This window comes from Adelges cooleyi, unplaced genomic scaffold, assembly GCF_023614345.1.
Source record: "Adelges cooleyi isolate 19-005CV unplaced genomic scaffold, UGA_ACOO_1.1 ACOO_flye_CR_arks_rails_tigmint_CR_PRNA_306, whole genome shotgun sequence".
Taxonomy (NCBI): domain Eukaryota; kingdom Metazoa; phylum Arthropoda; class Insecta; order Hemiptera; family Adelgidae; genus Adelges; species Adelges cooleyi.
Genome location: NW_026095977.1, coordinates 1,604,514 through 1,676,602, shown reverse-complemented (window position 1 = coordinate 1,676,602; position 72,089 = coordinate 1,604,514). Strand labels below are relative to the sequence as shown.

The 72,089-nt window shown below is 30.0% G+C and overlaps 1 protein-coding gene, 2 long non-coding RNA genes and 1 pseudogene across 3 annotated transcripts; all 4 read left to right on the top strand.

Annotated features, from left to right (window-relative positions):
- The first annotated feature begins 25,705 nt into the window (after positions 1-25,705).
- Positions 25,706-27,036, top strand: LOC126839551 (upstream-binding factor 1-like protein 1; annotated as a pseudogene).
- A 943-nt stretch (positions 27,037-27,979) lies between these two features.
- On the top strand, positions 27,980-34,646 carry LOC126839550 (uncharacterized). Its single transcript, XM_050574914.1, has 13 exons — positions 27,980-28,091; positions 28,440-28,463; positions 29,022-29,057; positions 31,120-31,149; positions 31,234-31,275; positions 31,516-31,548; positions 31,976-31,993; positions 32,108-32,125; positions 32,362-32,385; positions 32,753-32,767; positions 33,647-33,691; positions 34,298-34,315; positions 34,612-34,646. Exons 1-13 carry the CDS (start codon positions 28,028-28,030, stop codon positions 34,644-34,646), a joined length of 402 nt encoding a protein of 133 aa, XP_050430871.1. The 5' UTR covers positions 27,980-28,027.
- A 1,996-nt stretch (positions 34,647-36,642) lies between these two features.
- Positions 36,643-37,664, top strand: LOC126839598 (uncharacterized). Its single transcript, XR_007685923.1, has 4 exons — positions 36,643-36,668; positions 36,998-37,012; positions 37,399-37,423; positions 37,532-37,664. It is a non-coding gene; the product is annotated as an uncharacterized LOC126839598 (long non-coding RNA).
- Positions 37,665-46,426: 8,762 nt separating this feature from the next.
- On the top strand, positions 46,427-65,468 carry LOC126839597 (uncharacterized). The gene is made up of 4 exons (XR_007685922.1): positions 46,427-46,464; positions 46,595-46,645; positions 47,102-47,173; positions 65,418-65,468. It is a non-coding gene; the product is annotated as an uncharacterized LOC126839597 (long non-coding RNA).
- Positions 65,469-72,089: the final 6,621 nt, after the last annotated feature.

Below are 72,089 nucleotides of genomic sequence, written 5' to 3'. Positions count from 1 at the left end.
TCTTTCGGCTGCACGACAATACACGTTATTATTATTTTCCGTCTCTGACCTTTTTTTTCTTTTTTGTATTTTATTATTTAGTTTTAAAATGTTTTGTTTAATTTTAATCCTACTCTAGTATCGCCCCTCCTCCATTTATTGTTCGGGTGGGATTTGTGTCGTCCTCTGCGGGTCTGAATACCGCAATAATAATGTTTTCGCTCGGACCGTTTCTTAATATACTTTAATGAGACCGGTGAATATTAATCCGACAATCTGCAGGATTTTCGCCAACGATACATAATACATTTTGGATGAGCATTTACCGGGGCTTATATATTTTATCTTTTATTGCCGGCTGTAAGCCGAAAAGGTCGGCAAATAATTCAAAGGGCTTTGCGTGGCCGGTCCGAAATGCTCTTGGCGCGCGGATTGACTTAATATATCTAAATTACAAAATAAGATGAACAAAGACAAATCCCAAAAACGGCACAAACATTTTGTTATTTTTTTTTTAATTTACTCGTAGTATATCATTTAAATGAACAAAAACCGACAGAAAAATAAAATACAATACTTATATAATGTATAATTCAATTTTTCTAGTTAAAAAACTAGAAAAAAAACTTGTGCAACAAACTTTTTTCTCAATTCCTTGCAAAAAAAAAAACCTTTTAACTATAAGCACTATATATATTCGTTCATTTTAGGAAATTTCCAATTTAACAGTAATAACATACTATACGTATTCGACCAAGAGATGAAATGTGTTTTACCAAGTGGCCTGCAGGAAGTCCTAGGGTCCGAGTTTAGCATCCACACGCGGTGTCTGCGCGGATAATAGTACCCTTATTGTATTTTTTTCCATTTCATTTTTTTTTTTCGTGTCCTTTGCCAAACGCGTTGTGTAAAAGACACGTGTCGATTAGACGACACAAAAGGAATACGACGGTTTATTTGTTGCACCGTTGTATGCGTTCGGCCAAAATCCAGCTGTTTCGGTTTCCACATTATAACATGGATTCCAAAAATCCCATAAGTATCCGTGGACATGGCAGTCCGACGACAACGTGGTCTGACACATATATAGTTTTTATTGTTTGTACTTGCAACGGTTGACTCTTCGGTGACCCTTTTTGCCCTCGCCGTGTGCCTTTTCAATTCAAAAATATTATGTAAGGGGTTATGCCCGGCCGACAATCAGGAAACGTTTATGGGCAGGCCAGAATTCGAGTGAGTGCGATTAAAACTGTGGGAACGTTTTCAATAATTGATCCGGACGCATACTCTCACACGTCTATCCGCGTGGAAACCGGCAATTCCTTCTATCCAGGCTGTTGATAATAATAACAACAATAATATATTATTATAGTGCACACTCGTGTGACACACACACGGGAGGCATGCGAGAGGTCAAAAGGGGAAAGCAACGAGGGAAGGAACAACCGCGTTAGTGTTATTGCTAAACGCACAAACGGAAGTTTGTCCTATTGGTTTTGGCGTTTTTTATTTTTATGCCTAACTGCCACTTGGCTTATAAATGGCACCGGGCCTAAATAGCGACAGTATGTATATTATGTGGGCAAAGGTCGGCCGTTAGGAGAGGGCAAAAAGTTTTCCATCGTTGTAAACCGCTGGCGTTGCTGAAGAAGACTGATTGACAACCGTGCAAAGTTTGGTCGGTAACCCGGCAGTGATAGTGGTCTAACGATGAGCCGCGAGTAACACTAATTGCGTTCCACCGACAACAGTTAACCGGACAACCGAAAATTATATTTTCTGCCGCAAAATACCTTTTGGACCTCTAGACTTGGAATTTGTTCGACCGATAACAAGCAAGTACCCGTTGAAGTCCAGGGACGGTCTAAGACCACCTAAATAAAAAAAAATCCAAGTTATTATCTATTGAATTTCACGCAAGCACCTCGCACAGATCACTCCAAGAATGTTTGTCTTGAATAGTTATTGTAGTTACACAGACCAAGACGGTAGCCGTAATGGGGGGGGGGGGATCTGTTTTACAGTTTATATAAAGGGATTTTTTTTTTTTAATGCTTTTTTTGTCGATTAAGGCAGATGTACAGTGTGCACCGCGCCGCTGCTGGCATTGTCCTCGATCAAATTGCAATGCTATACATATGCATTATAATAATATGGTAGGCACTGTCATCTGAAATAATTCATGACAACCGTTATTCTCTATATTATTGTCTAATCTACCCTTTCACGGGTTTTCGTACACTCACCGTTAAGTGTAATATAATATTTTATGTAGGTACGCATCATCAACCTCGATAGTTCTCAATCCCATCATTCAAACTCATTCATAAACCATACTCAGCTAAAACCCCACCCGGCACACTGTTGTAAAATATGATTTAGTAAATAAAATAAATTCCTGTCATTTTTTAGAACTAATATTGTGTTGTAGTTTTGAAAATGAGTTTTTTTTTTTTTTTAAGGCCAAAAAGACAAATCAGATGAACAACATGGACAACGCACTACCTATCTACCTACAAATCTCAATTAGGTAAGGTCAATCGAATCAATCAATTTTAATACTTGTAGCGATATAGTAGTTTTTTTAAATTGTTTTATTGCGTTTGCGTAACGCTTATAATGAACACATCGCAAACGTGATTTACAAGAAACAAAAAAAAAATATGTTTATCTAATTTCATTTTTTGATAATCTCCGAAACAAACTCATCGGCTAATGCGAACGCGGTCAATTGAACCTTTTTTACATAAAGCCTCGTGTACAATAACAAAAAAAAAACCTGACCCCAATCAACTTGACGTTTGAAAACATATCATATTTAAAAAAAAAAAATCTATCCCCGGCATGCGAAACACTTGAGTTATTAGACATTCCTACTATTACACAGTTTAATAACAAGTTCAATACAATTTCTATAGATACAGTTCTATTATACACTTATTTTTTATGGTACAATGCGCATTGTTTGCTCGACTCAACTGATTAGATTAAATATCATAAGCAATATTAAAATTGTTTTTTTTCTTACCTAAATAGATTTTCGGTCAATTAAGCTTGAGCTAAATATCACTAAACGCACTTGGGTTTCAACATAATAATTCAAGTAAAACAATTAAAAATTAATAGGGTTTTTAAGAGGTTTTGTCAGTGTAGACCAAAGACCCTGCAGACTTTGCTTTGATTAAAAAAATAAACAAAAAAATCTCTCAAAAAAAGTATGAACGTCTATGACCGAGGGCGGTTTTTACTTTACTTTTTTTTTACGGCTGACGCCGACGGTACCTGAGGGTGTGCATTTGTTTTTTAAGCAAAATAAAAATTATAATAATAATATAAATCGTTACACCCGCGGGTCTTATTATTTTTCTTTTTCCATCCGAACAAAGCGAAAACGTTTTTTCGGCCGCCAGGAAATTATTACTACCGTCCAAGTAGTAAAGTCGTGTATTGTTCGAAAGCTTTTGACTAAAATATATAAAAAAAAAAATGATTAAATAAACAACCCGGGTACATTTTTAATAAAAAATGTCTTGCTCCCCCTCACCCTAACACCGGTCGCTATTAATTTTGTTTTCAACAGACCTTTATTGTAATTTGCAGCTTTGAGAACGCACCACCGTGAATCGCCTAGTATATTTTACAGAAATTAAAAAAATATATATAATAAGAATCCGTTTTTTTATTTTTTCGACTTAGTGCTCCGTTATTAAACATCTCGCTCTATCGTTTTGCCACTGTAAAATATGTGACTTGAAAAATTATCATAAAAAAATATTAAATAGAGTTTCATTGGGGTAAAGGGGCTTAATTTTTCATCATTTTGATGTGTCTAAAACATTACGTTGACTTTATTGGCTATTTTATTTTCGTTAAACGTAAGTTTATGAGGTAAATACAAAACTTAGAAAACTTAACGATAATACAAAAAATAAATTATATTTATTAGACAGATAACATAATATTATAAGTAATTATTATTCAATTCCAAATCGATTACAACATTTTATTACTAAACAAATTCAGCAGTTTAATTTTGTATCTCATTTTTAATAATGGTTTTTTAGTGTTAAGTATGAAACGATCGACAAATTTGGTGTCACCGGGTTGACTTAGACTATAATTTTAGTATCTATGAACAGTGTAAACCAAATTAATCCACAGACTAAACACTGAACATTACAGTACCCACTTTTTGGTTAAAAACTTTTGTAGGAGACACTCGACAATACCTTGTCAGTTAGACCGTAGATAGGTACCTAAATGTATGTACCTAATTTAATTAGGTACCTAATTGTGTTTTTAACAATTTTCCTTTTACATTCGAGTTGTAAACCGGGTTTATGGTTCGTTTCGGATTTGTCGAAATTCCACGGCTGCCTCGTTAATAATTACAGCACTTAACGCGCTCGCGGCCGTCTCAAAGTTGTAAAAATAAACTTTTAATGCGCCCAAGTTCGGACGGTCTGCGGCCGAAAGATTTCTGAAAGGTTTCCCGGGACTTTGCGGGGTCTTACCAAGAAAAAGCGCCGGTAGCCTTACACAGTAACTCCATTAGGTTTTCGCACCGCCGTTAACGTGCCACTTCCGATTCTGCGTGGTTTTTACCACCTAAGTCGTAGCACAACAAGACCGCCGACCCGAAGATTGATGGCGTGTATAAGTCGAGTAAGTAATTCCATTGAAGTCGGACTTAATTGCAGCGCCGGGGATTAAGACGTATGCCCTCGGCGTAGACGGGCAGACGGGTAAAGAATACATGCTCTCAAGATGAGATAACGACGGTATAGTGTTAACGGCTACTCGGAAAGCCGCTAGATCAAAGTCATTTTTTCCAGGAGCTCCACAGTATTTTGTTTCCTCGAGTTTGAGTGGGCAATAGTGGTTTACCGTGTGCTTAGAGAAGGCAGGGCACGTCATACTAGAGTAAAAACAAATAGCGCTGTAACATCAGACTTGAGGGACTAACGGCAGTTTTCACCGGCTATATAGAGGCTGTTAAAGTTCAAGTACAGTTTCGGCAACGTCAAATCGCTACCCTTAACTTTCAAGCACAGTTGTGGCGAACGGCCATTAATCCCTCGACAGAAGGATTTATGGCGCTCTCCGATTCGGTTAAATCACACATACCTCGCCCAACCATCGGAGCATGGTATTTTGGACTCGGCAAGAGCAGTAGTAGTCTCGTTGTGGCAAAGTAGAAAAAATAATAATAAAAAAACGCCAGTCGTAAAACGCAATAATTGATACAATGCGTGACTCGGCCTTAATTTCACATCCGAGCAATTGGCCCAATTCGCAGTGGCCGTAATCGCCGGCATTATATATTTTATATGTATATAAATACATATATATATATATATATATATTAATGACGTTGTGTTTGATGTCAGACCTGATCCTGATGGATTAACACCAGCGACGACAATAGCGGCAGCAGTCGTTAAATTAAAAAAAACGAGGGACATATTTCGTTTTGGGAACGGCAAACAATAATAAGCCACAGCACAGTAAACTCCAACGAGAATAACAAACTCAGTACATGATAATATCAATTCGACATAATTATCATATTTACCACACGCGTCTGAATTAGGTTTTATTAAGTGAAAACAATCTTGCGTTCGTTCATAATGTCCAGTCATAGTATATATATATATACATATATTAATTTTTTTAAATAAAGGCTAATAGAAATAAAAAACACTGCCGTCAAATCAATCTACGGCAATCAACGGCGGATCTGCAATATTGAGATGTCTTAATAACGAATAACGTAAAAATGATTTTTTTTTTTTAATTCCAATACTAGTTAAAAAATCACTCGTCGAGGTCAAAAGATAAGTTCGGATGCTAACGACAAAAATAGTCATAGTTTCTACAATTTTCTTAGCATATCGAGTTTAGCCAACCGCATAAACTGTGTACATTTCAAAAGGGCTAAATAAAACTCAATCGCCCAAAAACCGCCACAAAGTCTGTTTTTATCATTTCATCAATTTCAGTTCGTTATCTTACACGAATATTATATCATTTTTTTTTTTAATACAATTTAATTTGAAGCACAAACCAGACGTATTACCGTCTAATGCTCGTTATGGACCCGATGGGAAAGATTTTCATATTGTTCTCATTGAAATATCTTAAACAAAAAAAAAACAACAATATCTTGTTATTATTATTTTTCCGCCAAGCTAATAAATACAAAAAAAAAATAACTAAAACTCCAAAACTTTTGCAATATTTGTACAGAGACTCGGCTCGCTCTTTAATTACTTTTCATTTGTTACTTGTTATTGCTTTTTTTTGTTGTTTTCATCGCTGTTATCATTAATATCCAATTAATACCACTTGAATGTGTAGCAACGTTCACTCGCTCCTTCTAAATGGCTAATACTATAACCTAACTTAACTTTCTAAGTATTCCAGTTGGTATACTGTACTCTACGAGCAGACTCGAAGTCAGTGACTTTGAGAATACATGTTTTTTTGTCTCTTATATGTATGTAATAAATCCTCATCAGTAATGGGAGTGGTGGATGGGGTCACTGGTGTTCAAGATGTTTGCAAAATATATTTCAACTGTTTTTATTTAAAAAATATATATTACCCGAATAGAGGAACTCTACTATAATTTTATGACGTATACGTACAGCTATAACTGATTGACCACCTTTGACCGAACCGTCTACTGCGATGAGTAATATAATATAATATGAAACATAATATTATCATGTTTTTTTAAGTTTGCTTTCTTTTCCTCGCGATAAGATCGGTCGGACCCTGGCATTTGGGCTAATAAACAAAATCATAATATTTCATATTTTGTAATCTGAATGAAAATATGTAACATACATAAACGAACCAAACTTTGTACCGTCCACCTGGTCGTGTTTACCGTTCTCGCTTATCTACGGTAAATGTAAAATTTAATGTTCGGACCGTTCGTTATCGAGTTTGCTTGTACAATTATTATAATTATTGTAATCTATCCGTTTACAAACTATAATAATTTTAGATGTTTACCAAAACGATTATATAATAGAAAAAAAGCCAGCTTAAATGATACGATGAAGCCGAGACTCTCAGCCCAAGCTTGTACCTAAAATTGATAATTTCTTTAATTATTATTGTAAAAAAAACCCAAACGATTTATTTTGAATTTTTTCAATTCATACTTTCTATCTTCTCGGGGAGCTATATTTCCAATGAGCTCAGAATCAACTCTCTTTTCTATCTCTTACGGTTTATGGATAAAATCAAAATATTTAACATGTACATTTCATCCGATAAAGACTTGTGCGTCATTTTTTTGGTAAGTCATTCCCCCCTCCCCCCTTTCAAGTCGACATTGTCGTTGTGACGCATCTCTCGACAGCAGCTCTATAGTTACCGGATCGTTCCCCATTTTGTTTCATCAAATTCATATCGCTGTGCGTTTGTTTTACCACCGACCGGATAACAGATAGCAATAAAACTCTACATAACAGCACCAGCAGCAGCAGCTATCCAACGATATGATGATGACGATGATGATAATAACGGGTAATTTTTTTTTTTTTTATTTATGAATATAGACGAGCATTGGAACGGCCTTTTTTTTTTACCCGCACCGCGCCGAACGCCGGACGCGACACCGGTAGCGCTGCTGGGCCGCGCTCCACTCCATCGGCGGCGCGCCACTTCTGGTCTGCCTGTCCTTTGACCGTCACTCTGGCGCGGTACTCGTCGGCAGCAAGTCTCTCTATCTCTTCGTATCTCCATAAGCTCGGCTCCATCGGCAGCACAAGTCATCACCGACCGAAAAAGGAAAACAAAACCGTGAGTATCTGTTCTGTATTATATTTTGTCTCGTAGTATTTAATACAATTTTACGCAAGGTTAAATCCGGCCCACCGCTCTTCCAGAATAATTTTTTTTTTATCCCAGGGGTTAGGGATTTTTAAAAAAAAAATGTTTTACTTCAACAAACCGTTTGGATCGTTTGTTACAAAGTATATTAATATCGCCGCACCGTTCGACTCGACTTGTCCGGCGAATCATTGTTGGCAGACAATAAAATATCATACATTTTCGGTTTCAAGTGTACTGTAGTAGTTTTATAGTAGTGGTGTGCACTTATTATTGTTGTTACGACGATGATTACTATGCGGGATCATTGATCTAATCAGCGACGGTGACCTTAAAAAATACATACATATTAATATTATAACGACCGGCGACCGCCATCGCCTTAATATGTAATATATATACACATCAATAATTATTATTGTCAGAAGATTTGTTTTTTTTTTTTGTTGTTCGATTTTTAACGCGTATCGTTTGCGCTCTCAAAGTAATAATAAAATATCGATAATTAATATTAAAATCATATTCTTTTTAATTCATTTTTTACATACATGATACACATGCACATGTGTCGTCTGGCCATAAAATATATTTCTCTTGGCAATGGCCAGCACGCGCATAATAATATTACAATAAAAATATATTTTATCGGACGATAAAAAAAAAAAAATCGAATATTTGCATCCCCCCACCCACCCCGAATAAAACGAATTCTTGTATCTTAATTGTATTATTATTATTATTACTACTATTATTATGCGTGTAATGGTTCGATTGAAAAGCTTTTCTTCGGCTAACAGGCGATGTCGGTATCTGGATTGCCTGGGCCACAAACGACACACCGTTTAGCTTTGATAAATAGTTATTATTTTTCCAATTGGCTTTGACCGTAATAATACAAACTATACCGGCCGGCGGAATTCGATTGGATTGCCGTTAGGTACATAATATATTATTATTGTTTTCTACGTTATAATAACAAGCCAGGGGTCAGACAGACCGACGGTACCGGTAATTAAAATGCGCAAAGGGCACGGAGGAAATCGAATAAATACTTAATAATAATTCATTGTCCATTGTTGTCGGTTTTGCTCGTGTCACTGTTAATTAATAACGCGGTAATATTTTCATACAATTACCAAAACCTGCGCTCTACCCCCGGCCGATCGAAAACTGCTGGCTCATTTTTCCAAAATTTGTAATTGACCGATTGGTATTTTCCAAAGGGGCGAACTACAGCGGTAGTCCATAGCGTTATGTGTAATACACCAAAAGCCGGTTTCGGACCGAAGGGGAAGCCCTCCTTCTCCTCGCCTGGGGAACGCGGTTAATTAAATTAAAAATAAATAATAACGTCACAGACACTGGCCGCGATATTGTGTGTGTGTATTTCGCTATAATTGCGTTTATTTCCATTCCCCCAAAAACCTAACCGTCCTTTATTGGCCCGGCAATCGTTCCGGGCACGATTTATCAACGAAACCGCACAAAGCCGTCGACTCCTTCCCCTTTTACGGGGCTACCACGTCTCCCTGAAACCGAGGCAGCTGCACCGCAAACTCATCATCGGTCAAAATAATACATCCGCCGCCGCTTTTTCCACCACAGTCAGCCTTTTGATTTACGACCGCCGCCGCCGCCGCATATCCCGGATTCGTTTGAAATTTCCCTATTATCATCATCATCGCGGGCATTCCGAAAAACATTTTGCACGGCCCTCGACCGACATTAGGAAGCCACGACCCCAAGCAATCGTGAACAAAGCCACCGGTGAAGGGTTATTGCATTCTGCTGCTCGGCTAAAGGCACAAGTCATTTGCGCTATCCACAGTACTCGTCGTCGATCCTACCTAGCTGGACTTTTATCTTAAATTCCACGGTAACTGAAAAAGGTCTTAAAGGATTACGACATTTTTGCACCCCCCTTTTGTAGCAGGGCCGGAGACTTAAATTGGTTTCGCAGCTGCTTTTATGGCATCCATTGTCTATCCTCCTCTGTACCTCTCGGGCACAGCGATCCTGGACCTCTGCCGATCTGAAACTGCAAAGAATAGGGTTTTCAATCACTTCCGGCCCGACAACAGCCGTTGGATTACCGGTGCACGGACGTGGTTCAAATGTATTATATTCAAACGGCTCAACCCGGAGACTCGTGTCCCAGGGGTAAAGGTTTTCCCGTTTGCAACGGGCCCCCGTGTATGTACTTTCCGGAACATGTGGAATTTCTGTTTGCCCTCCCCGCAGGGCGCCTGAGTTCACGCCGGATTTAATCCCATTGTGCCGAGCACGAACAATGGCCCGCTCGAAAGACGGTTAGGTACATAAGAAAGAGAGCACAACGATAAAATATAAAAATCAAAAGGGATCTGGGCGCGCAATACTACTTGTACGTGACCGACAACTGCATGGGCCGCCGACCTATAACAATCGCTCCCTCTTTTTTTTTTTTTTAGTTTTCTACCCCTGACAAGAGTACAAGAGTCTCAACGCACGTGTTTGAGCCGACCGTTTTTTCTTTTTTTTTGTATTTCTAAAATAATATTATATTCTACGCTGTGTAAACAATACACGTGTACACACACCGGCGAGGGATGCGCTCGTTTCGTCCGCTGGGAATACGCCGCCAACGGTATTTATTTGTTTTTCTTTTGTTTTGCCACTTGACGGCTAAGTAGTACACGGCAATAGATATATATATGTATATATTTGTTTTTTTTTTGTTTTTTGCGCGTTTTACCAAATCCTCGTGGAATAACAGCACGGTACGACCGACGATTCGCCGGCAGCATGAAATTTCGAAAGCGCATTCGACATGGTCTCCGGTGGAAAGAAAGCGTTTGCCAATCATCCGTGTATCGTTGTCTCGTCCCGTACGGCGTGTGCGCTAATTATTTTTTCTTTTTAAACCGTTTCAAAAAGCGAACACTTAACCCGCCCATCGTGTCCGTGTCCCCGTTGCTCATCTGCGACCGTTTGGTCCTTCGGGCCGGATAACGGAATTATCGCCCGCCGCTTAGCCATAGAACGGCGCTATGGAATCTTACTACTCGATCTACCAGGTGTTCTCCGAAGGGGAAGAATGCCGAACAACAAAAGGGGGACCCCCGTCCGGATTGCGAGATGCAACAGCTGCGCCACCGCTTGTATTTCACTACATTTATAATGTTATTATTATTATGTGTTTCTGTTGCCATAATATAATGCACGACAATCAGCTGCTCGCCCGAGAAGAATAAATCTGGTCCCATTCGGCGTGTGTACACACGTTAGGAAACGGGGTTGGTACTGTGTCTGTGTGTATGCCTAATTTTTTTTGTCCAAGATAACCGGTCTGCCTATGTCCAAGGGAATACCGTTTTTTTTTTCGCTTAACGTAGCTACATCTGAGGGGGGTATGTTTTTTCCCTCCTGTTTTTCATCCGCGACATATAAATAAACTACAACAATTATTTTTAGGCAACGCTGTTGCTATACTTGTATAATATTTAATTAATTATTGACGGCCGGCATGTCGTTCTTGGAGAAGGAATGGTACGAATAATAAAATAACATGGCGTTTAGCGGTTGTTGTTGTTGTCTGCGGGCGTTCGTTTTTAATTAACTCGATCGAAACGTTTAGTAAAATAGAAATTGACATTAAAAGGAAATTGAATTCAGCCATCCGTTAAATAATAATAATTTAAAAAAAATAGCTCCCATCGACATAGACATTGAAAAAAATAAAATTATCGCTTTGGTGTCACCAGGCTGGTGCGGACGAACGGTTTTCGAGATGACCACATTAGCTGCTCATCGCGATGAAATAGATAATTTCGATACCGCACAAACAAATTAAGACCGCCAGTAATAATTAATATCGTGATAATATTATGCTTGCGAGACGTGGAGAGGATAAAATAATATAATGGCTGCTATACACACAGACACACACACATTATTATCGGTGCTCTATTTTAATACAGAAAACCCGCATGTCGGGGGGAATGGTCTATTGAAACGTGCGGTACAGCTGCAGATGTTGTTTAAGTCGTCGGTATGCTGCATGTACATGTACATATGTGTGTGTGTGTGTGTTAGTGTGAATGATATCATTTCTGTGGCCATAAGAGATAAATGATCCTGGCAAGAGAAAAGAAATCACGCGCACACAGCTGTTATATTACATTATGCGACCAACGAAGAAAAAAACCTTTTTATCGCCGGCAGAGTACCCCCGTCCTATTGTATGCACACCGGTAGTGTACCCGGTACTTTTCACGCCCTAGGGGAAGGTCTTGGCAAACACATTATATCAGCTAAAAGCTTGAAATTAAATTTACTCTTTTTTTTTTTCCAACAACAACAACAACCTATGTCCATATAAATAATTGAGTTTTTTTTTCCTGTTACCCCGGCACTCGTTTTGTACTTGCACATTTTACAATATTATTATCACAGTCCTATATATGGACGCGGGGCCGACGGTATAATGTAATTGCATTATTATACCGCGTACACCGGACAGACCGACATTAATTACTATTCAGCGTTTCTCGATTGAATAATGCATAATATTGTGTGTGTGTGTACGTGTTAACGGTGGCCGGCAAATAATATAATGCTTGGGCACTCTCTATAGCGCGCTAATAATACCTACATAGTATTATTGTTATTGTTATTATACGGTTAACGGCCATTAAAATAACAGCAGAAGAGTGTATTTAATAAGATGCTGGAGCATAGGGGAGGGCACGGTCGGGGTTAATGTTAATTTTATCGCCGTACCTTATTTTTTAACGCCATCCCTTCCCGTGGGGCAATAAACGTTATGTCCGTTTCGTACTTAACCGTATTACCCTGATTCGCCGGGGTACGAAAGGGTGAATAATGTATACCTATGTATTATAACCTGTGGGAGCAGCACATAAATCCCATGGAGGGGTGGCCAAACGGCACTCGAGGGATGGGACAGGGCGAATAATAATTGGCTCGGGCGACGATTCCGGTGGCGAATGTGTGTGCCTTTAAAAATTTAATAATTCCACCGGCCTATCCTTGTATAATAGGATATAGTAGTACAATATTTATTTACCACAGTGTACACGACAACCCCCGGACGGATGAATAATACATACAAACCGTGGCTTGTCTGGTTCTCCCTTGTCGGTCCATAATAACAATACAACGTCGGATGTATCTTCACCAAAAGTCAATTTAATGGGAGGCAGTCATTTTGTGCGCCGACTGAGGCATCTCAACTGCCAATATGATATTCAAGACTCGTTTTCAAGGTCCAGATGATTACAGACTGTTGTTATTATGTTTTCAAATTTAATAGTTTTCTGAGAAGTTTCAAATCCCATTTTCATCCCGGCTTTTCAATACCGTCTCTGAATTTCCGACATAATCAATTAAGATAACATTTTTTTTTTCTGATACCAAATCTTATCTTCTTGGTCTGACTATAACACATCCCTATTATGTTATACACTAATCCGTTTTTCTTTGTGTTTCAGAACGACCCCCGGACCGGAGCCGCTCAAGCGTTACACACTCACATACCGGACCTTATCATTCTTCAGCCTTGTGTACATTCTAAACAACTGGACGGAGAACTGATAAGGGCTGGTATGTTGACTTTACGACGGTCATACATCCAAGACGGCGGCGGCTGAGTACACTCACTTAGGATTATTACAAAATCAACACGCTGATTATGAAAAGAAAATTAAAAATAAACGCATTGTACCGCCGACAGCAGCGCATCTGTTGTGTGTAAATCAGATAAAAAAAAAATGATGTGTTCGTTTAACAATAATATTGTACATTATCGCTGGGCTATTGTTATTGTACTATCGTTTAGCACGAGATAGGATAATATGGTTTTGTAATAATGTATATTATAATATAATAATAATATGTATATTGTAATAATTACTATTAACGCCGCTCCAACGGCCGTGTGCGCATTGTGGACTAATCCATTATGTATATTTAACACTATTTAGATATTATTATGTACAAAGATATGTGGCATTTAGTAGTACAATAGTATAATATATGATGCAACATCATTATTATTAAAACGATAATACAACAATCCCACGTGTCGTGTCCTACTCAACAAATGTATTGTATAATATTATTTCATTGTATAACCGATAGTGTAGTAGTATCACATGGTATAGTATTTAACACCTCTTATCGTGACTCCTATACGAAACATCCTAAGGTTGTCTATTCATCAATACCGCACTTCACCTTGGACTTCACAATGTACACCTACCGTACAATTATTATTATTACCAGTAAGTACAGAAAGACGGTGCTGAATACTTAAGAGGCTGTGAGGAGGAAGAAGAGAACGTGTTGTACAAAAATCTCAAAAAAAAAGTAAAGTAATTTACTTTAATTTAGGTAAAGTAATTTTTTTTTTTTTTGACAAATGTATTTTTTGAAATTTCAACCGGCGTCAACGCAACAAAACAAAAATAGTTTTTTACAATTTGTTTTATTTTTATATACTCTTAGTAACATATGTAGAAATAATGGAATTTTTAAAAATAGTCGACCAAACGGGTTTGTCGCACACATGATTTTAAACGGTTAACCATAAATATTTGTTGGCAGATTTTTATGCGTTACAGATGTGTCGGGACATAAACAATAATTATACGTACAAATATAATATAATAATTTGATGTGAGCTAACTTAAAAAATGTAACTATTAAGTAAATTATTTCTAAAAAAAAAAACATGCTAAATACACGATATCTTAGTTTTAAAGTCATTAAAAAAATGACTTTTTTTTTATAATTTTTTTTTAAATCGTACTAAATTGTTCATAACTATAACAAATCGTTTTAGACATTTTTTGATGTCTTAATTCAATAAACACCAGCAATTAATGAAGCTTTTGCGTCGATATTAGAGCATATATATTTTGTATTTTACCGATATTTTAAGAATTTTTAGCAAGAATAAAATGTATGAGAGCCACCTGAATGTCTAGTTAATGTCTACTTCTTAATGTCTAGTATAAAGTAAGTTGTTGATATTATGATAGTCTCCTGTCTATGCATGACTTGTTTTGTATACAGTTGCCGTTTGCGAAATAAAATGTTAACCAAAGATCTCACCTCAAGAAGCATGAGCTTGTGCGTAATGGTGAAAAATCATACAAATATAGTATATATTAAAGCATATATTTGTATGGCTTTTGACCGGTATGCACAATATTTTACCAATACTTAAAGGATTTTAGCAAGAATAACATATGTAAGAATTACCAAACTTCTTAATGTATTGAATAGAGTCAGCTTTTGATGTAATAGTCTTTTTATAATAATTTCCCATCTGCATGGCTTGGGATACAATATTTATCACTGTCTTTGAATTTTTTTTTTAGCTTTTTTTTGACATTATTGAAATTGTATAGTGTATTATTATTCGTATGATAAAAACAAATATATATATTGCTTTTGCATCTATTGTGTTGCATTTATTTGGAATGGAGTGCAGTATTACAATCACTTAATAACGGTAAAAAGTGAAATAGTGTATTTTATGTGTAGTTTTCGGTCGAGGTCGTTGCAAATCCAATGTCTATCCATACATTCCTCCACTTATCGGAATGTATGGTGGACCCTGTGGATCGTTCAGTATTGCATCATTATTTTCGCCATTATGCGGACAAGAGCCACACGCCATGCCCTGTGAACACAAATTTGGAATCCAATTGATAAACTACATTTATGTGTATAAATAATTATTTAAAAAAGGGACAGCAACATGTAAAATTGGAACAGCTGTAAAATGTATGTTATGAGGATAAAAAATGGCTGATAAGAAGGTAGTCGTACATTTTTCATAACTGTTTAAGAAAAAAACACTAAATTACAGATACGAAAAAAAACCTAGGGATAATTTGAAGAAAAAAAATTCTGCCATACCGAAATCAAATTGGGAGATTTGCGTGGGTTAAACAATCAAAATAAAATTAATAATAAATCAATAGTGAAAAAAAATAATGCAGGAAACTATTTAGTTAGAGACAAATATCAGATTTATTTTTGGATTAAAGCGTTTAACAATATGTAGTTTGCAACAAGCTTTATGACAAAAGGGTGTCATCTTAGAGGTGTTTCACATTCACTATTCTGGCTTCTATTCTATTTAACACATTGGACTGTTAAGTTTTGTACAAAATCAAGTAGTTATACATACCAAAACGGCGGCCAGAGCTGTAACGATTTTAATTAAATTGAAAAAAAACATTTTTCAACTGTAACTTACAATGTTACCGTCTACTTCTATCCGCGGATATTTGTACCGGTTTCAATACTAGTTAGTAGTTTTTACGATCAATTATTATAAAACATTTTTCAATTAAAATTTTTCGATTAAAAAAATGCGTCTTTACTTATTTAATACGAGTGTCATAATACATTTTTTTTTTTTTTTAATTATAAAAATCGATATCGTTTTTTTTAACGCTGTAAAGTCAAAGTATCGTGTCGAATGAATTTGTTAGGAATTGTAAAAACCAGTTAATTAAAAAAAACCCTAATAGGAATTGTAAAATTGTCTTTAATACTCGTAATAAAGTATTGTCAATTTACAAAAATTTAACAATTTGTTTCTTGGAAATATAAAACGATTTTTACAGCTTGTTTACAAAGAATAGGTATAAAATACCCTAATAAGGTTATAGCTTTTGTTCGAGAAAACAAAACACCTATCTTGTTCCACATTTGTAAAATTTAGCAGCTAGCGTATTGTCTTGACAGTCAACTTTTTAAGAAAAACAAAATAATTAATGTAAACAGACATCACGTTTAACACAACTATGAAACGACCGGGTTTGAAGTCCAAAACTATTAGACTACCAATTCAATCTAGATCACAGGCCAATTGATTCATTAGCTTATCCGACTGATACACTAATAATGTAATATACAATACCCTTTTAGTTCTAGAGCATACTTTTGGATTCCGAGTTACTGATGTATAGTACAATCATACTAATACTGGTGGGTACTATGTAAAATATAGTAGACTTTTTTTTCCTCGACAGATTACACTTTTAATCTATAATATATATTCCTATTAAAATAAGAAATTCCTACAATTTCAGATCCCCAGCTAAGCGTTTCCTCGTAGTTTTTCGAATCCACATTGGACATGTTTACCATAATAAGTATTTTACATGCACCGCAATGAGTCATCGGTGTTCTGTTTAATTTCCAACGAGATAATTGATAAATAATAATAATAACAATAATCGCTCGATGGGGTCCAAGTCACGACCCGTGTGCCGCACATTAATACTATGCGGTCCATATGGTCTGCTGTTCAAACAACAGTATAATATATTACAGTGTTAATGTTATAATCCTAACAAAATTGTACATTTTATCATCACCGTTATGACGTGCAAACAGAGAGGTGTTGGCATCACAAAAAACCACATCAAAAAACAAACTTTGAAATAGTGTTTACCGTCTTGGCAAACATCTCAGCTAGAATAAACATTAAACAACGGCTCTAGATCACTGTCGGTTATCTGAGGCAATAATTAATGGCGAAGGTTAAATGTCGGAGACGGGTTAGGTTTGTTCCCAGAGGATAAGATTCATTCGAACGCATCAAACCATTGTTGTTTACAAATTAAACATTTTAAGTAATCTTGGAAAAATCCGTTTTCTTAAGCCCTCTTGAGATCAACATAATATAATGACCTGGTTTGATCTTGGTCAAAATGAAATTAAATACCGGATGAAGCTTAAACCAATCGTATAACTGACTAATCGAACTGAAGAGATTGCGTTGTTGTTTATTTGACAAACAAAAGCAAATAAGTTGATTTGATTATTTTGTTATTCGAGTAAAACACATTAGTAAAATAATTGTGTGCTTTTCAAATCAAAAATAATTTGTACAGACACTCGATGACACAGACTTGGAAGTAGAGAAAATAGTGGTATGTTAATGAGTATCGGCTATTCCCATGAAATTACTTGCATTACTATTTGAGAGTATGGAAAACTCCTAGCATATCCTGTTATGTAGAATTTTATCACAGATCTAGTTAAAGTTTAAAAAGGGCAGTTTTTGAGGGTAACTTCTAAAATTCCACATATACCTACAGTTGATTTATTTTAACAAAAACAAAATATGATGACTAGTTAAACAGTTTTGAACAACTTTTTTTAATAGTTATAATGTTATTTTCATCGCACTTTCTTCGAAGAAACGTTAACTAACTATAAGTGTCCGGTGTTTGAGTTTTGAAAATGTATCATCTATTATTTACCATATCTGCAGAACTTTTTTAGCTTAAGTATTTATTTCATGAAAAAAAAAATAACGGGAAAACATTTGTTTGGTAACTGAAACATAATATTGGCGGTTTGATGTGTATTTTTTTAGCTTCTATGCTTAGCTGAGAGATGATATTGTTTTTACAATGATTTATTTTTATCGTGTCTTAACCCACGATATCTTTTAAGCCACTGAACCGATTTGTTCGTGCAGCAACTCTATAGATCAAAAATTATACCTAAAAGGTACTTTATTTTCCCAAAAATTAAAAATATTCACCGCTTCTTATTAAAAATTGAGAAAAACTCCCCAAAAATGTACATAGTTTCCAACTTAAAACACTTCAAATTTATATGGAAATTCTCTAAGCATAGTACTACCGACAAACGCTGACAAACCAAAAAAATTATTTAAAAAACCCTTTTGCTTAAGAGGAATACATTTTTTTTTCTATTTTCTTTTTCGGCCATTTTCATCTAGAAATACTATTTTCGATTTTCGCGGACAATAAGAGTGTTTTTTTTGTTTTTTTATTTTTAAGATTATGAATTCTATTGCTATGTATACACGTTCTGTTAGACGTGTCTCGTAAACAGTGTCTCGAGGGTGGAACGAAACGGAAAATTGCTTTGAGGATATGAGACAATAACACCGGCCGTAGCACACTTTGGCACAGCCCGAATCAAATCAAAAACAGGACCTGACCGAATGCCGCGATGAATAATTTATAAAAACGACACGATTTCAAAACGAAATGTAATTGGGAACAAAGAAAATTGGTAAAGCTACAGGATACAAACGAGGGTGACGAGAACTACAAAAAAAATAATCTAATAAAAAAACGAAACGCAATCAACGGAGTTGAACCTGTAATTGCCTACACCGAACGCCTTAAATAAATAAATGCGATATGAGAACCCCCATTGAATAAAAATTATTTCATTTAGTTCATCGACGGAACGCAATTTTCAGTGTTTTACCTACAATTCACTTTGGTGTTTGATAATGAATAATTTTTACCGTCATGTGAAATTCATGCGTGGTATCTTATGCTAGGCTCAAGAATATAGCAATAACTACCATTGCATTGCACATATGCGCACATTGCATAAATGACACAAGAGCGAAATTCGGGTTTTATTATCTTTATTATTACTGCTGCGTTGTTATCGACTTCTATAATTAAAAAAAAAAAAAAAAAAAAATGTTGCGACACTCGTAACGAACTTTTTAATGGAAAAAACGGAAATTGGAAAATGTCTAATTGCTCATTAAAACTACTAATTAGTATCGAGACCGGTATAAATATCCGTGGAGCGAAGACCGTTTTCGTCATTTACCGTTTACGTTTTCAGTGTAGTCATTTCATAAACTACAATTTAAAAATGCATTTCTTCGATATAATCCAAGTGTGCACACTCTTGGCGATGATTTTGGTAAGTATGATCACAGCTAATTGTACACATTTTTTACAGGTTTCAACGCCTTTTAGCCAAAGGAATGTAATATAGCGTTATTATATAAGCCTTGACATATGATTCAATTATGACTCACTCGTATTGTATGTTTGTGTCCATAGGGCATTGCGTGTGGCAACCTGGCAAGGGACGATGCAGCGGTGGCAGCAGATGAAGAGCAAGCAGCATTTCCTCCCTTAGTTAATCATATTCCTTTTTAAAAGTCATGGATATAATATTTTTGCTTTACAATCAACTCGTTGCGATATTAAATAATATTGACTCTCAATGAACTATATAATTCACCGAAACATGTTTTTCGCACCGAATATATGTACATTTAGATATGATATTTACATCCATTTATTATAATACCATTATTATGCATATTACATATTTTAACAATGATGTCGCGTGGAAATAAATAATTATACTACTATGTCAATTGTGTGGTAATCATTCCGACTTATTCCTTACAATAGCATAGTATTTTTTTTATTTTTACACACATCTTCATCGTTGATATTGAATTGACTTTGACAGATAACTCTGCTAACAATAAAATAATATAATTATTGCAAATAAATGGTGAGTTGTACTTAAAATTGTTGATGGTATAATGGGATATAAAAGAAGTCCCAAGAGTATTAGGGTAGAACTAGTATTGTGACAAATATTGATAAACCTACAAATCGTACAAAATTATGTAGGCCAATATGGTATTTACCATAAAGCGATTGGCTAATGAACTAATTATAATTGCGAACCTTTTAAGAGGATTGCATGCTGTCTGTTTTTAAGGAGTTTTATATAGGCAATATTTAAGAAAAAATATGTAAATTTCGATCATGTCAATTAATTTACCGGTTAATTTGTATAAGCTTCAAGATATTATTTTTAATTTAAATAATTTTTTCTCTCAGTAAGTACCAATTTGGTTTATTTCAATTTTGGAAAAATAAATTGAGTTCTTTGGCTACTATACTGTATTAGGTAGGAAGCCGATTTTCGTTTGAAAATATCAGTTTCTTGTAAATAATTAAATTAAATTTGCAATTTTTTATATATTAAAACCAAATTTTCATACATAAAAAAAGCAAACATCAAAAATCGATTTCCTACACAACCTAGTAAAGTTACCTAAGAACTCTTATATTTTGTACAGAATTAAAATCAGACCATCCTGAGTACTCGAACTTTTGTCTTGCTTTTTGGTCTAAAACGTCAAAAACACAGACTGCATGCAAACCCCTTAAAAGGGGAATAAATTGAACACAATAAAAACAATTATATTCAAGTAGGTACTTTGAATTTTCATACGTTGAACACAACTCATTTACATGTAAATGTGTTTTTATATTTATTCTATCACAAAAATATTTTCGCAAACAAAACATACTTTAGAAATTCGAAAAAAATAATATGCACAATACAATTAAAAAAAAAACACTAATAAAGCGAACCAAACCAACATTTTATTTTAATGATTTATTTTGGTAGTCGAAGCTAATGTACAATATTATTTAGAACATTGACATTGACAATAGCGCCACAAAAGTCCAGGGCTTGATTAAGACAATTTGAAACATAAGGAACAATACATTGTGGGAGGTAGGTCCTTAAATTATTACTGTGGGAATTATTGCTATTAGATATTTCATAATTTTCCATAATGGTGTTTGATGTCGTAGATAAAACTGTTTAAAGAAAATATATTGTACATCATTTATGTAGTTTAAATTTCAAATAAGTGGGAACAATTTTATTTTTGCCTGTTACTTTGGCTTTAGAATACGGTTTTGTATAAACATTGTTCTTTTTCGTTAAAATAAAAACATCTAATAATCTATATTGATTTAGTTATATCAATGGTATTTTTAATCGATAACTTAACATTATATAGATATAAATTCATTTTTCTCCTTTATATTATTCGCTTAATAAAATATTAACTTTTACAGGACTACAAAAAAAAAAAATACTCTTAAAATACATTTTTTCACTAAATAATTATTTTAGCTAAAAATTAAAATCTTTATTATAGTTAATGCCCAAATAATTCAAAAAATATTATTTATGTTAAATTCCTTAAATTATCTAAGCTTTGTCATTGAAGTTATCTAGGGGCATATAAATTATAATTCACTATAATTTTGGGTGACGTTAATAAAGTAAAATTGTAAATAGAGTAGCTAAAAACATTGATAGTATGATAATGTGATATTTCATTTTCAGGGGAAACCGCTGGATTGACATATGTAAGTTCTAAGTATAGTTTTATTCATTTTTTTTTTTTGTGTGGTTTGAATAAACGATTATTTATTAACGTTTTTAATAATTACATTGATTATAATATTTAATTAATTACATAACAAAACTCAATATAATATAATAATATTATAACTTAACAAATTCATTGCACTCCAATACATACCAACTTGTACTTGTACAAAGCACATGGCCATTAACAGATTGGTATTCAATAGACATCAACAAATCAAACTCTCTAATGTGTTTAGCCAGTTTCTGAACTTCTGAAGTCTACTTCAGAGTTAAAAAAAATGTAAAAATGGAGAGGAAGAGGTAGGAAATCAATTAAACAAGATATTTTATGCAACGATACCTAACGCCTAAATAATGATATAAAGAAACGCGTTAAAATGTATAAGTGATTATTTATTTTATAGAAACTCTAATTAACGGCACGACGTACAGATTATATTATTAACAACAATGTTATTGTAAAAATAGGTATAATAATTATAAATGTTTGCCAATAGCTTATCTATCGTAGTACCTGAACTCTCATGAATGTATACGGCAATTTTCGAACCTCTTGATTTCGTTTTCGATTTTGATTTCATCGATATACTCAATGAGTAACCGAATGTAGTGGAAGTCGACATTTTCAAACATCCGACTGAGATAGTACAAGAACATTCTAGCGTTTTCCAAACTGTTGTACTCGATGGGCACACGGCTAGTGGTAGTTTCGAATACTTGCATGTCGTTCGCATTCAAACTTTTATAAGGTATTTGAAATTCGTCATTGTCCAACGGACGGAACGGTCCGGCGGGCACGCAGCCGAGCGGCGCGCACAGCGACACCAGTATTGAAAACACATAGCTAACCACGCTGTCTATTTGCTGTGTTCCGTTGGAGAGGTTATCGATGGCGGTAAGCAAGTTCTCTACGTGGAATTCACCGGTCAAACCCAACATGCGACCAAATTGTCCGACCAAGTCGTACCACCGACGGGCGTAATACGCGTACTCGTCCGACCCGGCGTCGTAGTCGTTGTGCAAATATGTCAAGTGCTTCAACGTCAGCTGGAAGACGACGATTTTCAGCAACGAAAAGCTCAGCGCGTAGTACGATCTTATTTTGCCAAGGTTGTCGGCGGCCCAGTCCAGCGTGCGCGCTTCGAACCAAGCATTTTCCAACCGTTTGCTTGCGCCGGACCAGTCCACGTTCACGTTGTGCACGTACATCAGATCCCTCTTAAAAGTATCGAACACGCCCATGTTGTTCATGAAAAGGCTTTTGATTTTCAACGTCTCTTCGAACCGATCGTCGCGCAACGTTGGCTGGAACACCGCGTGGTTTCTCGCCAGCAGCGACTTGGCCTCGAAATCGACGTGGCACAATATTTGTTTTAGCTCTTCGACCGTAGGATCCGGGTTCGATTTCGTTATGCTGTCGTATTCGTCAAACGTGTTACCCGCGGGGCATCCGGTCGTGGCTTTGTGCAGTTTATCAATTACATAATTGGTGGTGGCGACAATTTTTATATAGTGTTCCAGCAGATTGTTGGAACGCTGATAATACCAAGACAACATATTAATGTACAAGTTCACCAGCCACAACACGCCCGTACGCTTCACGTTGACGCTGTACAACGATGCTATCTGATATTTTACATTATGACTGTAATAACTCACGTTGCCGGTGGACAGCGTGGTTTGCGACGCATAATGGCGGTAGATTAAAAGCTTGACGAACCGCATGTGTGTCAGTCCGCTAAACAGGTACGTGCATTTTAAATCTTCATACAGTCCGTCGTTTCCGATAAGATCGACATTGCTCGGATGATTGTAACCGGTTTCCAACAGTCGTTCCGGTTGACAAAAGCACAGCATCGAACAAAAGACAATTTTTTTGAGCATTGCGGAGCGCAAAGTCACGTTTGCTTTGTGCTTTTTCGGGTGACGAAATGTTCCAACCGAAGAAATTATTTTTTATAACTGTTTGTACGATTTTAAATAATTACCGTCTACCACGTATATTTTATAATATGATTTATAACAGTCTAAAAAACGTGGCCAAAAAGTTCCACGTACATCGACTTGTTTCTTACTACCACAGCGATTGAACGGTTTTTGTTCAACTCGGTGATTTAATATTTTTTTTTACTAAAATAACGTGTTGGTGTCTCATCATTTTACAGTAACAGTACTTATTGCTCGTTTCGTATTTGTTCAGGCCACATTTTTTATTTTGACGGTTCAAAATAGGCGTTTTCTTGTAGCATAATATTATATAGAATTATTGTAATAAGACTTTTTATTTTGCGGAGTCATTTTTTCCATAAAATTCTAACAATTTTTCATACGTAGCATAGTAATATTATATATTTTTATTCCTTGCAAAATATTCATAGCTATAAAACCAATGTATCTATTGCTAACGATTTCTGATCAATAGAAAAGCTCATTGATATTAAACAAATCAGTCAGTTTAAATAAATCCCTCTTGAATACAGACACAAAAACAAATACCTTACACCGTCGATAAACCAGAATTTTTTCGGCATCGCTTCGAAGCTTAAGTGATTAAAAATATAGAAGCAAATTTAAAAGAATATCGATAGACAAATAGTTTAAAAAATGTATTAGACTGAAACGCTAACATGGGAAAAGAGGACATAATATATGTATGTACGTAAGATGGATTCTTACTATATTAATATGAATGTGTTATTGGGCCGGATACAAGAAATTGCATGGATTAGAGTTGATAAGAGATAAGAGATATGTTATAAGAGATTGGAAATAGGTGATAAGAGATAACAAACAAGTTAAGTTACTTATAAGATAGTTGCGGTAAAAGTTGATTGGTATAAAAGAGCTATTCCAAATATTATGAGATTTAAGATCTCAAAGAGTTATGTAAATTTATATCATTCTCATTTAAAAACAAAATATAAATTTAAGATATTTTCAAATTAAATCAACTTAAATCATTTCAGTTGCATTTTAAAATCAATTTGGGTTAAGTCACTTAAAATAGATAGGTAAACCACTGAATAGACTGAAATGTTTTTTATCTATGGTCATAATATAGATTACAGGGCTTTTAATTCCGTTACGCAGGTATCATTACTTTGTATTTTTATGTTATTCATTTAATCACTATAAATTCTTTCGTTATTTGAATAATATTATTATTATCTAACAATATGTCACGGTTAAATAATAATCGCCAAGCAGAAAAATTAGTTAGTTTAGTAAAACAAACAAACCACAACAATTCTTCAAACATATTTTACAAAAACAGTGAGTAGAATAATATCGTCCAAGCTTTTGATAAACGACTCCCTATATCTAGTAAAAAGCAAAAAGATTTATTAGATCTTCTACCTCTTATCTCACCAGTATACTACTCATTTTACAAAAATCAAGATCAAGAAGATACATTAACCCAGATCTGGTAGATATGAACCATTAAGTACAGTAAGTTTAAATAATACAGTGTAATACGGGGTATAGTACAGCGATGTTATTATAAATGTCATTATTTAATGTTTTGTAACTGATTGGAACATAACACTTTTCTTATTCTGGATCCATAAAAAGATATCTAAAATAGTATTAATATTAATTAACTTTAAAATTGGTTACTTTCATTTAAAAACTGAAATATGTAACATTACATCGTTATATATATATAAAAATCTCAAGATATAGGGTAGGTTAGATAGGAAAAATTGGAAAAGGGGCCCGGAAAATTGGAAAATTCGAAATTTTAGGGAAATTTTATTCCGATAGTAATAATATACAATAATATTAATTTAGCAATAACATATGTTTCTTGGCAACCTAATCTAAATGGTTGTTTAGAATGATCTCTATCCGTATTAAATTACTCTCAGTCCATATGCGAGTAATAAATAAACAAGCTTACAATGTGACTGCTCATATCGCTTAATTCCACATTCTTTTGTGTTACTATAATTGATTGGATGCTGATTTTGCGTTTTGATGTTTTCCAAGCTAAAATGCGGCTAAAAGAAATTCTGCTGAAGCAGTTCAAAAGTCCGACAAAAAGAAAAAACGTGTCGTCAAACAAGAGGTTGTTTCAAACGAAGAGTCAGATGAGCAGTCTGAACACGACAACGGTGGTGAGATCGGTGAAGAACCAAAAAAGATGCAATACCGACTAACATCCGTTGGGCCAACAATGATATTCAAAAGCTGTCGTTAACTCGATTGGAAGTGGTGCTTCCGAAAAACGACACCCTTGTGTTCCGTAATCGTTTACCGAAAATAGATTGGGACAAAGTAAAATTCGATTACTACAATAGAGAAGAGTGTCAGACAGCATTGACGACGATTCAAGACCAGCTGAGAACGCAAAATTGGGTGATCTTGCGAAAGACGCAAAACATCTGTTGGCCACCAAAGGTATTGATACAAGTCATTCCATGCAAAATCGTGTTCAAAAACCCAAGACTGCTTACATGTTGTATTTTACTGAAATTTTTCACGAGTACAAGAAGAAATATCCCGACACGATGCTACCACAACTCACGCAAATTATAGCAGAAAAATATAAAAACTTATCGCCTGATAAAAAGCAAGGCTTTGCGGATAGGGCGAATTTATTGAAGACTGAGTACACTGAACTCATCGCCAAGGCAAATGAAAAGAAAAAATCAAAATGGATTAAATTAGCCAATGAACGCGAGCAAGTTTACTTGGACCATTTGAAAAAAGATCACAAAGACGACCCTGCATTTAATATGCCGAAAAAAAGTGCGTTAACCAAAGAAGATAGGATTATTTTAGAATCTCAGTCTAGAAAACCCAAAAAGCCAACTGTAAAGAACTATAGTCTTTTCTCGACAGAAATGTTATAAGGAGATTATCTTGCCGGAATTCCTCCAAAAGAAAAAATGGCGACTGTGGCGAAAAAATGGAAATCATTTTCAGAGGAAGAAAAACAAATTAAAAATAAACACTGACCGTTATTGGACTGAATTCAATGCATATCTAAAAACATTACTAGAAGAAGAAAGGCAATTAAAAATGAACAAAATGAAAGCCAACCCGAAAAAGGCAGAATCGAAAATCGTACCTCGAATAAATGCCAGAGAGGGAATTTCAGAAAAACCGAAAAATGCATCTAAAAACAATCTGCCGACAAGTCAAATGATTCTAGTATTATTATAAGATGAAAATAAAATATATTGCTGTGTAATATTCATGTTTATTGTTTAGTGTTTACTTAATAATTCTCTACATATTTATATAAGTGGGTGTGTGTGAATTGTTATCAAAATATAAATGTATTGTGTTGATGTATGCCCCCACTCCAACATGCTTTGTCCCCAATATGCCCTGATCCCAATGTACTGGCATGTTTTAAATATATTTCTTAGGTAAAACACATTAAATAAAATTATGAAGTTGTCAGTCTGCCATTAGATAAAATTGATTATTTAAATAATCAATAATTAACCAAATAATATTCAAATAACCAAAAATATTCTAAGATATAAAAAAAATGCGGTATTATTTCGTTTTGTTAAGTCCTTAAAATTACATAATTTTGGTAAAAAAGTCAAATAGTGTACTTCGTATTGTTACTTAAGTTGTTGATTATAATATGATTAGGCGGATGACCCAAGTATTACACATTTTCGGGATTGTAATCAGTACTTTTTTGAATATTTATTTTAAAAAATGTTTCTCGTTAATCTTTAAAAATATTTTTTAATTTATCCATTAAATAAATCCATGTATTTTACCTACAATGGGTAAGTAGTAAAAATTACATTATATCCCATTTAAATAACGTACATATTATTTTTTCTTATTTCAAGATTTATCAAGTGTAAAATGTATTTACAAGTGTTTTGTTTTTGTAATTGTATGTTACTGTGCTGTGTAATAAATCTACAAACATCTTCGAACAACATACATTTAATAAAAATCAAGTGTTTTTTGTTTTGACCTAAAAAAGCATATTTTTTTGGCTAAATGTTTGGTTAAAAAAAAATAATGCAAATCTTGTTGTTTGTTTTTTAACATCATAAATATATTAAAGGAGGGTTTGAACATATTTTATATTTGTAATATCACACAAAATATGTTATATCTTATTCTTTGTCTAGTTCTCTAGTCGGATATACTTGAATTGTTAAAATAATATTTCATATTGATGGTTTTGAAAATGTACATCAGAAAGACTATCGTCTCGGTTCTTATACTAACAATAATTACAGGTAATACATACTTTGGTGCTTTGCAAATTTAATATTGTAAATGATATACACGTTATTACGAGGATCATTCAGAAAGTAAGGTTACATCATCATTTATACAAAAAACGAAAAATGCATATATTTTAATGAAATCCATAGGATATGTCACAAGTAATATAATAAAACTTAAACGCCTTCAAGTTTAATGCATTTTTGTAGCTGGGGGACCAACTTTTGTATGCCCGTGTTATAGAGCTCTTGCGCCAACCCCTTAGCTACTTTTCCACCATCTACTTCATTGTCGCGAACAAGGGAGACTTTATTTTAATGGTTTGTATCATTACGTTAATGTTTTATTATGTATTACAGACGTTGCCGGAAGACCGATGTATGGTCAGTGTTATTCATACATTTAGTTTTAACCTATACAAAATAGCAATGAAGTTTCTTATATTTTTGTAAAAGGCCGTTTATTTATAAAAACTTACCTATATGAGAGAAAAAAATAATTTAATATTAATCATTAATTCGTAAACATTGAAATATTATTGTAAAATATTTAAACGTATACTTATTGGTCGAATAAAAAACCTGCGGAGGAAACTTTTTGTACTCTAAATATATTGTCAATATGTCGTACATTACGTTTAAATAATTATTATGGACAATTCTTGTCTAGTCGAGAATTAAAAAAAAAACAAATTTAGACAATTACCAGTAGGTAAAAATGTGGATTATTTTACCTTTTTTTAGTCGACTAGTTATTTATTGTTAGTTTAATACATCATTAGCTGTATCAATATTTGTCTCTGTTATGTGGCGTGTAAGATAAGATGAGCGTTAAAATAAACAATGTGTTAGTTCTGATATTTAAATTAAATTTTATGAGATACCTATTTTATTTATTTTATATGCTTTATTATGTATATAAATAACATGTTTTTTATGCAGGAGGAAGTGGTAGTAAAAATGACAACAAAGGCAAAGGTAAAAACATTTTTTTTTTTATTTTAAAAAAAATACGTAAATAAAATACTATTAATTATCTGTTCAAAGTTAAACGAGGTTTTCCATTCTAATCCGTTAATGATTAAATTTGTATTAATTTTTTTTTGTTAAGATTAATAACCTTTTTAATTCTAATCATTTATAATAATTATAAGTATGTATTATCAACAAATTAATCTCTGTTTTTAGGCTACCTCAACACATATTGAATTGTAAACGTACCATTATAATTATTGTTAGTGATCCAATATAATTTTTTGGGAAAAACATAAAGATATCTCTTATGTCTCAAAAGGTTTTGTGATAGACGAAGACCTATGGGGTGCCCGATTAAAAGTTACCATACCCGTGATGGGGTTGGTTCTCTTCCCTTATTTCCATCCACGGCTGCCTCCACCTGGCCAACCATGTCAAAATTAGCGTTACTGAAATTTATTACTTATTCTAATGGGGGGATTTTTGGACTTAAGTAATGGTGTCACTGTGTCATCAAATACAATCATTTGTGGAAAATTGAGATCACGTTACATGGAGAAAAAAAAACATAAAAATATTGAGTTACCCATGATAAAAGAATCACCATGTCTATATATTTATTGACATTTTCATATCTTAGCTATGGCACATAACCAAAAAATTGTTAGTTACAGAAGCGTTAGTTACAAAAGCGTATCTGATAAAATATAAGAGATGAAGGAGGGTGCTGGGTCGGGGTGGGATGGGGTTGGTGGTGAGGTTGGGAATGGGGTTGGGGGTGGTAATGTGGCTGGAAATTAGCTCTGGCACATATTCGAAAAAAGCGTTACGTTGTTATCTGATAAGAGATTAGAAATGAGATACATGTTTATGTACTATTTCATTATCTATAATTCCACCACTACTCTAAATTTATTCGGTACTTCAACGAGACATGAAAATGCTCTTTCGTGGTTGCAGACTCGGCAGAAAAACTTTTATATATATATGCACCATCGGTATCATCTATTTAATATACTGTACTATATTATACAGTTATTGCAAATTTTCAATGTAAATTTGTTTGCGTTATGGTTGGTGTATGATAATTATAAACTGTGGAATAATGATTTAATGTCACCATGTGGTCATCACTTTGTGAAAACAATGAAATATTTATTTTTTAATTACTTTTCGGCGGTACTTTAAATCTATAAAAATATACCGATGTAGGAAACTTAATAAGTGTAGATTACTGACACACGTCAATACAATCGCTTGTGCACCTATGATAGCATTGAAATTTTAATGGGTTTTTAATAGTTGGCGGCTTTACATTGATCTCCATAATCGGAATTTTATTGGTTACAAAATTTGTATTGATATATTGCCTGGTAATTGTTTAAATGTTTTTTATGATTAAAATGCGTTAATGTTTTCTATTACGGCCAATGTTGGAAAACCCATGGAGGCTGAGTGTTATACAATATGTATTTCATACATAGTATATAATATAGCAGTGAAGTTTCTTATATTTGTTTAGAAAAGGTAGTTTATCATAAAAATGTACTGTTATGACACGGGAAACTAGTTTAGTTTATAATATTCTATAATTTAATAGTTCTATACTATTAATAAAAATATAAAAATTTCACTGGTATATTATATTAAAATGTGTTTTAGCCAAATTAAAAAACTGTGTAGAAAACTTCGTTGTACTCCAAACATATAGTTAACATGTCTTACAATATGTTAAGTTATTAATGGAGAATTCAAATCTAGTCGGGAATTTTTTAAAAAACAAAACTATTAAATTTAAATAACTAAGTGTTGGTGTAAAATTAAGTTGATTTTCCCTTTTTTTCGGTTGCCTAGTTTTTTTATTGTTAGTTTAATACATTATTGACTATATTGATAATTTACTCTGATATGCGGCGTAAGAAATAAAATGAGCATTTTCATCTTCCACAATCCGATAAATTTGTATTAGTTCATTATGTTAACTGTGATATTTGAATTAATTTATAAAAGATACCTTTCTCATTTATTTATTTCACTTTATTATGCATAAATAAAAAATGTTTAGATACAGGATCTGAGGGCTCTAATATAGGCAGTAAGTATACTGATTATATGGTATTTTACGAATTTTATTAAAAACATTTTTTCATTTTGTGCTAATAAGACTTACCGCACGCAGGAGTGGAATCCATTAATGTTTGGAATCCTAATCAGGAGACCGGTATGTATACTTTTAGAGTCTTTTTTTATTTTTTTGTACAAATATCTATTATTTGGTAGTATGTTAACTATGGAGAATTCTAGTCTAGTCGAGTTTTTTTTAAGAAAAACAAAGCTAATAAATTTAAACAACTAAGAGTATGTATAAAATTAAGTTGATTTTTCCTTTTCTTAGTCGACTAGTAATTTATTGTTAGTATAATACGTTAGCATAGTTATTTTATGAGAATGTTATATTCAGGAAAGGCAATAGCAACAACCGAATCGGAGGAAGGTATGTATACTTTTGTAATCTATTTAGATTTTTTTTATAAATATATGTTATTTTTTGTTAAATTTATCATTTTATATGGAATTTAGAGTATTCAAAATGCTACAATGTAAATGTCCGAAATTTACAGTATGTAGGGTATCCACGACCCTATATTAATTACGTAGATTTAAAAATGTCTATTATATATAAGTACAAATAGATACATGCTAAAACAATTAAATACACTTTAATTAAGTTTTGATACGAAATAGTAAATTTGAGGGATGAAGAAAAAATTTGTTTTCACTTTGCACAACAATTCCAGTAGAAATTATTATTAAGTTTGTCATAGTTTTAGTATATACATAAAATAATAAACGTTTCATTATTATACCCTTTCTTGTAACTTTATACAATATATAATTTTTTGATTCTGTTTTTCTTGCAGTTGTGGAGCGACCGATAGGTACATCAATAATTATGTTCTTATAAATTATTCTATTATTTTCCTATAGTTCTAATTTTTTTCTTACAAAGTTGTACGTTACACTTGAGTTATAAAATAAACACTTTTTTTTAGTGTGCAAGACTTGCGGAGGTAATAGCAAATGTTTTTAAATAATTATTTTACTTTTATTTGTAACATAAAAATGTAAAAAAAATACTATTAGTTATTTTAACTATTAAAAGTCAAACAAGGTTTTCCATTGGACATAATAGATATACTGCATTATTTTAAGGCATCTTATTGTTTTTATTGTTAATATCTCTTAATTTTATGATATTACATTACAGTAACTTTTTCCTAATATATATTTTTTTTTCATATTTTAGAACACAACAAGATAGATCAGAGATGTAAGGGCTAAGTATTTTAATCGATAAACTTTGCACTTATACAATATTTATGTAATATATTTTTTTTTAATCACAATATTTAATCGTCCAGATCCTTTATTTTATAAAAAATACAACCAACGATCTATAATGATTAAGTTATCTAAATGATATTTTTAATCGATTCAAACTTAACCAAACATAGTAGAATTCATTTTTCTAATTTATACTATTAGCTGAATATAATATTTACTTGCACAAGTCTACAGACAAAAATACTCTTCCAACACCATTTTTCTACTTTATAATTATTTATCTAATAATGAAAACCTTTATTACAGTTAATGTCCAAGAAAATTAATTTTAAAAAAATATTGTTTTGTTTCAGTTTGCACCTATTGTAGTAAGTTAAAAGTTTTTTTAAAATTTTTTTACTATGTCTTTTTGAAATATAAAACACCCGGACAGTATTACTTAAATTGAAAGAATGCGAGTAAGCGAATGGGACTTTCAACTAATCAAGAAACGGCTTTATTAAAGGTTTTCACATAGGTATAACATATTATATTTTAACAGCTTGCGTACGAGTCCATCACACCACGGGATACATTTTTATTACTAAGGTGGCTAATAAACATATCAAGTTTCTGGCTAATATTTTAGTGTTTTCAAAATATCTGGCCCAAAACAATTCATGGAGAATCTGGCCCCTTAAATTATTGAATTTATTATTCATTTCCATTTTGAACGTTTTGTATACAACATTAATGCCCCCATCCTATCTCTCACCCCCCTATCTCTACCCCTATCTCCTTTCCTTATCTCTTATCACTCTTATCAGATAAATCAGCTGTTATTTTTCGTTATACATCGTTATGATGTATACTTTTGACATTTTATTTTGATAAAAATGTCAAAAGTATACAAAGCCGTAATATAGTTAAGCAATTTGGTTTTCTATAGTGAGAATTGTTGAATATTATTGATAATTATTGTAATAACAGATTTATGTTATATTTCCTAAATATTGTTATTGAAGTCTTCTGGAGACATATAACTTATGATTCAAAATATTTTTCATTGTTCGTTAATAATAAAATTAAATAGAAAATAGAGTAGCTAAAAACATTGATACTATGATGATAAATTCCAATAACAATGTTATACAAGGTCACTGTAAAATATCATAGTATAATATATTACAGAGGACCTTACTTGGCCTTACCTAACCTAACCTAATTGAATTTTTTTTTAAATTATCTTTTATTTTGTACTAATACAGAGCAGCCAATCAAAGTATATTGGAAAGTACCTGAGATTGAACCCAGTATGTATAGTTTTTTAGTCTTTCGAATATTGTGTACAAGTATAATTATTTGGTTAAATGTTATCATTTTGTATGGATTTTTGGATTTTTTAACTGTTTTGTTACAAGCTATGGATTATTTTTTTTCACCAGTTATTTAAATAGAAAAGTGTATGCTAGCAGAATAAGTGTAGAGAATTCAGACTAACTATTTTTCAATGAGCACAACAATTATTTTATGAATTATTGTTTATTTTGCATTATTAATCATTTATTTAAAATGCTTATTAGATATTTTGAAATGTATAACCATTGTTAGTTGACAAATTGTAACTATAAAAATAAGTTATTTAACATAGCAAATAATCTTATACACATTTAAACAAAATTATCTGAATGATTTCTTAGGTATTGCAAAATGTATAAAATATAATGATTTAGTTAGCAAATAATTTGAAAATAAAAAATAAATCAACGAAAATAACAAAAAACTCGATTAAGAAGTAAAAAACAACTTGGTGTTTCTTGAGTTGGTCAATTTTTTTGATAAAATGTGTGAACAGATTTTGACGAAAAAAACAATAAGGTTATCCCAGATTTGGTCTTAAAATAAACATTTTTTTTCAGAGTGCCAGTATTGTAAAGGTAATTGTATATGAAATAATATTAATTAACAGTTTAAAGTTAAAATGAGGGTTTCAATTTAACATATAAAGTAATCGGAGATATGCGATGTGATATATTTTCTTCCACTCAAATCCGTTAATGACTAAATAGCATTGATAATATAATAAAAAAATATTGTACATCCAAGGTTATGTATACATTTTTATGTTCGTAACGTATTGGTTAAAGACATCTTAGTATTTAATATTTGATTAAAAAATTGAAAATATTACTTTACGTTAAGTTTAGCCTAATATATTTTTTTCATTTTTTAGCACCTAACAGGAGAGACCAGAAATGTAAGAGCTAATTTTTTAGTTAAATTGATAAACTTTAAATTAATATAATATTTATGTGGAGTTTATTAGTTGTGAAATAACGTCTAATGATCTATATCGATTTAGTTACCTAAATTATATTTTAAATCAATACTTACTTAACTGAACATAGTGGAATCTACTTTTCTAATTTATGTTATTAACCGAGTATAATATTTACTTGCACAGGTCTACAGAAAAAAATACTCTTCCAATAACATTTTTCCACTAAATAATTATTTATCTAATAATTTTATTACAGTTAAAGTCCAAGACATAAAATTAAAAAAAAAAATGTTTCGTTTCAGATTGCGTTAAATGTAGTAAGTTAAAAGCTTTTTTTAACATTTTTAATATGTCTTTATTAAATACAAATTATACGAAGTCATATAAAAATTTGATTTTCTATTGTAAATTGTTGAAAATGATCGATAATTATTCTAATGACAGATTTATGTTAAATTCCCTAAATATTGTCTGAACGTTGTTATTGAAGTTATTAAAATTAATTAGTAAATAGGGTAGCTAAAAACAGCGATATATGGTATTTTACTTTTTATGTAACTTTTTTTTAATATGTTTTTTTCTCTTACTAATATATCATTCACTGCGTGCAGACAAGCTAGTCAGCAATGAGTTCCTGAACGGTATGTATACTTTTGTAATCTTTTTCGATTATTATTTTGTTAAATTTTAACATTTTATATTAATTTTGGAGTATTCAAAACGCTGCAATTTAAAAGTTCAAATTTTAAACAATCTTGACGGTATCTCATGGAACTCAGTTTTGGTTTATTTGTTACACTATCGTAGATTTTAAAATTGCTTTATAAATAAATGTAAAACCAACGTTAATTGACGAATTGTAATTATGAAAAAAAAAAAGATTTAAAACAGTAAATAATGTGAATACAAATTTAAACTAAATCATCTGAATGAGAACAATTGAAAGAATACTGTAACCATATATATAATATTTAATTATTGCTCATATTGGTTGAAAGAATATAACATTATTTAAGCATCACAATAAAAGCGTATACTTTTAAATTGTTAAATTAAATTGTGGTCAAACCATCAAATTTTAATTAATAGATAGAATATATTAAATTGTATTATTATACCGTTCAACTGTAACCATGTAAAATATTTAATTGTTTGATTATATAAATTTTTATTTTTGCAGATGACAGACAGAAAGGTACATAAATTATTATATTCTTAAATAATACAAATTATTGGTTTCTTCTTACAAAAACTATTGTGTAAGGAAACCACTTTGAGTTTCTTTTGGCATCCAATTGCTGAAGACTATATTCATACTAATATATTTATAGCAATTATTTTTAAAATACAAAAATTATCAAAACTAACAAAAAAATCGATTAATAAGTAAGGAAACCACTTTGAGTGTCTTTTGTTTGTCGATTTTCTGATAAAATATGTAAACCAATTTAGACAATAAGTTTATCCTAGATTTGATCTTGCCTAATTCAATTCTCGAGCGATTCATTTTTCTGTAAATTGAAGTTTAAATTAAGTTGTTTCAATTATTATTTTTTTTTTTATTGGTTTTGATAAGTTGACTTAAATTATAAAATGAACACTTTTTTTTCCAGTGTGCAAACATAGTGATTGCCAAGGTAATAACAAGTATTTTTAATTAATGTTATGATTTACTTTAATAAAATATGTAAATAAAATTATAAAACTATATGTAAATTAAAAGTTTCAATTATTTAATTGGAACCCTGTTAACTTTAAATCGGATAACATATGCGGGTTGATATTTTTGTAATTCTGATTCGTTAATGATTTAATAACAATTTATAATATAAATATTGTATAACCATGTGCAAGTATTGAAGTTTCTAAAGGGTTTACTGAATTGGTTAACGACATCTTAGTTTTTAATTGAGAATTTGTATTATATTGATGGTAATATCTTACTATAAGTTTAGCCTAATAAATATATTTTTTCCATATTTTAGCAGTTAACAAGAGCAACCAAAAATGTAAGAGATAATTAGTGTAATTTATAAACTTTGCATAAAGATAATATTTATGTTGAATTTATTTATTTATGAAATAACATCCAATGATCTATAATGGTTTAGTTGTCTAAATGATATTTTTAATCCATACTAGCTTAAGTTAACATGGTAGAATTCATTTTTATAATTTATATTGTAAGCTAAGTATAATATTTACTGGCACAGGACCACTTAAAAATTACTCTTTCAATGCCTTTTTTTAACTAAATAATTATTTTCGCTAAAAATTAAAAACATTATTATAATAAATATCCAAAAATATTTATTAAAAAAATATTTTTATGTTTCAGTTTGCGTTAATTGTAGTAAGTTAAAAGTTGTTTAAACATTTTTTATAATTGCTCTATTAAATGCAAATTGTACAAGTCTTGTAATTGTTAGGTTGTAGTAATATTAAAAGTTTTTTAACAAATTTTTAATATGCCTTTAATAAATAAAAGTTATTCAAAGTCATATTATAGTAGTTAAGCATTTTGGTTTTCTAGTGAGAATAGTTGAAAATGATTGATAGTTATTGTAATGGCAGTTTTATGTTAAATTTTCTAAATATTGTCTGAGCTTTATCATTGAAGTCTAGGGACATAAATATTATTATAATTAAAACTATTTATGGGTGTATGTTACTAAATTAAATGGTAAATAAAATGGCTAAAACCATTGGTAGTATAATTTCGTGATATTTTATTTTCAGATAAACAGCTTAAATGACATAATATGTAAGTACTAAGTATAGTTTTACTCATTTTTTATTGCGTGGTTTAAATTATGAATTATTTATTATACATTTTGTTTTTTTGTGTTATAATTTAATGTTTTATATTCAGAATGCTGGACCGTCATTCACTTTCACTCCGATAGAAAAATAATAATTTCATTCTATAGTAATATATGTTATAGTTATTTTAACTATTGTATTCATATCTAACGCATTGATTTGTTGTAAAGAGTCTTAATTATCTTTTTAGTGTTACACAATTATTCAGTTTCCAAATATTAATAATAGTTATAAAATATAAACGATTAAATTGTAATTAGTTTGTATTTCCTATCATCGTTTTTAATAACTTCATTGATTTAAAATATTTAATTAGTTACATAACAAATAAACATAATAATATGATATTATTATAACTATACAAATGTATTTTGCTTTGACTTATTAAATTTCTTTAGTAAATATGGTGAACATTTACATAGCGTATTATGTCACTGTAAAAAAGAGTTTGATAAAAAAATTAACATAGAGCCTAATGGAAAATATAAACTTCAAAGCTCATATTCAGAAAGTTGCAAAAGGAGACATTGGCCCTTCTTGCTCCTAGCCACAGATATATTCCTTATGAATTTCCACTCAATCCAGACATTTTCCTAAAATTTTAGTAGGTTAAAGTTGACTTTATTTTTTATTTTAATTAATGAGCACAATTTTATGAATGTCCGTAATATTGTTCTTTGAACACTATATACTGTATACCCTAAGTTATTTTTCGTTAAAATTTTAAAATTAAAAATAATATGTTTACCCGTTACCACAACTCTTCGATCAATATAATTGCTGCATTATTAAAGAAATATAGTGTATACTTGGTTATATACTATAAGTCTCAGTTATATTTGTGAGTATTGCAATAAATATATATATATATATATATATTAAAATTGTCCACGGCAGTTTTCTTCTACTATAAGATGTAGAGGAACAATTATGTTTTCACTCTAGACTAATTTATTCAATTGTTTCTTCTCATAACGTTAGAAATATATTGTCATGCAATCTCTCTAATCACAAAGCACCCCCCCCCCCATCTATCCGGTCATAACCTCCTCTCAAAATGATAAGTAAAATATTTATTTTATTTATATTAAACTGAAAATTTGTCAGTAGTTAGAACTCATATGTATCCATAACATATTAAACGAAGAAAAAAATTCTTATAACGATTTCCGACCCCCGGTGGACCGTTTGTTTATCAAAACTCATGATATTATATTATATTTTATTTTAATAATGGAATACAGGCCAAGGCCCAGTGACATATGAAATATGTACATAAGTTAATCACAGTAAATATTAGAATGTATGCATAATAATAATAAATAGAAAATGATAAAAGTATCAAAAAATGAATGCTCAACGGAAACTAAGCTTATTTTAATGAGAGAAAGAACAGTCAGTATTGGTTTTACCCAACTAATACCTACTTTATTTTTTAGAAATATTAAAATAATAAGAATAATTAAGGGCATTGCGTAGTGCAGAGGATACTTCAGCTGTCAAGCGGCACAAGAGAATATCTGTGTCCGTTAGACAAGCATTATTTTGAAATTGATTTTATCACTTAAACAATGATATTGCTTGAAGATCTGCTGTATCGGCTGATTGGCATTCGGTTGTAACCACCCGGTACCCCTAACCCCATATGCTCATACTCTAATGCGCTGCATTAGATAAATTATTAAATATAATATTTTATGTTGTAGTCAAAAATCCAAAAAAAAAACAATGCTAAAAATATCATAACGCCAATATTATATTCGCTGTGGTTGTTCATATCAAGTATATGATCTTTTTTTGCTTTTTTAGAGTCAAAACTATGTAAACCATGTTCTTAAGTAGTTAAAAATTATAATTATACGATTCTTGGAGGTGATGTGATTTATTTACATCGCAACAGTCGTTGTAGGAACGACACGTTAACTTTGCTAACAACATATTTTCACGTTAGAAAATAACCGTGCAATTTAAAACCATTGAAATTTTAGGAAAATATTATATTAAGTCTTAGAACTTAGACTGGCATACTTCCCTGCTTTATGGAAATTCTCAATCATCATTATGATCCCCAAGCCTGGCAAACCTCCCGACTCTCCCGAATCATATAGGCCCATTAGTCTTCTTCCGCTATTTTCAAAAATGTTTGAAAGAATTATCCTAAAACGTATCCTTCCTACCGTAGAAGAGAGCATACCTAATACCCAATTTGGATTTCGTCATAACCACTCCACAATACACCAAGTCCATCGCCTAGTGGATAAAATATCCTATACTCTTGAAAAAAAGCTCATTTGCACAGCTGCCTTCCTTGACGTGTCTCAGGCATTTGACAGAGTATGGCATAATGGCCTACTCTTCAAACTCAAATCTATTCTTCCACCATACAATTTTCTTTTATTTAAATCTTATCTAGAAAACAGACATTTCGCTGTTCGATCTGGCTTCTCCTTATCCGAAGTATCACCAATCCACGCGGGAGTACCTCAAGGATCGGTATCTGCGTCTCTACTTTTCAATTTATTCACCTCAGATCAACGTACCACCCCTAACACTACGACTGGTGACTTTGCCGATGACAAGGCGCTTCTAGCCATCCATTCCGACCCTGAAATAGCTTCAAACCTCGTACAAAATCATCTCAATCTCCTTTCAACATGGTACAAAGACTGGGGGATTAACTTACTTGGGCAACCCATACCCATAGCAAAAGACTTACCTTAAATAACCGCTCTCGCCAATTACGGTATCTCCTCACGTCACAACATCTCAACCTAAAAAAACAAGCTCCTACTATATAAACTCCTACTCAAACCGATCTGGACATACGGTATCCAACCGTGGGATGCAGCCAAACCGTCCAACTTAAATAAAATACAAGTCTTCCAATCAAAATGTCTACGCCAAATAACCAAAGCTCCTTACTATGTTTCTAACGACACTCTACATAGAGATCTAGCCATTTCAACAGTCCAAAACGTTGCAAAAACTTTCTACAAACGCACACACTCCAAATTCCGCAGCCATCGTAATCCCGTGATTTCCGAACTATCCACCAACGCAATTCCTGGTGACCCCAGAAGGCGACTTAAACGTACCTGGTGTCGTGACCTACTAAATTAATTACATACTAAACTAACTCAATCTCATTTTCTCACAATAGCACATTAAAATAAACTCCTGCCCTTAAGTGCCTCCAATGGGTGGCTTCTTCTCTCCTGCCTCAAGCCACGTCTCTTCCATCACATACGCTTATTGTAAAAAAAAAAATAATAATTACAGATCGTGTATATTTTAATAATAAATGTTAAAAAAAAAAAATCCAAGAAAAAGGATTGTTAGCGTTTTAAAAAAAAAAACATTTATCTAAAAATGCCTTTTAAGTGTAATACGTAAAATAAAAATAATTAGACATATTAGGGCATTTGCTATAATTATTGAAACATCGAGATTCTACCGCGCAAGAAATAAAATAGGTCAAACATATAAGTACAATAACAACTGCAAAACCAAATATGTAAAGAAAAACACCTCGTTTTCGATAAAAAAAATAAAACCATATAAATTGTTTTTGTAAACTACGAAGATTCTTATAATATTCAAAGTTTGCGATACCCATATGAACTTACCATTTGTTTACATTACAACGCAACAGTCGCTGTGAAAAACAACTCAGTTTTGGTAAAAAAAAAACAACAATACAATATAGGATTACAGTTTACACGATGAATGATTTTATAAAAACTTCTTGTAATAAGTTATAATTATAAAGCATTTCCGATTTAGGAAAACGCAATACATAAGTTGTATGTAAATAAAAAAAAAAATAGGTACTCTCCACAGTTATTATTACAAGAACGTTCTATAATACAATCAAACACAAGCATTAAAAAAAAATTGCTACAAAAAAAGCTCGATTTTTACATTTGTTTACATTGCCTCAATCCAGGCAGATAACAATTTACCTTCAATTAAAAAAAACTACAATAAACCCTATCACATTTTATTGTAAAAATTGACAATTCTTATTATGTTAAAACATAAAAGATTACATTACAAATCAAGTTAACATACGCTCTAATAAATGTATCTTTAGACTTTGCACGGTGAATGTAATAGACGTTTTAATAGAAATTTAAAATTTACAATAAAAACTAAGTATATTATTTTATTAAAGTAAAAATGTTTTAATCATTTTTGTACCTTAATGTTTATGCCATTTATTTTCTCACATTATGTTACAATAATTTTAAATATATTTTTAAATTTGCATTTAATACTTATTATAAATAGCGAACATAATGATACCTCTTTTTCTTAAACATCTTGAAATATCAAACAAAAAATTACAATTTAAATCTTTACTGATTTGGGAAATATGTATTTCCTCAAAAAGTGATTTAAAATTGGTAAGACCCGTTTATTATATTTTGATTTTTGTGCTGTAGTCACTAATCGCAGTAATGTAGTCAATTAAATCCAAAGCAACAAATCTAAAATGTAACAACTCCCAGATGTGTTTTAAAATCAATTATAATTTATATTTTCTCCCTTATTGGATATAACAATATAAGTGATGCGAATTGTTCGAATATCAATAATTATTAATTGAAGAGCCAGTACAGGGGGGTTGGGGCATAGCGTGGACGGGGAGGTTACAGGTTTACAGGAATTGTTAAATCCGAAAGTGATAAAATCAATTTTGAATAAACGCTTCGATGTAAATCAGTAGTTAGTATTTTCAAACCAGTTCAGTTCAAACCAAGCACAGTGTACACCAGCAAAGTTAGAAAGTATTAAATTGAGGTGCTGTATTTACAAATAAGCATCTAAACGTTTTTATGAAAGTTATTTTATCACGTTTATTTATAATGATTCCTGTAGACGCGTGACCTCTCCGTCCCCTCTATGCATTGATTCCATTATGCCTATACTCTACTGTACTAGTCCTCTCGGATAAAATCACTTTCAAATTAACGCTTTGACGCTTATTTGTAAATACAGCACCTAAATTTAATACATTCTAACTTTGCTGGTTTACACTGAGAATTTATCATTTTCAGATGTAATAATTCGTGTAAATCTTTAACCTCCCCGTCTCCACTATGCCCCTACTCCATGTTTTTCCCAACTATGCCCTGATTCCACTGTACTGGCTTGTTTTAAATGTATTTCTTATCTAAAACCCATTAAATAAAATAATGAAGTGGTTTGTCTGACATTAGATAAAGTTGATTATTTAAATAATTAACAATTAACCAAATAATATATAAATAACCAAAAATATTCCAAGTCTTTAAAATTACATAATTTTGGTAAAAAAGTCAAATAGTGTATTTCGTGTTGTTACTTAAGTAGTTGATTATAATATGATTAGGGGGATGACCCAAGTATTACACATTTTCGGGATTGTAATCAGTACTTTTTTGAATATTTATTTTAAAAAATGATTCTCGGTAATCTTTAAAAATATTTTTTAATTTATCCATAAAATAAATCCATGTATTTTACAATGGCTAAGTAGTAAAAATTACATTATATACCATTTAAGTAACGTATACATTATTTTTTTCTTATTTCAAGATTTATCAAGTGTAAAATGTATTTACAAGAGTTTTGTTTTTGTAATAGTATGTTATTGTGCTGTGTATTAAACCTACAAACATCTTCGAACAACATACATTTAATAAAAATCTTATGTATTCTGTTTTGACCTAAAAAACATATATTTTTAGGCTAAATGTTTGGTTAAAAAAAAAATAATGCAAATCTTGTTGTCTGTTTTTGAACACCATAAATATAATAAAGGAGGGTTTGAACATATTTTATATTTGTAATATTACACAAAATATGTTATTTCTTATTCTTTGTCTAGTTCTCTAGTCGGATATACTTGAATTGTTAAAATAATATTTCATAATGATGGTTTTGAAAATGTACATCAGAAAGACTATCGTCTCGGTTCTTATACTAACAATAATTACAGGTAATACATACTTTGGTGCTTTGCAAATTTATTATTGTAAACGATGTACATGTTATTACGAGGATCATTCAGAAAGTAAGGTTACATCATCATTTATAAAAAAAGTGAAAAATGCATATATTTTAATGAAATCCACAGGATATTTCACAAGTAATATAATAAAACTTAATCGCCTTCAAGTTTAATGCATTTTTGTAGCCGGGGTACCAGCTTTTGTATACCCGTGTTATAGACCTCTTGCGCCAACACCTTACCTACTTTTCCACCATCTACTTCATTGTCGCGAACAAGGGAGACTTTATTTTAATGGTTTGTATCATTACGTTAATGTTTTATTATGTATTACAGACGTTGCCGCAAGACCGATGAAAGGTCAGTGTTATTTATACAATTACTTTTAACCTATACAAAATAGCAATGAAGTTTCTTATATTTTTGTAAAAGGCTGTTTATTTATAAAAAACTTACCTATATAAGAGAAAAAAATAATTTAATATTAATCATTAATTCGTTAACATTGAAATTATATTGTAAAATATTTAAACGTACACCTATTGGTCGAATAAAAAACCTGCGGAGGAAACTTTTTTGTACTCTAAATATATTGTCAATATGTCGTACATTACGTTTAGATAATTATTATGGACAATTCTTGTCTAGTCGAGACTTTTTTAAAAAATTCAGTTAAAAAATTCTAATAAATTTAGACAACTACCAGTACGTAAAAAATGAGGTTTATTATACCTTTATTTAGTCGACTTTTTATTTATTGTTAGTTAATTACATCAATAACTATATTAGTACTTGTCTCTGATATGTGGCGTGTAAGATAACATGATCGTTTTCATCCGCCGTTCAATTAGTATTAATTCATTATGTTAAAATTAACAATATGTTCAATCTGATATTTTAATTAAGTTTTATGAGATACCTATTTTATTTATATAATTCGCTTAATTATGTATATAAATAACACTTTTTTTATGCAGGAGGAAGTAGTCGTAAAAATGACGACAAAGGCAAAAGTAAAAATATATTTTTTTTTGATAAACAAAATATGTAAATAAAATACTATCAATTAACTGTTCAAAGTTAAACAAGGTTTTCCATCTCGATCCGTTAATGAATAAATAACATAATATGTATAATACGATAATTGTATAAACACATATAAGTAAAAAATAATTAAAATTTGAATGGGATATTATATTTACATCATTATAAATTCCGAGGTGTCCTTAGAATTATTTTATTTTAAAGTATGTGTCGCTCAGTAGCCACCCTGTGGACGTACGTGTGGCCAGATACCAAAAAATCATGTTACATATTAATTCAACAATATTTTTTCTCCTGATTTCAAATCTGAAATTATTTTTTTTTTAATGAGATACGACTTTTTATTTCAATCATTTATAAATTGAAAAAAAATGAAAATAATTTATTGTACCCATAGAGCATCCTGAATGTATCATTTGAAACTCGGTAGAACTTTACATTACACCCTATATATATGATATTTCTTCTTCATTCACCAGTCGTACTTACAGTGGGCTGTTGTTTTTTGTTGATTAGTTATACTTTATTGTTAATTTAATAACTACAATATTAACTAAAATCCATGTATTTAATGTATAAGCTAATAATTAATGGTAAGCGTTTTCACGATAAAAATAAGAGAGGATTATCTGTGCATTAATAAAGTTTTTTCGGAATTGATTGTTAAAATATCTATGATTTTGTACTAAGAAAATTGTATAATTAATAACATTTTGTGTATGCAGATCTAAGTGGGGGTCTCTCGCCCATAAAAATTTTAACAGGTTGTCTTTCACCAAAAAGTAAGTATTTTTTTATTTTTTTTTTATTTTGTATGAATTATTTTTTTTTATACAGCCAAAGATGAAAATAAATCCATGCACGATGAGTGTTTTTGAAGTTTTTAGTTTTAAACTATACAAGATAGCAATGAAGTTTCTTATATTTTTGCAAAAGGGTGTTTATTTGTACAATTTTAATTTTATAAGACGGAAAACTAATTTCATATTAATCTCTTGTCCAAAAATATTAAAAAAATTCTGTAATCGATAATACTAAAAGAAACTTGGTTTAAACTCTGATTTTAATAATTGTTTGCATGATTTAATTGCGTTAATGTATTTAATGTATTACAGCCGATAATGAAAGCACCAACGTTGAAGGTAATTCATACATTTAGTTTTAACCTATTCAAGATAGCATTGAAGTTTCCTATATTTTTGTAAAAGGCAGTTTATTAATAAAAATGTACTTTTAATAGGCGAAAAACGACTTTCATTTTTAACCTTTAATTCATAAACATTAAAATAATACAGTAAAATATTTAACGTATTTTAGCTAATGTAAAAATCGTTTTTGTACATCAAATATATTGTCAACATTTTGTACAATAAATACATTTGCGCTATACATGTGTGTCCATCTCAGTTCTTTGGTAATTTTAACTAGTTTAGCTTAGTTAATTGGGGACAATTATTGTCTAGTCGAAATTTTCAAAAAAATTAAGCTTTTCAATTTAAACAATACATACATTACATAGTAGATTAATATATTGCTATAATAATATTTGTCTTCGATATGCGACGTGAGAGACAATATGAGCTTTTTCATCTTTTCCTCTCGGATATATTTGTATTAATTCATTATGTTAAAATAAACAATGTGTTAATTCTAATACTTGAATTAAATTGTATGAGATACCACATTTATTTATTTATTTCGCTTTATTATGTATATAAATAACACTTTTTGTATGCAGGAGGAAGTAGTGGTTATAATGACAATAGGGGCCAAGGTAAGAACCTTTTTCGTTTAATTTATAAAAAAAATATGTAAATAAAATACAATTAATTAACTGTTTGATGCTAAACGAGGTTTTCAATTCCGATCCGTTAATGATTAAATAAAATAGAAACATTTTTTGTACACAGGAGTTGCGGTCGATGACAATGCTCGCTTTTTCGGTAGATATACTGTAACTTTTTTAGGTTAACTATAGAAGATTCTATAGTTGTTTGTTTTTTAACGTAATAAAAATATTGTAATCTACTTATTTTGCTTTTATTTTGTATAAATACAATTTTTTGTATGTAGGATTAGAGGACAAAGATGCTGAAGAAAGGAAACGTATTGGTGAAACTATCAGTATGTTATATACTGTTACTATTTTAGCTTACTTAATTATAGAAAACTCTTGTCTTGTCGAAACTTTCATAAAATAAATCTCATAAATCACAACAATAACAAGTAGTGAAGTTAAGTTAATTTAGTAGACTAATTATTTATTCTTAATTTAATATAATTTCGATTGTGTTTGATTGGCCACGTGAAAATAAGATGAGCGTTTTCATCATCCACTCACAGATAAACTTGAATTAATTATTAAGTTAAAATTAACAACATAATAATACTGATAATTGAACTAAGTTTTATAAGGTATAATTATATTATTTATTTCATTTTATTATGTATAAAAACCATTTGTTTTATGGAGATGATAAAAAACAGGGCAAATCATCTGTTCAGTGCATTATGTCATATTTTATGAACTGATTGTTAAAATATCTAATATTTTGTATTAATAAAACTTACTTTATGCAGAAAATAGTGAAGGTCAAAGTTTCGATGGCCTAGTATCTAAAGTATGGAGTACACCAAAAGGTTCTAATTCCGGTATGTTTGCGTTCGTAGTTTTTTTGTAATTTTTTTGTGTGAATTAGAATTTGGATTTTTTGAATATTATATAAATAACCATAGTTCATACGATCCGTTAATGATAATTCTTACATTATTATTTTTAACTCGGATTTATTTCACTATTATTACTGTTAGATAATATTTGATTGTAGGCCGACATAAGAGACGGAGAAAAAATATTTTTCTCAGTCCGTTGCACAACAGTTGTTGTTTAAAAATTCAATGAATAGAATAATCTTAAAATAAAAAAATTACAATAATTTTTTACATCATGATCGTGGAATATTGGAAAAAACCCCTATCAATTCATTTTACAACAAGAAGTTAGAGCATATTTACCTAAAATTGGGGGTAGTAAACATATTTAAAGATGTTTTTAAATCTAATAACGTTACGTTGATATTTTTTTCTAGTTTTTAACCTACAAATGATGTAATTAAGATTTGTTGTTAGGCTTAAAACTATATATATACAATTAATTGCCAGACATTTTTTATCTATAGCATGGGGACAAAATCACCTAATAAAATATAGAAATTTCTATAAAATTACTATGGTTGGATAATTATACCATTATCCAAGCAACGGTGTAGGTATAACTGTTCAATTAAATTTTGGTCAAACCATCGTTATTAAAATTAATAAATAAAATAGAAAAATGCTATTATTTTGCGTTAATAAAAAAAAGGTCAATAGGGTAGCTAAAACCAGTGATATTATATAAGGATTTTTGTTTTCAGAGAGAAAGTAATGATTGACAAAACTTATTATGAAAGCACCAAGATTAGTTGTATGTATTTAATTCATTTTTTTTAATTGAATAAGAAATTGTGTATTATACATTTAGTTTTTTGTGTTATATTTTTTTTTTTCAGCATGCTGAACCGTCATTGATCTTTACTCAGATTAAAAAAAAAAATTTTAATTCTATAGAAATATAAGTTAAAAAACTTATAGCTATTTTATTTATATCTAATATGATTTTGTTTGATAAGAGATTAAAGTGTCTTTTTAGTGTTATACATTTAATTTATGTTATTAAAATATATTATTCGATTAAATTTGAATCACAATTTCATTTTGCTTCAATTAATTTAATTCTGTATAATAAATATTATGACAATTTATATAGTATCACTGTATTATTTTCATTCTATAGAAATATATGTTAAGTATAGTAATGTTAACTATTGTATTCATATCTAACGCATTGATTTGTTGTTAAAAATTTTAATTATATTTTTAGTGTTATACAATTATTTAGTATTCATACACTAATAATAGTATTGAAATATAAACGATTAAATTTGAATTAATTTGTATTTTCGTACAACGTTTTAAAAAAATGTATTTGATTGTAATGTTTAGTTAATTACATAACGAATTCACAATTAATAACTTTAAAAATGTATAGTGCTTTGATTTATTGAATTCCTTTTAGTAAATATCGCGAACATTTAGATAGTGTCACTGTACATAATACTATAATATAATATACCCATTCTTCATTCTAAATAATTATTTCAAATGTTCTGTAGAATTATTGGTAATATGATGTAATGTAAAAAAAAATTAACTTAATATATATATTTATATATTTTTTGATGTGGATGTTATTGGAATAATGTATTGTGAAACTTTCTAAATGAAACGAGTATAATGTAGGATATTAGCCATAGTTTTTGGATTTCATACATAAAGTAGAGCGCAGCTCGTTTACGTGTAATTGTGTTTTTATATTTATTCTACCAGAATAATATTTTTGCAGACAAAAAAGTATAGAAGCATGAAAATCATATGCACAAAACAACCATAGCAAAGTACACTGAGTAAATTAGGACTTGGATACAAATGTAATTCGAATAAAAACAATTTTATATAGATGATGATATTATAATAATTTCGTAGTCGAAGAGAGTGAAACATATAACATACATATCAAAATATAGGCCAAAATATTATAATTTTGTTTTCTATTTACTGTTTTATTATCACTACTACTAAGAACTAGTCAACATGTTAACTATATAAAAACAATGACGTGTTAACCATTGTAAACACACCAATTGCTTACAACAATCGCTTCATGTATAGTACTACCCCAACAAAAACATAACAGTGAAAAAAGGTCAAGTTCCAGACCCCCTCCCAAAAATGTCAGCTTATCAAAATAGTGATATCTAAGTCTGCTATTTCTTTAGATCGTAACCACACTTCACTCCTACTTTCATGAGCAACACTGCTCTTTTATTTGTATTGCTTAATACTTGGCCAGTTTCTGAATGAATTATGGCCTTTCTGAATGAGGCATAAAACAGACTTGGCCGCAATGTAGATACCACTACTTTGATTGGTTGAAACCACGATAGTAATTAAATTAGTCATAAATAATATAGTGTAATTTAATTAATAAATTAGTGAAGCTAGAATTTATACAAGTAGCCACCATAAATCTAGCTTAGTATTATAAACGTAAAACGAAACCTAAACGTTTAGGTGTACAGTTACACTTTATAATAAACCACGTGACAAATGTAACAAGAACAAAGAACACTGCTACACTGCCATACATGTGAACACGAATTAACAAAGACACAACTACGACCAAATGATGGCTGACTAGAGACATGTGTTTTTATTAGGGAATACAATTTTTGATTATCCGTAATATCGTCCTTTGTTGATAAATCATACTTAAACATAATTTTGGATCCATCAGACGGTAGTAACAGCATCATAGAGTTTCTTATAACGTTATAATTTGTTTTTAAGTAACTTTAAAAGGTTTAAATATTAATTTCTATAATATATAACTATAAGTCTCTTAACGTTTTTTTTTTATATCAATAAATGTTTATATCAGAATTTGAACAACCAACATAACATGAGTAAAATTCTAACAGTGTACTTTATCAATGTGTATAAAATAAATGCATAAAAAAGAGACAATAATAAATATCATCGAGTGATATTAAAATACTGAGAATAGTGAACAACAAAACTAATCATATGATTGTGTTTGGAAAAATATAAAGATATCTCTCCTGCCTTTTGTGGTAGACGAAGACCTGTGGGTGCCTGATCAGGGGTTACCATACTCGTGATGAGGTTAGTTCTCTTTCCTTATTTCCGTCCACGGCTGCCTCCACCTGGCCAACCATGACAAAATTAGCGTTACTGAAATATATTGTTACTTATTCTAATGGGGGGATATTTAGACTTAAGACGTGGTGTCACTGTGTCATCGATAAATGGCGCTCTAGTCTTATCCGTTCTAATACTAAGAATGTTTGCTTTGTTATGATTTGGGGCCCCTATCACTTTGCCGGAATGGCAAGTATCAGTCTCAACGTTAACCGAAATTTGTTACCTATTGCCGACGAGCTGTTTACTTTGTCAGTGTTTGACTGTCATGTGTCATTTTTTTATTTTCGAAGAAAACACGATTTCCAAAAACAATACCGCCATTTGCGTCAAACCGTTTCTACTTTCTACGAAGTTGCTAAATAATGCATACGACGGTCATATGAAGTTTTCTGTATAAGTCATCAAGTTGCCCATTGTACAACCCAACCGTGTTTTTCAGAATAAGAAGCATTTATTCGTTCATTATAACAAGATGAAAAACATCACTATTTTTTTTATGGCTGCCATCATCATGGAAATGTCGTTGGGTAATTATTAGTGTTTGGTTTTTTTTTTAATCCTTCATTCTCTATTTAAATATTTAAAATCAACATTATAATAATATATTACTGTTGCGGCTAAGGTGATAAAAATTGACATGATTACCTAACATAACATGTGGTTTAAAGAAAACACCTTGATTTCATATTTCAAATGTTTTTATATTGTTCATACTGTTCAATATTATTGTGGAAATGGGAAAAAATTAATTTTTTATTAAATTTACAAATTATAACTAATAATAACAATGTTTATACAAACAGTATTTTAAGGCCAGAATAACACTTAAACTCGTTTGATGCCGACATATAAAGGATAACACAAGAGAGTAATATCTAAATTTCCATTGCAGGGTTATTCATGTTCTTTTTTCTTTAGTGATCAACTGCCGATGTCTGTTTGTTTGTTTACCAACAAATATTATATAGGGACACAAGCCTGTTAGATTGTTATCCATATGTATGAGAGATCTTGACATTTACATTAATAATAGATTAAAGTTTATTTTTTGTAATATGCATGTTTGGGGATCGACTGATGTAGGTCACTTGCGCTCGGTCAGATATCATAAAGGCAGTAGATTTTTTTTCTTTTTATATGTTAACATACTATTTTAAGGTTACCGTATTTTGTGTATATAATCCTTTAGAAACATACCATAATATTATATATTATATATATTTTTGGTGTGTGGTCAAAAATTATAACTTCATTGATTGTTATATTTCATTAATTACATAACAAATACACATTATAATATAATATTATTATAAATATAGAAATGCATTGTGCTTGATTTATTAAATTATGTCACTGTAAATTATACAATATATTATACCAATTCTTCATTCAAAACAATTATTTAAAATGTTCTTTATATTTATTGCTAATATGATATTATCTTTAACAAATTAATTTAATTTATATTTAATATATACATATTTTTTTATATGGATGTTATTGGAATAATGTATTGTGAAACTTTCTAAATGAAACGAGTATAATGTAGGACATTAGCGTCAGCTTTTGGATTTCATACATAGAGTAGAGCGCAGCTCGTTTACGTGTAATTGTGTATTTATATTTATTCTATCAGAATAATATTTTCAAAAATAATATTATTTATAGTACTATTATTCTATCCTAAAAAGCCAAGTACAGCAAAGACCAGCACATGCTAAACCAGTACAGTCCAAACCAAATGCAGTCTAAAACAGCATAGTATCCACAGATTCGCATCGAAGCGTTGTTTATAATCTAAATAGGCGTGGGGGTGGGAAGTGGGTGTACAAATATATATTCTTTATAAATTTCCACTCAATCAGGACATTTTCTAAAAATTTTAGTAGGTTAAAGTTGGCTTTATTTTTTTTAATTAGTGAGCAACATTTTATGATTGTCCGTAATGTCGTTCTTGGAACACTATATACTGTATGCCATAAGTTATTTTTTGTTAAAATTTGTAAATTAAAAAATAATATGTTTACCCGTTACCACAACTGTTCGATTAATATAAAAACATTTAAAATCATGAAAAAGAAGTTGTTTTTTATCTAAAAACCGCACGTTTAAGCAAACATATTGTACGACGTTAAAGTTACAATTCGAAAAGATATTTATTTTAAAGTGTGCATTACAGCAGCCGTGAAATTTCTGAACTATTAAAGAAATATAGTATTTATTTGGTTTTATACTAGTCTCAATTATATTTGTGAGCATTGCAATAAATAATATATATATATATATTACAATTTTCCACGACAGTTTTCTTCTACTATAAAATGTACGGGAACAATTCAATTTCGAACAGTTAAGTTTTCACTCTAGACTAATTCATTCAATTGTTTATTCTCAGCACGTTAGACATTTATTGTCATGCAATCTCTTTAATCACAAAACACTCCCCCCCATCTATCCTGTTATAACCTCCTCTCAAAATATAAGTAAAATATTGTATTTTGAGCCCGCTTGTGTCAGGTTTAGCCTCATTACAATTTTATTTATTTTAGCTTTTAATGCAAAGCAGAGTTGCAAAATTGTAAAAGTTTACTTCTACGCTGTTAAATTTGAAAAAAAAAATACCATACTAGTTTTAAAGTTCGAACTTTTACTGGCTATAATTTCATGAAAAAGAGTCAAACCGGATTGAAATTTATAAAACCTATTTATTTGCTATGCCCTCACACGTCAGAAGTCTCAAATTTAAATTATACCCATTTCCCCCCCCCCCTTTTTATTTTTCGGATTTTTAAGCTGTAATTATAGGAACTTTAAATTGAATATTTGTCAGTAGTTAGAACTCATATGTATCCATAACACATTAAACGAAGAAAAAATTCTTAAAACGATGTCCGACCCCCGGTGGATTGTTTGTTTATCATAACTCATGATATTATATTTTATTTTATTTGAATAATACAATACAGGCCAAGGCCCAGTGAAATATGAAATATGTACATTAGTTAATTACAGTAAACATTAGAATGTATGCATAATAATAATAAATAGAAAATGATAAAAGTATCAAAAAATGAATGCTCAACGGAAACTAAGCTAATTTTAAAGAGAGAAAAAAAGAGTCAGTATTGGTTTTACCCAACTAATACCTACTTTTTTTTTTAGAAATATTGAAATAATAAAAATAATTAAAGGCATTACGTAGTGCAGAGGATACTTCAGCTGTCAGGCGGCACAAGAGAATAGCTGTGTCCGTTAGACAAGCGTTATTTTGAAATTGATTTTATCACTTAAACAATCATATTGCTTGAAAATCTGCTGTATCGGCTGTAACCACCCGGTACCCCTAACCCAATATGCTCCTACTCTAATGCGCTGCATTAGATAAATTATTAAATATTATATTTTATGTTGTAGTCAAAAACCCCCCAAAAAAAAATGCTAAAATATCATAACGCCAATATTATATTCGCTGTGGTTGTTCATCATATCAAGTGTATGATCTTTTTTTGCTTTTTTAGAGTCAAAACTATGTAAACCATGTTCTTAAGTAGTTAAAAGTTATAAGTATACGATTCTTATATATAATAAGAAAATATAATAGGAAAATATTGTATTAAGTCTTAAAAAAAGGATTGCTAGCGCAAAAAAAAAAACATTTTATCTAATAATGCCTTTTAAGTGTAATACGTAAAAACATACAAATACAAACTTATAAATACAATTACAACTGCAAAACAGAATTTGTAAGAAAAACACCGCGTTTTCGATAAAAAAAAAAAAAACCATACAAATTGTTTTTGTAAAATACGAAGATTCTTATAATATTCAAAGTTTGTGGTACCCATAGGACTTATCATTTGTTTACATTACAACAGTTGCTGTGAAAAACAGCTTGGTTTTGATAAAAAAAAACAACAATACAATATTAAAGCATTTCCGATTTAGGAAAACGCAATACATAAACTGTATGTAAATTAAAAAAAAAAAATAGATACTCACCACAGTTATTATTACAATAATGTCCTACAATGCATTCAAACACAAGCATCAAAAATAAATTTGTTACAAAAAAAAAAGGTTGGTTTTTTCATTTGTTTACACTGCCTCAAACGAGGCAGATAACAATTTACCTCCAATTAAAAAAAACTACAATACTACTAATCACATTTTTTTGTAAAAATTGACAATTCTTATTATGTTAGCCGTTTCGTTCCTGGAATTATTTTTTCGATAAAAAAAATCAACAATTTTGTTCAATATAGTTTTGTCGATTTTGTTATCATCAATCTTATACTAGAACTTGTGTTTAAAGACACTTTTGATAGCATTGATAATGATAGTACCTACGTTGTTAATATTTTATTCGATTTTTAAAGTTAAATCCTCGTATGGTGCACAATCTTCACCATATATATTTATATAAACTGCTGATACGTAACACTAAATATTGAAAAATTTAGAAAAATGTTATATTGGTGGTTTTTCTCGTATTGCCGAATATATTTCAAACGTTTCCGAAAAACCCATAAGCATTGATGATCTTTTAGAACCGCGGTTGTGTTGAAAAGGTCATGAAGAAATCATTGCCAAAGTTGTCAATTTATTTGAAAAAAAAACATAAATTATTTAGTCGCCATAAAAATGAAAAACAATATAATAATTATCATATGACTTCATTAGACGCAGCCGTTGGTCGGAATAAATAAAACTATTACTAAACAACTGTCCTATTTTTTCCTTCAGCGGTTGTACGGTTTTAAGATTTTAATGGAATTTAAAAAAATATATTATACGATGTACATTTTTTTTTTTAATATTTTATTTAAATAATTTTATATTTTAGTAAATTAAAAGGAGAAAAAAAATTAGTCATAAACAATTATTAAAAACGAAGCTAACGACAAACCGACAGTCAACCGAAACCTATTAATTCAACAGTGGATATTTATATAAAAATTACAATAACCCAATTTATCCTCTTCATGCACAGAATTTTTAAATTTAAAAGAAAAAATTAATTTATACGGATATTCGGCTGAAAAGACTGAAAAAAATAATAAAAAAATTCCACGGTCAACCCTTACTTTGTTACCGAGGGTAACGACCCCGGCATCAAATGATACTCCTATGCAAGTCTGCAACAAATATAATTTATTTTAACTTTTCAAGATTTGCTCTTATTTCACATAAAAACATTAAGAATGTTCATATTATGAACACAGTTATAAAATAAATAATAAACATGCTACTCGCGTTTTATATAGTCTACAAGAAAATTTTATTTTAAATTTAAATAATTAATAATAAAATATATTATTAATAACAGAGGTATTAACATATTGTTTGAAACTACTTAAACCCAGATGGTCCTGCTGATGTAGATGGACCTTAGTTACTACAGGTTGTTTTGCCATCGTTTCAATGTCAGATATATTGCAATTATTTTGTTTATCAACAGTTATAATAATACCATCAATACCATCACTTATACTATCATCATTCACAAACCTTATATCATCATTTATATTGCCTAAAAAGTCACTAATGTCATGATAAGCTAGATTCAATTTTTCGATACTAAATTGGTCATAACTATTTTTGTTTTTTTCATTTTCAACATCAATATCACTGTCATTGTCATCACTATCACAAAAACTAACTTCTGAGCCGGAGGGTATATCAAAATCCAAGAAACATTCAATTTCTTCATCTTGTAAATTATTCATAATTATATACTAAAACAAAATTTTAAAAAATAAATTTTTAGAAAAAAAGTTGTAACACAGTAATAGGTACCTTTTTTGCACGGTGGTATCGTTTGATACCTTGTATATTTACGTAAATTATACAACTCCTAAACTACTAAAGAACCAAAACTTAATAAAAAACACTTCCCTATAACATATTATGTGTTGTACATAATTTTTCTAAATTGTAATTTTAATGTATAATAATGAAAAATCATTAGTTCCACCGGTAAAATGTGTACTTTATCACTATCGGAGTTTATCACATTTGGATTTGTTTTATTTCTTATATATAAACCTAGTAACAAATAAAGTGATATGATTCTTATCAAATGTACACAAGTGATACTTTTATGCATCTACGGACCAAAAAAACATATTATGTAGTTTATCATACATGTATTATGTTATGGTATCATATGATACCTACATGCATGAAGAGGTTATCTAACTAACTGATTTAAAGTCTTTCAAATGCTTTACGGTTATTGTAGAGATCTCATTTTTTAAAAAAATATTTCAAAAGGCTACGGATCTTTTGATTGACGTTATAAACTTCAAAGTCCAGTCAAATTATCTTTTACCAAAAAAATAGCTTAACAAGCATAACTAAATTAATATACAGGTTGCTATAAGAGATTCCAAAATCACCCCTCCTTAAATCCTGTTACCCAAGGGCGGAAAAATCACAATGACCTTGAAATATGACATTGTATGGTAAAAAATAAAAAATTATTCACTTAGGTGGTTTTATCATAACTTTAAAAAAATCGTCAACAAGTCATGTTGGCCTTGAAATTCTAAAGGCCATGAGTATTTGTCGTACACCGTTATTATAATGCAAGTTTAACATGGGTAGGTATCTAAAAAATAGACACAGCCTTTTGGCTTTGTATAATATTTTTTACACAAACGAGCACTGTATTTCATTTATGCAAACAGTGCAAAATTTAAACGCACATCGAATCACACTAGTCTTTTTCTAAAATAAAAGAATTTTGTTTTCGAGTAAACGCTTTGGCAAGATTTCAGTAAACAATAATTTAATAAAAAAAACCAGTACGCACGGATGAAGTGAAACTTCTTTCAGATTCATTCAACTGATACATTAAACTAGCGATATCATATTATTGGCCAGACTGTAATTTCTAATCATATATAATGAACTCCAATAAGAGTTTCCAAAAATTACTAAATTTTTTTTTGATTGGGTAATCTGGTAAAAATGTCTTATGTATTTTTTGTTAATTCATTCTTTACACCACGGAGTTCATTAAAAATATGATGATAATACCCCTTGTTTGAACAATTTAATCTAATTAAATTTAAAGAATGCTATTGATCACCAATTATTTGAATAAGAAATCCACCGTCAGTTGTTCCCACACGTTAGCCAAACTCAATAAATACAAAATTACAATTGAAAATGCGATATCTATATATAAATAATCTATATATATATATATATAGTCGGTAACGTTCAGCGTTCGCACACATTTTCCAATTGACCCCCAGCCCAATGACATATCCATGTTATAAAAATTAGGGACCTCATTTTAGGTCAAGACGAACCAATAAGTCCACTGATCAACGGAATCTCGCAAAAGCCTGTTGTATATATTTATATACAGGGTGATACATTAATGATAACACGCTAAATGTTTTTTGAAAACGTTTATTTACACAAACTGAAGTGTCTCCAATTACCAAAACTACAAGAATTACAGGTTTTAGTAGCAAATTTTAAGGTACTTGTACATCATTGTAAGGTGTATGTTTTACAACGATATATTATTTTGTTTTCATTATCGATGAGCAAAAAGTAGTCAAAGTAAACGAATGTAGCCAAATAACGGCTGAAAACGTTTAGTACTTTTTCTGTGGGTCTAAAAAAGGTGGACTTTTTAAACTTATACGCTTGATTTTATTTTTAAATAAAGAATATTTTGCCGAAAATACAGAGCAATCTTTTGAAATTGATAATGTGATTATTTTTTTATGCTAACTACTAAAAGTAACGATAATTATGTAAAATATTGAAATTTGTCATAAACAGTCGAAAAAACGGTGGCCTTAGTTGTCAGTTGTTAAAATATACTTATGATGTGAGTTCTTTTTTTTTTGGATTCAGCTGCTACGGCTGACGATACACAAATACAAATTTATGCGTCTTGGAACAAAATATATATTATAGGCAATTTGTGAAATGTAGTACCTACATTTTTTTTTTTATGTAACTTACTAAAAGTTGTAACAGTAAATCATTAAAAAGCTCTCTTTATTGTAATTTAATACATAAAAAAAAGGTAAAGAAAATAAGTAAAAAAATTCAAAATTATGGAAAAATGCAAAAAAATTAAAAATTGTAATTAGCGGTTACAATTTATTAAATTTTTTAAATATAATTTGATCATCTCCAGAAAATATTTATGTCAACTGAATGTACAACGATATGAACGCAGAACATTATTGTGTCGCTTTAACAAGAATTAAATATAATATCTAATATGGATACCTATTGACTTCGAATAACGGTTTCTGAAAAACCCTTACTATCCTTATTATCGTCATACTGGTTAAATTTGATTTGCCAATTTTCTATAACATGCTCACTCGCTACATTAATATAATATTAAGTTATAATTGAAATTTTATGATAACTAGTACCGTCATTTGGGTAAAGGCGGAGTGGGCATAAATAGCTATCACCTAAAATTCTGGTGTCTGGCTGAGATTTAACTAAGTAGCTTATAATTAAAACAACAAGCATCTGGTGGCGAAAATAATTGCAAAGTATTAAAATTAATCATTTGGGAGCGGGTTTAATCTTTAAATTGAATTTCCTCATAAACATGATTCGTACTAATTGTATGCAATAATTGTAGGCTAATTTTAAGTACATTGTTGCCTTCACAGTGCTTTTATCAATACCTATTTCATATATCTACTAAATAAAATATGCTATCGGCGGCAATGTCACATTAACAATTTTACGCCTTTTTTTATGAAAATTATTTTATCAACCAGCAATTGTTTTCGTCTTAACTTCTTCCGTTTATCTTTCCTTTAATCCTATTTAATTTTATTACCATTTTCGGTGTTCAAATACTTTTTTAAAACACTATCGACATTTTAAAACTAACAGTGTTTGCTTCGTTTGATTGTCAAACCGCAAAAAACTTCATCACACATCCTGATCCAAGACACAGTGATAGTTTTTATAAATTGATTTTCCAACATGTACTGTTTTTTTTTTAATTAGTATAACTCAGTACATTTTTAAGACACGCGGTTCTAACTACTGGCGTTTAGAAGAATATGAAAAGACTTAATCGAGATCGATTATAGCTATAGTAAAGTTTTTACTTAATAAAAAAAAAAAGTTGTGTTTACGTAGTATACCATAAGTTTTTTTCTAGATTGGGACATATAAAATTTACTTATAAATCTGTAGTGAAGCTTTGTTTTTTAGGGAAAACCCAAACTAAAGGGGGGAATTACGATGTTACGGTAGTAGGTTTGTAGGTTGCAATGAGTAAGGGTGAATCAACAGTCAACAGCTGGTATCTGAAATATATTTGCATTATGGTGTAGTTTTTTTTTTGTCTGTATAGACTGCTACTTTTTTAGGGGTGCAAAGTTTTTTGTGTTTTAGCCGTAATTTTAAGACTTATGTTTCTTGATGACTTATGGATTTTCAACGTGTAAAAAGTAAGATGTGCAAAAGAAAAAAAAAATTTGAAATTCAAACATTGACTATTTTATACATTGTTTTTGTCGTTAGATCGACGTTTTTTTCTGCCTAAAATGTATGAATATTTATCGAAGGAAAAATAAATGTACTCAGACATTTTCATGTGTGTGCACAAGTGCCGAAATTATATGTTTTTTTGAAAATATTTTCGATTTTTTATAACCTTAGCATTTTCAATATAAAATGTGCTATCAACAAAATTGCACATGGAAAACCCGAAATTTTGACAACCCCCCAACCCCATGCGAGGAAGGTTGAAATATTTTTGGCGCATATTTAAGATTTAAGAATTGATAATTAGTCTGAAGATAGGTCTAACAAACAACATAAACCACCAGCGTAGTGTATTCATGAATAGGTTTATGAATAGGACGTTTACTTTTTTGTTTTTTAATTCTGTAATTCGATTTAAAGTTTTTTTTTTTTTGTAGATCAAAGCAGGACAACGAATGATACAAAATTTTGGTTTTATATTTTATTAAATCACATATCCATCTTAAGTAAGAGTAGTGCAATCATAGTCATCGTGTTGACAATAAAGAATATTGTCAGTCGTGTGGTGTCAAAATAATATTTATCGAAAAATATAAGAAAAACATTAAACTCAGACTCACACTTTGGTCATACAATTGTAATTACAGCTATACGTTTTTGGGTAAAATTTTGAAAACGTTTACTCGTTTTTGTTATCATACCATCTAGTACGTAGTAGTAATGTTTATAACGTTTTTTTTCTCATTTAATATTATTTGTATATCAAACAGGTATGAAAATTGTGCTAAAAAAAATTGTGTTTTCGCGTAAACGCTTAGGCGAGAATTCGATAATCAACACTTCAAATCATATTTTTAAATATTCGTTTACTTTTGAACTCGGTGTCACTTTTAAATCAAGTGCGCCGATTTGCGAAAATATACAAAAACTTTTCTAACAATAAATTGAAATAATTTATAAATCGCAATGGCCTAAAATGAAACCACGGATTTGTTGAAAATTTACCACGAACTTTTGGTGTCACCGCAATAATAAATATTTTAATATTGAGTACAATTCAAAGCAATGAACGTTTTTAAAATTGATAAATCTATTTTATAATTCCGATGTGGAGCAGCGATGCTATTGGTTTTTGCAATGATGTGACCTATTTTTGTGTCTGTATACATTGTAACTTTTTTAATACTGGACCGATTCTTTTGATTGGCAACTCTATAAATCACAAAATGTATCTACTTGGTATTGAGTCGGATCGTCGATTTGAAATTAAAATCTCAACATTTACTTTTTTGTTTTTTGGGGGTTTCAGCCGTAATTTTAAGATTTTTAAGTAGAAAATTTGCCAGTAGTTAGAACTTTCTTTAATTTACGGAAAACTGTGTTTTAGCAGATTGCGTACATTTCAACAAAAAAACTCTAAAATCTTCAAAAAAATGTATCAAATCATTGAAACATTTTTATGTATATCTATGCAGAATGATACTATTAAGTTTTGTGCTCAAGTACAACATTTGACTTTTAGATTATACAAATTTTTTTTTTATCTGTATACACTGTAACTTTTTTAATACTGGACCAATCCCTTCGAGTAGCAACTCTATAAATAGCAAATTTCATCTAGATGGTACTTTGAGGAGGGTAAAAGTTGAAAAAATTTACTTCTCCGCAGTCAAAATTTGAATAATTGACAAAAAAACCGAGTTTTTAAGTTAGAACTTAACTAAACGACTAAATCGTGTATTTGATTACAGTAGGTACACAATTTATCGGGGAAAACCCGATCCGTCTACTTATTAAGGCCGTTTATTTATAAAAATTTACCTTTATGAGAGAGGAAAGTAATTTAATATTAATCATTAATTCATAAACATTTAAATAATATTGTAAGATATTTAAACTTATATCTATTAGTCGAATAAAAAACCTGTGGACGAAACTCTTTTGTACTCTAAATATATTGTCAACATGCCGTACATTACGTTAAGATAATTATTATGGAGAATTCTTGTCTAGTCGAGACTTTTTTAAAAAAACAAAGTTAATAAATTTAGACACCTACCAGTACGTAAAAAATGAGGTTTATTATACCTTTATTTAGTCGACTTTTTATTTATTGTTAGTTAACTACATCAATAACTATATTAGTACTTGTCTCTGATATGTGGCGTGTAAGATAACATGATCGTTTTCATCCACCGATTAATTAGTATCAATTCTTTATGTTAAAACTAACAATATGTTCAATCTGATATTTTAATTAAGTTTTATGAGATACCAATTTTATTTATTTAATTCGCTTAATTATGTATATAAATAACAATTTTTGTATGCAGGAGGAAGTGGTGGTAAAACCGACAACGGCAAAGGTAAAAACATTTTTTATTTCATTTACTAACTAAATATGTAATTAATAAAATACTATCAATTAACTGTTTAGGGTTAAACGAGGTTTTCAATTCCGATCCGTAAATGATTAAATAACACATATATATATATATATAATATGATTATTGTATAAACATATATAAGTAAAAAATTATTAAAACTTGAATGTGGTATTATATTTACATCATTATCAATTCCGAGGTCTTAGAATAATTTTATATTAAATTATGTGTCGCTCAGTGGCCACCCTGTAGACGTGTGTCTGGCCAGATACCAAAAAATCGTGTTACATATCAATTCAACAAGATTTTTTCTCCCGATTTCAAATATGAAATTATTTTTTTTGTAAGAAAATTGTTAAATGAAATACGACTTCTATTTTAAATCATTTTAAAATTGAAAAAAAAATTAATACCATTTATTGTACCCATAGAGCATCCTGAATGTCTCGTTTAAAGCTCGGTAGAACTTTACATTACACCCTGTATATTACATATATATATATATATATATATATCAGATATTTCTTCTCCATTAACCAGTCGTACTTACAGTACGACAGACTGTTGTTTTTTGTTGATTAGTTATACTTTATTGTTAATTTAATAACTACAATATTAACTAAAATCCATGTATTTAATGTATAAGCTAATAATTAATGGTAAGCGTTTTCACGATAAAAATAAGAGAGGATTATCTGTTCATTAATAAAGTTTTTTCGGAATTGCTTGTTAAAATATCTATTATTTTGCATTAAGAAAATTGTATAATAAATAACATTTTGTGTATGCAGATCCAAGTGTGAGTCACTCACCCGTAAAAATATTAACCGATTGTCTTTTACCAAAAAGTATGTATTTTTTTATTTTTCATTTTTTATTTTGTATGAATAATTTTTTTTTATACAGCCAAAAATGATAATAAACCCATGCACGGTGAGTGTTTTTGAAGTTTTTAGTTTTAAACTATACAAGATAGCAATGAAGTTTCGTATATTTTTGCAAAAGGCAGTTTATTTGTACAATTTTAATTTTATAAGACGGAAAACTAATTTCATATTAATCTCTTGTTCAAAAATATTAAAATAATACTGTAATAGATAATACTAAAAGAGACTTGGTTTAAACTCTGGTTTTAATTGTTTGCATAATTTAATTGCGTTAATGTATTTAATGTATTACAGCCGATAAAGAAAGCCCCAGTTTATTGCTTGGTTAATTGTGGATAATTCTTGTCTAGTCGAAACTTTCGAAAAAATAAAGCTTTTCAATTTAAACAATACATATATTACATAGTAGATTGATATACTGCAATATTAATATTTGTCTTTGATATGTGACGTGAGAGATAATATGAGCTTTTTCATCTTCTTTCCGATAAATTTGTATTATTTCATTATGTTAAAATAAACAATGTGTTAATTCTGATACTTGAATTAAATTTTATGAGATACCACCTTTATTTATTTTTTTCGCTTTATTATGTATATAAATAACACTTTTTGTATGCAGGAGGAAGTAGTAGTAATAAGTACAATACGGGCAAAGGTAAAAACATTTTTGGTTTAATTTATAAAAAAAAAATATGTAAATAAGATACTATTAATTAACTGTACAAAGTTAAACGAGGTTTTCCATTCTGATCCGCTAATGATTAAATAAAATCAAAAAATTTTTTTGTACACAGGAGTTGCGAGCGCTGACCATGTTCGCTATTTCGGTAGATATACTGTAACTGTTTTAGGTTAACTATGAAAAATTCTTGTTTTTAGTTTTTAACGTAATACAGATATTGTAATCTACTTATTTTGCTTTTATTGTGTATAAATACAATTTGTTGTATGTAGGATTAGAGGACAGAGATGCTGAAGAAAGGAAACGTATTAGTGCAGCTATCAGTATGTATACTGTTACTATTTTAGCTTACTTAATTATAGAAAACTCTTGTCTTGTCGAAACTTTCAAAAAAATAAACCTCATCAATTAAAACCGATACAAGTAGTAAAGCTAAGTTAATTTAGTAGACTAATTATTTATTCTTAATTCAATATAATTTCGATTGTGTTTGATTGGCCATGTGAAAGATAAGATGAGCGTTTTCATCATCCACTCACAGATATACTTGTATTAATTTTTTACGTTAAAATTAACAATACGTTAATATTGATAATTGAACAAAGTTTTATAAGGTATAATTATATTATTTATTTCATTTTATTTTGTATAAAAACCATTTGTTTTATGGAGATGATAAAAAACAGGGCAAATCATCTGTTCAGTGCATTATGTCATATTTTATGAACTGATTGTTAAAATATCTAATATTTTGTATTAATAACACTTATTTATGCAGAAAATAGTGAAGGTCACAGTTTCGAAGGCCTAGTATCTAAAGTATGGAGTACACCAAAAGGTTCTAATTCCGGTATGTTTGCGTTCGTAGTTTTTTTGTAATTTTTTTGTGTGAATTATAATTTGGATTTTTTGAATATTATATAAATTACCATAGTTCATACGATCCGTTAATGATAATTCTTACATTTTTATTTTTAACTCGGATTTATTTCACTATTATTACTGTTAGTATAATATTTGATTGTAGGCCGACATAAGAGACGGAGAAAAAATATTTTTCTCAGTCCGTTGCACAACAGTTGTTGTTAAAAAATTCAATGAATAGAATAATCTTAAAACAAAAAGCTTACAATAATTTTTTACTTTATGATCTTGAAATATTGGTAAAAAAACCCTATCAATTCATTTTACAACAAGAAGTTAGAGCATGTTTACCTAAAATTGGGGTTAGTAAACATAATTTAAGATGTTTTTCAATCTAATAACTTTACGTTGATATTTTTTTCTAGTTCTTAACCTACAAATGATGCAATTATGATTTGTTGTTAGGCTTAAAACTTTATTTATACAATTAATTGCCAGACATTTTATAACTATAGCATGGGGGCAAAATCACCTAATAAAATATAGAAATTTCTATAAAATTACTATGGTTGGATAATTATACCATTATCCAAGCAACGATGTAGGTATAACTGTTCAATTAAATTTTGGTCAAACCATCGTTATTAAAATTAATAAATAAAATAGAAAAATGCTATTATTTTACGTTAATAAAAAAAAAGGTCAATAGGGTAGCTGAAAACCAGTGATTATTATATAAGGATTATTGTTTTCAGAGAGAAAGTAATGATTGACATAAACTTATTATGAAAGCACTAAGATTAGTTGTATGTATTTAATTCATTTTTTTTAATTGAATAAGAAATTGTGTATTATACATTTAGTTTTTTGTGTTATATTTTATTATTTTTTTTTATACAGCATGCTGAACCGTCATTGATCTTTACTCAGATTAAAAAAAAAAAATTTAATTCTATAGAAATATAAGTTACAAAAATTATAGCTATTTTATTTATATCTAATATGATTTTTTTTGATAAGAGATTTAAGTGTCTTTTTAGTGTTATACATTTAATTTATGTTATTAAAATATATTATGGATTAATTGTTTAAATTTATATCCAAACGTTTTTCTTATGTTTATTACAGTATATTCGATTAATTTGAATCACAATTTCATTTTGCTTCAATTATTTTAATTCTGTATAATAAATATTATGACAATTTATATAGTATCACTGTATTATTTTCATTCTATAGAAATATATGTTAAGTATAGTAATGTTAACTATTGTATTCATATCTAACGCATTGATTTGTTCTTAAGAATTTTAATTATATTTTTAGTGTTATACAATTATTTAGTGTTCATACATTAATAATAGTATTGAAATATAAACGATTTAATTTGAAATAATTTGTATTTCCGTTCAACGTGTTAACAAATTTATTTGATTGTAATGTTTAGTTAATTACATAACGAATTCACAATTAATAACTTTAAAAATGTATAGTGCTTTGATTTATTGAATTCCTTTTAGTAAATATCGCGAACATTTAGATAGTGTCACTGTACATAATACTATATAATATAAAAATTCAAATGTTAATTATGTCAAATTTTCTTTATATTTATTGATAATATGATGTAATCTATACAAAAATTAACTTTTTATATATTTTTTTTTTGATATGGATGTTATTGGAATAATGTATTGTGAAACTTTCTAAATGAAACGAGTATAATGTAGGACATTAGCATCAGTTTTTGGATTTCATACATCAAATAGAGCGCAGCTCATTTACATGTAATTGTGTTTTTATATTTATTCTACCAGAATAATATTTTTGCAGAAAATAGAAAATTGAAAACCATATACACAAAACAACAATAGCAAAGTACACTGGGTGTGTTATGTGCGGTAGGAGTTGGATACATATGTATTTCGAATAAAAACAATTTTATATCATTAAAATCATTAAATGACATTAAAATCATTTCGTAGTCGAAGCGAGTGAACATACATATTAAAATATAGGCCAAAGTATTTGTGATAAATTTTTTTTTCTATTTACTGTTTTATTATCACTACTACTAGGAACTAGTCAACATGTTGACTATATAAAAACAGTGACGTATTAAACATTTCAAACACACTGATTGCTTACAACAATCGCTTTATGTATAGTACTATTATTATACCCTAAATAGCCAAGTACAGTAAAAACCAGCACAGGCTAAACCAGTACAGTCCAAACCAAGTGCAGTCTAAATCAGAATAGTATCCAGAAATTCGCATCGAAGCATTGTTTATAATCTAAATAGGCGTGGGGTGGGAAATGGGTATATTGTAGACTTTAGGGATACAACAAATATAACAAATATATATTCCTTATAAATTTCCACTCGATCCGGACATTTTCCAAAAATTTAAGTAGGTGAAAGTTGGCTTTATTTTTTTTTTAATTAGTGAGCACAATTTTATGATTGTCCGTAATATCGTCCTTGGAACACTATATACTGTATACCCTAAGTTATTTTTCTTTAAATTAAAAAAAATTTATGTTTACCTGTTACCACAACTGTTCGATCAATATAAAAGCATTTAAAATCATGAAAAACAAGTTGTTTTTGATCTTAAACCCGCACGTTTTAGCAAAAAAACTGTACGTCGTTAGTAACAATTCGAATAGATATTGATTTTAAAGTGTGAATTACAGTAGCCGTGTAATTGCTGAGTTATTAAAGAAATAAAGTATATACTAGAGCTTCGGTGAGGTCACAGGTCTCGAGGGGGGGTGCCCGGCTACGCTGCCACGGTGTCGAGCCAGGGCACTACGTTTTAAAGTAATGCCGTTATAATTCATGGTACAGTTATCTAGTAATCAGAATTCATATGTAGTTTCGAAAAAGCGTTTTGCAAGCTAAGTACTGATTAACTGTAGTGTAAGTCTAGCAATCTGCCAGATAAGAAACGTCCTACAAATAAAGCGAGTGTGCTACTTGCTTAATATACAATTTTTTTTTTTTTTTAATTTGAATGATACGTTGAACATCGAGTATCTGGTGTTGCTTACGTCACGGTCTTAAAGTTATGTCGCTATAATTACCCATATCTAGCAATCAGAATTCATACCTAGGTTTAAGAAAATATTTTCCAAGCTCACTGATTAACTGTAGTGTGTCTAGCTATCTGTCAGATTAGAAACGATCTATGCACCTGTACAAATTAGAGTAGCTGGTGTTCCTTTTGCACCATAGATTAATTAGATTAAAAGGAATGTATAAAATCAGACGGATAAAAATCAAGTATCCAGTGTAGCTTACTTAAGGGTTTAGTAAGTAATGTTTTAAAAGGGAACGTAATGTCTAGAGGTCAGTTTGCTACAATATCGATTGTCTGGTGTAGTGTAGATACCTATAACAAAACTTTATCAAACCTAGTATGTTACATCAAATACCTATATTATTTTATACTTATCCACATACATATTTTATATATAATAGATACATTTATATAAATTCACATTTTTTTAAGTAAACCATGTGTAAAAGGTATAAATCCATATATTGATATTTTTTTTAGATGACTAACCAACATTTTATCCTACTTAAGGATGATGTATTAATAATTTTATTTTTCATTATTCAATAGAGTAGTATTAATTAAAAAAAAAATAGCAAAATCTATAGTTTTAACTTTTTTAGGGTGGAGCGAATACTTCTATAAATAATAAAATAGTAAATTAAATAAATGTTGATTTTGAACTTCAATATACATTTGAATATGCATTGTTCTGATTTTGGCTATTTTTATTCAGTGCTTGAGATGTTATAATATTTATCAATTATAAAATGAAAAATTAGTTTCAATAAAAATGATTTGAAATTAATATTTAACTTTTATGTTTTAATAATGCCCAATGTCTAAAATCACACCATATAAAAAAAATAGTCAATATTATTTTGTGTCTTATTTAGTTAAAGCTGCATCAACAGCAGTTAAAAAAAACATATGTATATAATGAAATAAACATTAAACAGTAAGTAAAAATAAATGCTTTTTTATTACTACTTATAAAAACGGTCTAACAACACAGAATGTTGAACGCTAAAAAAATATGTCTAAAGGAAACAATTTTAAGTAATTAAAAAATATGATAAAGAAACTTTTGTTTATGACTGTGTAAAAATGCATTTATGCGTTGGTTAAATAAATATTATAAGGCCAGGGAGTACAAACTGGAATGATTACACTAGTATAAGATGGGCAATGTGACAAAATGTGTGTCATGTCACAAAATTAAATTAGATAATATAATATACTTATTTCTTATTAGGGTAGAATGAACACATACGTATTTTATGTAATAATGTATATAATAATTTAAGCATACTATAAGTAGCCCCAGGTGTATAAAACTAAAAATGTATTGTTTTTTTATCTGAACATCATTGTCAATTATTTTTTTAACTGCAATAAACATTTTTTAATAAATCCATGTATTGATATTATTTTTAGATAGGCAAATAAATATTTTTCAACTAAATAATTTAAAATTTTATTTCCATAAATAAATGTATCTTAAAAGTGAAATCAGATACATTATTGAAAAAATATAAAATAGGTATATATAAGTGTCAATTTCAAAGAATGTTATAAAAAAAACTATAGTTTCAACTTTAATGACCCCAAACAGATGGGTACTTGAAAGTGATCATATACACTTATATATATATATATATATATATATAATATATATATATATAAGTAACTTTAAAAGGTTTAAATATGTATTTATTTACTATATATTATATAATATAGAACTATATTATATATTATATAAGTCTCTTAACGTTTTTTTTCATATCAATTGAAAAGCAAAAATCTTACTTAGTATAAAATACACCAACATTGATAAGACTTTTAAGAAATCAAAAAGAAATACCGTTATTATAAGTTTAAAACGAGTCTATTAAATGCTAGGGTCCTTTAAACACTCATGTTTTATTAGATTAAAGATTTTTATGCAACTGAACAGGTGAACAAAATTGACAGATGTATAAAAAAATAATCATTATTCATTAGTGAAACCTTTTTAATTCTGATTATTTATAATAATTATAAGTATGCAATACAAAAAATCAATCTCTGTTTTTAGGCTACCTTACACTTATTGAATTGTAAACGTACCATTATAATAATTATTTATTGTTAGTGTTCCAATATAATATACTTATATATTATCATATAGAGAATACATATCATCGAGTGATATTAAGATACTGAGAATAGTGAACAACAAAACTTATCATATGATTGTGTTTGGAAAAAACATAAAGATATCTCGCATGCCTTTTGTGGTAGACGAAGACCTGTGGTTGCGTGGTCAGGGGTTACCATACTCGTGATGAGGTTGGTTCTCTTTCCTTATTTTCGTCCACGCCTTCACCTGGCCAACCATGTCAAAATTAGCGTTACTGAAATATATTGTTACTTATTCTAATGGGGGGATATTTAGACTTAAGACGTGGTGTCACTGTGTCATCGATACATGGCGCTCTAGTCTTATCCGTTCTAATACTAAGAATGTTTGCTTTGTTATGATTTGGGGCCCCTATCACTTTGCCGGAATGGCAAGTATCAGTCTCAACGTTAACCGAAATGTGTTACCTATTGCCGACGAGCTGTTTACTTTGTCAGTGTTTACTGTGATGTGTCATTTTTTTATTTGCAAAGAAAACGTAATTTCAAAAACATTACCGCCATTTGCGTCATACTTCAGTAAAACCGTTTCTACTTTCTACGAAGTTGCTAAATAATGCATACGACGGTCATATGAAGTTTTCTGTATAAGTCATCAAGTTGCCCATTGTACAACCCAACGGTGTTATTCAGAATTAGAAGCATTCATTCGTTCATTATTACAAGATGCAAAACATCACTATTTTTTTTATGGCTGCCATCATCATGGAAATGTCGTTGGGTAATTATTAGTGTTTGGTTTTTTTTTTAATCCTTCATTCTCTATTTAAATATTTAAAATCAACATTATAATAATATATTACTGTTGCGGCTAAGGTGATAAAAATTGACATGATTACCTTACATAACATGTGAAACCTAACACTAAATTCGTTTAATGCCGATATATACAGAATAACACAAGAGAGTAATATCTAAATTTCCATTTCAGGGTTATTCATGTTCTTTTTTTCTTTAGTGATCAACTGCCGATGTCTGTTTGTTTGTTTACCAACAAATATTATATAGGCACACAAGCCTGTTAGATTGTTATCAATATGTACGAGAGATCTTGACACTTACATAAGAAACAGATTATAGTTAATTTTTTGTAAATCATGCATGTTTGGGGATCGACCGATGTGTGTCACTAACGCTCGGTCAAACATCATAGAGGCAGTAGATTTGTTTTCTTTTATTTATTATATTAACACACTATTTGAGAAACATACCATATTAATATATGTTATACATATTTTTGATGTGCGGTCAAAATGTGGTTAGTCAAAAATTATAACTTATCAGTAGGATTTACTGAAAGTGTGAAAATTTGTTCTAAATAGGTTTTTAATTACATATACTTTAAATACCTCTGTCTAACTAATACAGGGTGATTTTTTTATCATGGGCCACTTAATATCTCATTGGATTTTATTAATAATTGATTTTTTTTCCATCGTTTTTTTACATAATGTGATCTCAATTTTCCACAAATTACTATGTATCTATCCTCCTCTCAAACTAGTTTTTTCGATAGCAAATTTTGAAACATATATATTTTTTAACTTTTTTAATTACGAATATTTTATAAAAATTTTGACTGGTTAATAAAGTTAAGATTGGAGGGGATGTGAAAATATAATTATCCAAAACCGGTAATCGACCAGTCAATATTTTTAATAAAAAAATGTCAATATTCAAAATTTAAAATTTTTTTTAAAATATGTATGTTACCATTTAAGTTTTAAAAGTTGCTATCAAAAAAACTAGTTTGAGGGAAGGAAGAAAATAATTTATGAAAAATTGAGACGTTTTATGAAAAAATAAATTAAGCTATTAATTAAACGTAGTGAATATTGAGTTACCCATGATAAAAGAATCACCCTGTCTATATATTTATTGACATTTTTTTACATAACCGAAAAAATTGTTAGTTACAAAAGCGTACCTGATAAGAGATTAGAAATGAGAAATGGGAGTGGAGGAGGGTGGAATGGTGCTAGGGTAGGGGTGGTAATGGGGTTGGGGTGGGATGGGTTTGGTAGTGGGGTTGGGAATGGAGATGGGGGTGGTAATGGGGTTGGGAATTAGATCTGGCATATAATCGAAAAAAGCATTACATAAAAAGCGTTACGATGTTATCTGATAAGAGATTAGAAATAAGATATATGTTGTGTTCACAACGATCAAATTATAACTGAA

Coding starts and splice junctions, on each gene's coding strand:
- LOC126839550 (XM_050574914.1), top strand. CDS start 28,028: ATGGTTTTGAAAATGTACATCAGAAAGACTATCGTCTCGGTTCTTATA. Junction 28,464..29,021: donor TGCCGGAAGACCGATGTATG/GTCAGTGTTATT, acceptor TTTTTTATGCAG/GAGGAAGTGGTAGTAAAAAT. Junction 31,276..31,515: donor GAATCCTAATCAGGAGACCG/GTATGTATACTT, acceptor TGTTATATTCAG/GAAAGGCAATAGCAACAACC.